General features: G+C 38.6%; 2 protein-coding genes across 2 annotated transcripts; both read left to right on the top strand.

Annotated features, from left to right (window-relative positions):
• The first annotated feature begins 24,203 nt into the window (after positions 1-24,203).
• Positions 24,204-38,279, top strand: LOC137914153 (adhesion G protein-coupled receptor L4-like). The gene is made up of 16 exons (XM_068757759.1): positions 24,204-24,249; positions 24,559-24,708; positions 27,491-27,640; positions 28,228-28,377; positions 28,672-28,742; positions 31,994-32,173; positions 32,481-32,664; positions 32,814-32,927; positions 33,456-33,652; positions 34,642-34,821; positions 35,492-35,695; positions 35,967-36,187; positions 36,731-36,797; positions 36,911-37,002; positions 37,188-37,356; positions 37,877-38,279. The coding sequence occupies exons 1-16, from the start codon at positions 24,204-24,206 to the stop codon at positions 37,937-37,939; spliced, it is 2,238 nt and encodes a 745-aa protein (XP_068613860.1). The 3' UTR covers positions 37,940-38,279.
• Positions 38,280-39,562: 1,283 nt separating this feature from the next.
• Positions 39,563-50,066, top strand: LOC137914154 (vitellogenin-like). The gene is made up of 27 exons (XM_068757760.1): positions 39,563-39,602; positions 40,053-40,073; positions 40,177-40,328; positions 40,700-40,951; positions 41,044-41,205; positions 41,298-41,446; positions 41,527-41,671; positions 41,962-42,119; positions 42,346-42,511; positions 43,291-43,416; positions 43,569-43,787; positions 44,276-44,493; positions 44,584-44,681; positions 44,760-44,884; positions 44,976-45,059; positions 45,150-45,269; positions 45,398-45,587; positions 45,919-46,006; positions 46,096-46,281; positions 47,073-47,166; positions 47,208-47,433; positions 48,170-48,279; positions 48,371-48,451; positions 48,798-49,004; positions 49,397-49,536; positions 49,692-49,827; positions 49,944-50,066. Exons 1-27 carry the CDS (start codon positions 39,563-39,565, stop codon positions 50,043-50,045), a joined length of 3,795 nt encoding a protein of 1,264 aa, XP_068613861.1. The 3' UTR covers positions 50,046-50,066.
• The last annotated feature ends 22,023 nt before the right edge of the window (positions 50,067-72,089 follow it).

Below are 72,089 nucleotides of genomic sequence, written 5' to 3'. Positions count from 1 at the left end.
CAGCCACAGATATAATAAAAAAAGCCCCACTAAAATTAACATTTTATTACATTTATTAACTTAAAATGATTGCTATTTTCACAATTTGACTATTGAATGTGAAACTGCTGTTTAACCTTCTGGCTTTATATGTCTGCATCAAAAGATACATTTCAGTACAGATTAAACTGATGGTGTAGCATAGCAATAGGCTTGAACACCTAAACAAAAACCAATTCCACAACTGCAAGAAACGGTGCTGTTATGCAGGAATAACAATTTTAACCCGACTCATCATTAGTAACATGTATTAAATAATTTCTGTTAAATCACTATCAACCACCTAATGAGGCAGACTATCTATTAAATAGATCACACACTCTCTCACACACACACACACACACACACACACATGCTCTCGGACACAGGGAGAGCATAGAAACTCTGTACATAAAAATGGTAGAATCGAACCAAGAACCTTCTTGCTGTGAGGCAACAATGCTACCCCACTGTGCCACCATGCTTAAAAAAAAAGAAATCTTCATCTTGGAGCCTCATAAAAATAACTAAATTAGAGGATCTTTAAAATAACAGTATTATTGCATCTCAGCTCTGCATGAAATCGACAAATTTTGCTACTATCAATAATAGTTTTTATAATTTGATCCGAGTCCAATTTTCGAAAACGTTATGAAAAACAAGATGTTTTGTTTGTTCATCAATTCCCACTTCTCAAAATGCCTGGCCTCCTGTTGGTTTGAAAGCTGGGGTTCTTTGACCACCGCCGTGACTGCAGTTCCTCATACACAGGAGAGAATAACATGACATTTACCAGAGCTGCAAGGCGGTAATATAGTTTTTTTTTTTTTTTTAAATGGCACGGTTGGAATATACAAGGCTGAAAGGACCCACGCTGGGCCCCCACTGGGACTAGCCTGCTAAGCACATTCAGATGGGGGTAGCAATCACAAGCATGGAGGCAAAGCTGAACTAATTCATACAAGGTGCAGGACATTTGCAGAGCAAATGTCGGTCAGCTTACTGTTGGAGCCCACGTTATTCAACTGGAACCGCTATGACAGAAATGCTCGTGACAGCTCCGCTAATTTATAGTGACCAGAGTGACCTCACTTTTCAAATTGATCAATCTCATAATGACTTCATCCAACATAACATATAATTTGAGGTGATTAATTTTAGACACATTCTCACAATAATGCCCCATGAAGTTTGAGAAGGAAAGACTGTACGGGAACGCATTTGTTTCATTTTAGATTTTCATTTATCCTATATTTTTTCTACACAACAGAGTAAAAGAAAATGGTTTATTAACTGATTTTTAACACGTTACAAAACTGACATTTTCCAATCACAAGCGTCATTAAAGCATTGTGTTGTTTCATACAAGCACAGAACAGTGAGAATGTCAATGTCAGACTTTGGAGTCACACAACAAGCCGGTGAATTTGCTTAACACTGGGAGGTATATTTATTTCCATCAACAGACATTTGTCCATGAAAATATTGTGTGGAGAACACCTGTGGGAACAGTAACCTCCAGCTCAAAGGCTATATTTCCTGATTTTAATTGGATGTCTTTGAAGTAGCATTGAGAGAGGTCTCTGCTGCAATACAAAGAATGAAACTAAGAATACTACTGCCCTTTTTATTATTCCCATAAACACTACCATTGCTCTACAGTGACATGAGAAGTTTTGTAAACTCTGAAGAGCTTACAAGCACTTATTAACTAAAGTTAGAATCGCAAGATAGCTTATTAAAAAAATGGTTTCACTTCTTTACAAGTGAGTCGTGCGCTGTCTGTTTGTTCATTTTGTTGTTTAAGCAATTTCAAATGTCTGAGACAGCAACCAAAAACATCATCTCAGTAGGGTGGCACTGAAGCACTCATAATCAAAATCACATCTCAGCGTCTTTGATATGATAGCTGACCCCCCTGTGAACATGGAAATCAATCTCTTTGACTGGCAGTGAGAGGATGTTTTTTTTTCTTTTCACATCAATATACAGTAAGAACAGTTTAATTTTTTCCAAGGACCTTTTCATACTTTTTCCATCATGCCTTTACTTAAATGTCGGACTTATATAAATTATTTATCTGTGAAAAACAATGACATGTAGTCTACACATGGGACGAGAACGATCTATTCACTTGCAATAAATATAAATTTCCGCCATACATAATCTCTTTTTTCTTAATTTCAATTAAATTTGGTATCGAGCAATGGTGAAGGAGACATTCCAAGATGTAGTAATCAAGTTAAAGTAGAAAGTGCAAAAATGTAGCATCAAGTAAACGTTTTGCATTTAAAATCAAACTTTAATTATATGGAATTTCTGAGATTCAAGTCAGAAGTCCAACTTTTTTTTCATCTGGGCTTAACTTTCATTGTAGTACAGGTGCACATGACATGTATATTTATCTGAGAATGTGAAGCATGGTCCTCAGTGGTAATTTTTTTATGCAGCACGTTATTGATGCATTATTTGAATGTTTTGACTCCTCAGGATTAAGCTGATTTTTAATTCTAATCCACAGTTTTGTTGTTCAATCAATAACAGTATATTTTATTGAGAGGTTGCATATATTATATTTTAATCACAGTAGATTCTTAATGCTAGACATAAACACTAGATTTGCTCTCCTTTGTTCAGTTTGATAAATTGTTATATCAACCAGATTTGAATTTCAGTTAACCATTTTACTTCCTAAGGCTGCACCAAAAAGCCATTCAAAAAAATAACACAGTAAATGCTAGAAATTATAACTCAAATCTATCACTGAGCTTCTGCTGACAAATATAATCCTATCAAGTTCATTTAGCGGAGGTGTCGCCCATCCTCTCTTATGCACTTAATGGATAGGAGATAGAGTTACCGGTTCCTGTTGTTGCAGGGATTGGAGTCTTGAGCCACCGAGAGCGAGTTATTCAGCGCTGATCTGCTTCCTGTAATGAATCTTACCATGGGGTTTCTTTGAAAACCAGACAGCTTCAGTAGGAATCAGTACACACAATTTCAGGCTTACAAAATCATGTTTGAGTGTCTGGTGAACACTAGAGTGCATGGAGGTAATATAATCCTGTAGTCCAAATTGTAGGTATTAAATCATGAAGTGATAAGTTAGATTTGTCATATAGTGTCACCGATACATGCAGCTCATCAACAAATTGCACTGGTCACTGCACCAAATTTCAATTCTACACAATATGGTACTCAGAGTAACATATTCAATCTAACTCACAATGCTTTTTGATTTCATACTGCAGGAATCCTCAAAGACACCATTAAAAACCCTGGTCTCAAACCTAAATATATTATCCTTTAAAACTGTTAATTTTATATTAATAAATATGTATATTACATTATAAGGTGCATCATAAAACTAATTACAGCTTTAATAAGGATTCGGAAGAAATTTATACAAGTCTGTTTGGGTGATACATGATATATGCTTTCAGTATTAAGACTCCAACTGCAGCAAAAGACCATCCATGAAAAAAAAACATGTGAAATATTAATCGATTTTAATGATGGATGAAAAGATAATTGGAATGTCAGAAATGAAAAAGTATGGAGGAGTAGAGGTGTTTTTGAATGTAATAGTTGAACTTATGGCAGCAATTCAACCGAATTATAGCCATAGCAAATGAGAATTAATAAAAAAACATTCAAAAATGATGAAAACTTGAAAAATTAAGCTGCAGTCAATTCTATGCTTGTTCATTATTTAACCTAAAGCAATTACATTTAAACAATGAATAATGCAGAGATGGATATTATGAGATACTGTATTTCATCCGGTTGTAAATATCATATACAAATATCCAGATTTCCTTAAATGTTGCTTGTCACTATAAAATATTCCAGACAAATAGTTTGCTGTTAATCAATGAAGCAACTTCTACATACGACAAGAAGCAGTGAGGCAGACTTCTATGAAACATTAAATGTGTGGAAATGTGCAAACTTGTAGCATACAATACTTTTTTAATGGAGTGCATGCAAAACAAACCTTCTGACCCTTCCATGATCACTGCCCAGAGGGATATTTCTTTGACAACAAATAGTCACTGCTAAGAGGAGTTTTAAGGCCCACTCAATAGCCAAGGGTGAACGCCTTGGCTATTGAGTGGGCCTTTAATATCATCCCACCGATATTTAAATGAGCCCTACTATTCTTCCCAGCGCATTAAATAGGTCAGGTTAAATTTAATTGATTGGACCGATCCCACGGGCTGGTGGAAGAGCTTCACATTGATGTTTTTTATTTTTATTTCCTATGTTGGACAAATGGTCGTCCTGTATTCTTCATGAAGAAGACTAGATGAAACTGATACTTTGCTCATTATTTAATCCAAATAATAAAATCAGAAATGTTTGATCCAGCAGAGAGAAGATTTAGAGAAAGATGGAGATGCTGAAGCATCAATACTAAGCTGAAAGGTCAAACATTCACTACGGCTACTGTACCTACTCATTTTCTTAAGGAAAGTTCTGTCACACACACACACACACTATTGTGACCAGTGTGCATATCAGCTTACAATGTCACGCCCCGCCCTACTTTCACTAACTCCTCTGACTGGCTTGGCATAATGATGATGTTTCTGCATCCCTGAGTGAATGTTGACCACGTCAGTAATGACATCATCATAGCAGGAGCAGAGAAGGGTGGGTTATGATTACACTGTACCGACATTGAGAAACATAAATTCTGGGATCCATACTACCTGCTGGATGAATTTTAAAATTCAATAATCTGTTCGCCTCCTGAGGACCTACCTTTCCAAAAAGTCAAGTTGAAATTCATCTGAACATTTTGAAGTCATCCTTCTTATACACAAATGCACCGAGGCAGTTATAAATAGCTGAAGATGTTTACTTTGTGAAGTTTAACGTTCTGACAGTTGATCAGTATACCAATAAACGGCAACATAGAAATAATGGAAGAAGAATTTCATGCATCAGGTTACATGAATAAATATCTAATTATAATATGGATTATATCCCACGGGTATAAATGTATAAAGTTAATTTATGTATTCATCTTCATTTTTATTATGAGCAATTTTTGTTTTGTTTATTTTTTTTAGCAGCACAATCTGGTGTGTGCCCATCATTACCATGCAGCAGCAGTGATTTTTCATCTTTCCCTAAATGAACATGATCTTTACACGTCAAGAAAGACTCCAAAGACGGGACCTTCCTCAATAACTTGGCAGAAGCCCTACAAACAGCGCAAGCGTGAGGCAGTACACCATATGAGTAGTAACTGTCAATCACAGAGCAAAATGTCTCCTTGAACAACTTGCTATTCTTGTCACGTCACCGCTCTTTTACTGTACAGGAGCACTGCTGAGCAGAACGGCAGGCTGTGCAGGGGTGTCCTACTTTAATAAATGAGCTATAAGAGCTTACATGCTCGCAAAGAAAAACGATACTCCAGAATATCAGAACTGGAAATGTCTCAGTAACTATGTAATATTCTGATATTCAGACACATTCACAGGATCGCTTTCAAGACAATTTTCTTCTAAATTTCCGGTGTATATTGCACATAGATTAATGTTTCAGGTGCCAACATGATTTCACGCAAAACAGAAAGCCTGAACAAAGACATTTTTCAGGGAGATAAACTCTGACTTCCTACATTAAAGTGAGTCTTCAGCTGTCCTCATTTATTTACTTTAGTACTTCTGATATTTTATTTGATGCGTTATTATATTGCATGTATTGTTCTCTCTTATTCTACCTCAACTACTCACCAAACCAAATACTAATCAATGTTTTATTAAAATATCAAAAAGCCTTTAGATAGGGAATCTTACTTATTCATGTTTCTCTAAATAATTCTGCTGACACAAGCGCAGAAGAACGGCCGTGGGTCAGTGACCTGCTGCACCGGTTGCCCCCCCATCCCACTGGAACAAACATGCAGCAGAAATGTACTACAAAGGTTTCAAAGCATCAACATGCAGCACTTCGTTGCTCTGCATTTTCAAAAAACCTCAGATAGTATGATCAGTGCTGGTCGTTGAGCAGTATTTTCACAACACCACAACTATTAAAGTCATTAGTGGCCCTGCTGTGCTGCAATCTTTAGTCTATCCGGAGGGTGACCATTTGGGAATTGCTGGAACACAACGAAGCTGTAAAATTACATTCCATATATTTGCTTAGTTCTTTGTCTTGATTCAAAGCTGAATTGCTTTGCGGACGCGTTTTACACAAACAATAACAATTAGTTTTACAGTTGAGCTGTTCAGAGATTTGTTGTTATGTGTCCTTGACTGCTTTAAAGCCTTCACTTGATGTTATGGCTCCATTTTAGAGACATTTTGTGGTGGGACTTTATGGCCCTCTAAGCAAACAATCGTTTAAATTCAATTAAGACTATGAAATGGCGCTGTTGAAACCAGTCTTTTTAAAGCTTTGTTTTTGTGCAGTCTTGACCTATGTGCAATGACTATATCCAGCTCAATATAGACTGTATATTGCACATGGCAGTAGGTAAACTCTTCAGTGTATGTGCAGTGAATAAAATGGAAGCATTAGCGCAAAGCTCAGCATAATGAGGGACAAACAATAATGAGATGAACTCATTGTGCTCCTACTCAGAGAAATTCATAATTAGCAATTCGTTGTCATTGTATTACAGTCAGTGCAACTTTAAACTGGCTGAAGTGTCTTCGTGCGCTCACCTATCCTCAGGCACAGGAAATAAACCCACTGGATTCAGATGTGATTCATTTCAGTCACGAGAAGGGCTGCAATGGCAGATTAGGTATGATTATGAGTGGACTCATTCAATTTCACTATGTCATTATCTTTTACAATATCGACTCTGCAAATGGCCATAGCGTGTTTGAGAACAATTTCAAGATGGTTCTTTTCCTGATAATTGCATCACATACAAGTGCAATAAAGCACCAGAATCTTAATCCAGACAATAATTATTTTTACATTTAATCATAATTCAAAACCAGACAACTGCAGTTATCAGATTAAATCTCTGCAATGAGTCTGGGGCTAGTCTACTAGTACGGTTATTGACCTTTCCAATAATGTTAAAATAAAAAAATACAAGTAGGATTTAAATATAGTAGTGGAAGAGAAAAAAAACAGATTAGGAACTGCTTTAAAGTGCTAATAATAAATAAAAGACTATAAATGCATCTCACATGTTCAAAAAGATCAAGGAATATACATTTGTATGGTCTTACTACGCTAGAAAGTTAACGCAACGCAAGTCAAGTTCTTCACCTTGAGTCCTCACGTATAATTTCCTCTGAGCTCATTGCACCCCTGATCCAACAATATCATTATCAAACATCTTGTATCTTGTCTTCATTAAATCTCATGTTTTCATTTTGTCTTCAAAAGAAATTCATTATGAAAAGAAAAATGTTCAACAGCTTTTCCCCCCTGTATTACCAGGTGTCTCATTTGACCATTCTGATCAATTTTGATGAGCCTGTTGAGCAAAACTGAATAATTGATATGTTTTCCAACGACCTGATTGTCACAAACGAAGACAAATAGAGTGTAATGGGGTCATAAAATATTCACCTGAGTGTTGGCCTGAAAAATTATTAATTCCAAAGTAATTCCAGTACGGATTTAGGTGTCCTGACACAGACAGGACACCTTGACCATGAACTCTAAGGTGAGAGGAAAACAAGCAAGCGTGTTGAATAAATATATAATTTGTTGATTTTCTATTTTCTTATTTCTTTTACATCATGTATCACGGCTGCAGAATGTCAACCAGATACCATGAAAACACTCAGACCGCCGTAACAGAGGCTGGCTGGGAAGCCAAGTCAAGGTTACAAGGGAGTTATCACCACAAACACAACAAAAACCTTCACTCTGTTCCTGACATTTCTTCTGCTTGTGCTGCAACATATTTCATTGAGTCTCGAAAGATCTCAAAAAACAGTCAAATATGACAACTCATGATCTTTACGTTCCAATAAACAGCAACCTCTGTAATAACAGCATCAACACAACTTTATCAGACTAATCCGGCAACAGATTTTTCAAATGAGTTAGCTGAAAAGGTGCATCATGTCTTTATTTTTGAATGTTGGTGTTTAAATTACAATAAATTGTTTTATTGTGTCCATTTGGATAGCCAGTTACCTTTTCTGACAACCCATTTATTCATGGTGAAAATGATTCAAAAATAATAGCAGAGTTCAATCCAACCATTTAAATCACAAAGACTTGGTGCCATCTACTGTCAATATAGAGATATCATTGGGGATGTTACATAAAAAAAGAAAAGAGAAAATTGAGAACAGGGCAGCTCTGGCACCAAATTGAAATGTGCTCTCTTTAAAAATGCTATTTTCTCTGTTAGAATTACAGTGGTTCCATTTCCATTCAGCAGGATATCAGAAGACTTATTTTGAAGTATTAGAAATGCCTGATGTTTAGCACAAATAACTGACGAAGCAGCGCTGGCGTACCGTTAAAAAGAAAAAAAAAAGATATTTATACAAACAAGGTTTCCATAGCATTTCAGCGAGGCACCTCCTTCAGTGCACGTTACCAACACAGGCAGGTTGGATTGTGGGAGTAAGGTGATCATTAGCATATCAGTGGCACAGATTAACATACATTAACATATATTAGGTCTGAATTAATCAGGGCATGTGGTAGAACTTGGAGAGGCATCTGAAAACAGTCTCCTAGTCTCAAGTCAATTCATGGAAAAAGAATAGTCATGAAATAGTAATCTCGAGCAGCTCACATGAGCTCATGCAGCATACATGCAGAAGCGAGCTATGATATCTGGCTTCTCACATACAGCTCATTCTTTGATTTCGAGTAAACCTTCCATTTACTCGATGCGGCTGCTTTTCTCATTAGTGACAAATTTGGTTGTAATGGAGCTGTCCTTTTCTGTGGAGCTGGCATTCATTGATAAAATGAAAATACATGATTAATAGTTCTAGTATAGCTAGCCTGTCTAGATTTTAAAACAAATGTAAAAATAAATCTAATTGATCTCCTAATACTTCAGATATCTGATGATAATAAAAGGACATTTTGTGTTTAGAGACCTAAACCTAAATTTGAAGTCTTTATTAGCATTGAATTTTAAAATGAACGCTGACAAAAAATAAAAAATGAAATACACAGAAAAGGCTGGTGTCTAATTTGAGCTCTAAATTGTTGAACATAAATACTTTTTTAAAGTAAGGCCAAAGACTGTAAATTAAACTGGGTATTATGTTGTCCTTTATGTACCGTTCTCATTTAATCTTTATTTTGAATAATAGGTGGAAATGTGTTTTAACATAACCAAATTAAAAACAAGATAGAAAATGTCACGACAACCGGTCTAACTGCAGCATCTCAATATGTTTCCTTGCATTGAGTTCTTTGTAAAATTAAAATGACATTTCACTCCCTCCCATCAGGACCCATCTTAAATCATTTATATATCAATCAACCAAAGTCCGCCTGGAGCCACTTTTCCAAAGCCCTCTCATTGTAGGTGGAGCAAATCCACAAAATGAATTGGTAAACAAAGTGCGTGTGTGTGTGTGTGTGTGGGGGGGGGGGTTAAACTAATACATCAAATATGACCAATTCCACTACCAGCATTTTAGTAATGGCTACTTTTGCAGTTTGCTATCTCCGTGGAACACACAGCTGGTGTCCTATCTAGGTATGAACACAGATTTTGCCTTAGGCCTGGGTAGCATATTATGTGGCAGCGCACTGGAAGATGAACACCAAGCAGCTAATGTCATTCGGTCCAATACTCATCATTAACTTCTGACTGCCACGCGCATTGTTAAAGGCCTCGCTGAGACGAGGCCATATCATTGGTAGTATGAGTCAGGTCCTGACCGCATGTCCCACCCAGTTAGCAGTAAAATAAATAGTTTCCATTTAAAACACGACTTAAACAGCCCACAAAGTGCTCTTAATATTGTAATGTAATGAAAGTGTCACGCATGAAACCGGAATGCAAGTGCCCGAGTGGCTTGTACCACTTGAAAAGGCTAATTTATAAAAGGCAAGCTACAGCACTTGATGGACAGCTTCTTCTCCATGTTGCAGCATGGAAAGCGGCTGACAACTTGAATTATATGGTTATTAGGTCAGTCCAGTCTGGCTGTGTGGACCTGCTGACATCTCCACAATAGACATGATCCATCACACACACACCAAGGTTCTTGCCAGAATTGGTATAATGAAAAGAACCATCTACTTTATTTAACACTAAGTTCCTGAAACCTGTCGTTTAAGTTTCATTTAAATAAAGCAGCACAGTGATGCTGTACTGTTTGGTCTCAAAATAAAACTACTTTTATCAGAAATATATGACATTTCAACGAAAAATGTGTCAATATTGTCTCGCTCATATGCTTCCTGTAACACAGCTTTAGGGTTTCTAGTGAAATAACAGTGTAGCAGCAACTTATTGCCTTTGATCAACTATTAAAGGGTCACATTTAATGTTCTTCAACATGTTACATGTACACGACAGTACGCAAACTAGTACTTATTGTAAAATAATTTACAGACAATAGTGTAATTCCAGTTTCAAAGTACCGGTAATTCATTTATAATACGCGATGACCTAGACTAGAGGGACGAGTCTCTCTCCATTCACTTCTGCTTTGCAGACGGCTCCCACAAACAATGAAGAACTGCTCATGTGCAATACAAAATGTCTCAAACACAAAACCCTGAACAGTCAATTATTTGTCATCCAAAGTCAAAATTGGAAATTACTTTTTGAAATGCATCAGGCTGGACAACCAATGCTTCTCTTCTTTAGGATAGAGACAGCTCTATTATAATGAAAACATTAGACTGCCTACAAAACATAATTTTAAATATTCTATATTATATAAGATAAATAATGGGCAATCAAATTTTTAAGGATTTTTAATGAGCATTACATTTCTACAAATGTACTGTACATGTAGAAAAAGCAATCAAAATGCTGAATGTGAGGACATTTCCTGTTTTTATTGAAATACTTGGACCTTCAGACGTCTCTGCCTGTCCCTACTGAGACTAAAAAAATATTTAACTTTGGGCTGTATATGTCACGTAATTCACACCATTTACACTATACCCTATATGAGACAATTAAAAATATACTGACAGTATAGAAATCAGGCTGAATGTGGTCATGGTGCATGTCTATAGTCAAGACTTCCCTGGAGACATCTGGAGTGAAGGTTGTCAAATAATATATTACGCTTCAGCTGCTCGACATTGTTGTTCTTCAGTTTTGAGGGTTTTACTATCACCGTTGATATTCAAAACAGGCCATTTGTCATCCTGTGAAACCGTGTTAACAGCAGCAATGCCCACCTCGACACATCTTGCGGATCCTTTTTTTTCACAAGATTGCAAAATAAGCCTCTGTTCTGATGTGTTCCTGTCCAACACGGTGGATGGAATCTATGGCATTGTAAGTAACTTTCCACACTTCCTCAGGGGAACGATTTATACATCACACACTGCCAGAACCATGAGAAGGCCTGACAGCCTCAGATATGTGGATGTCAGATATCTGATTGAGGGTTTTATGCCAGTTTTCTGGTTTTATCGAGTTCTGTGGTTTGGGCCAGGGAATACTGACGCCATGGAGAGAATCAATACAGACATTTTGTTGATATCCACAAAGATGGTATGTTTGACATTTTAACCCTTCTTCTATTAGTTAAGTCTATTTCCACCAGCAGCTTGTCCATCAAAATGAGAGAGGAGCCTGACTATCAGGTCTGAATTTGTATCAAGGCCCACCAACAAATATTGTTACTGGCAGCCATATTGACTTGAAATAGCACATAAACACGATTAATTAATGTGTCATTAATCATTAATTATAGTTTTTCCATTTAGTGCAACAAAGCCTTTCCAGTGAGCCAACATGCAAAATAGCACCCTGACTCAGTTTGACCTGAATAGTACAGAGCCTTAATTAGCATCAGCGGTAACAACACCATTGTTTACTCTGCTTTTTCATATCAGAACGACTGCTGTGGAAAAAAAAGAACAGGTTTTAATCAGCAGGTCTGTTTCAGATTATTAGTATTTCACCAAGTGGCTTGGCTTTACAAGCTTTGACACTAGGTTAAGTCAAAATGACAATAAAGACGTGTGGAGAAATGACATCTCAGGGGGAAACTGTTGTTACTCTGGTCATTAAAAAGATAAAGACAGGTTACCAAATTAGATCACAACAAAATAGCCACGGTCACAATATTGGAAGGACTTAAATAGTCTTCTCATATTATTGTGTGATCACTTTGGAGGTCTCACAACTGCAAATTCACCCAAACCACCATCTGCAGAGCAGCCTAGCAGCCTCTAAGACCCGGTTAGGGAGCTAGCGGAGGGGCATCTGAGATGGTGCATATTGATTGAAATTGTATGCAAGGCCACCGTTCGAAAGCATTTAACAAAGGAGCCATCCAGTGGCCTGACATTGCATTGAAGTGCCAATCCTGGCCTTGGATTGCTTGACACATCACAGTATGGAAAGCCGGTATCTCCTAGAGATCATGGAGGCTGGATGCACCACGAATCTCTCACACTCACTCTCGGGTGTTGTTTGTGGATGTGGGGGAGGTCAACAAAAGATAAATGGATAACTTTTCCTGCACCAGTGTTCTCAAACACAGACAAATCTCAGGCCTGCTGTGCTCTGTCAACCAAATCATTCTTACCGTTTGGTGACTTTGGACAGGAAGAGATTGCCCACCCCTCAAGGATGAACCCTGGCCCCGAAACGACTACATATTAATCTGATATTGTCTTTTTATTGTTTGGGGAATAATGCAGTGGAAAGCAATGATTGATCATAACGATTGATGTCAAATCACTTCACTTAGAGAGACATGGCTGTTTCTCCAGTGGGGGCATCTCATAAATCAAAAGAACAAAACTGTTATCATGTTCAAGTTGTTATTGAACGTTTCCTCACGAGGATGAAGAACAGAAGGTTCAAAGGTTAAAACCTAGAAGGTCAAAGTTAATGTGCATTTAATTATCAGTAATTTGATACTAAAATGTGTCTCTCTCAATCAAATTGCTTAAATAGTTTTTATTTATTCATTTAGGCATTTTAACATGGAGTAACTTTCATTAATTCTCCCCACAAATGCCTCCAGTACAGACTTCCGTGGATGGATGAATATGACCCAAAGATATCTGCCATTGCGCCCCATGAGAGAATATTATCAGGGAGGTTTGTGGTTTCATTGATTTCAAGACTGCAATCATGCCCATCTGATGTAGTGGGCTGAGGGAGGACAAGAGAGAGTATGCAGTCAGTGGAGCAGCTCTGCTTGACAGTGGGACAACTCTGAGATAACATCAGCAATAACAATCTGCCAAGTGAAATTAAATAGTTATTTCCTGTAACTATGGGATGCCAAATCACTGCTGCTTTAGCTTCAAGAATTGTCTAAATTTAAATAAAAATAAATATTTTTTATCACGTGTGAGGTATAAAAAGAGTCCTCCAGATGTTCCCTTTATTTTACTTATAGCCCAAAATTCAATTTTACAATGGGTTTCTAACAGCTGTAATGAGTAGTGTGTTTTCCACTGGTTTATTTTATATATATTTTTTTTTTATAGCAAATTTGTAGGGTGACCACATTTCATTAATCTTCAGCAACAAAATTACATAAAATATACAACATCCCCACAGACCTTCAACGGAAATTAACTCTGCACATTTGACGATGTTGTCAAGAGTGAGTTTCAAACCATTAAGTGATTTGCGGTGAATCCGGTCCGACAGAAATAAACTGAATTTACATTTGGATAGAGATAGAGATGGTCGGGTTCATTCTACTTTTCCGAAAAATACCATATTTGGTGTTGCAAGAGGTTTAATGAGTGATGACGTTAATGTCAGTGCTCTTTCCTCTTCCCAACCTGCCATGACTGCATATAAATCTCAATCAACTATGTGAGCAGTAACAACAAATGAAAGAAGAAAGGTGTGCTGAGTCTCTCTAGCCTTCATTCATCATGTGCGTATTTAGGTTTTCGGTCAGATTTAATCATGTAGTCATGGCACAGGACCCCTTAAAGTTGTTGGCAACTTGACATCTTTATGATTACAAAGAGTTTATATATAGGGTGCACGACATCCACCATGAAAACAATCATGATGGATTAATCAGCTGTGCTTTATAGGGTATACATTTATGCAAAGCCTCATGCTACATACCCATAGGAGCTGTAGCGAGGATCCTTATTTGGCATTACTGTGCTATTCTAGAAGTTTTTGTTACTTTTTTGCTATCAAAATGTTTTGTTATATCAGTTGGAACTACAAATGTTTCATTCATTCACTACCGCTTTTCTGCCCTGGAGCCTATCCAAGCTTGCTTTGGGCAGAGGCAGGGTACACCCCGAATGCATTGCCGCCAATTCACACAACAGATGAGACGCCAGCTCATCACAGGGCCACACAAACGACAAAGAGCAACTCACAGCTACGGGCAAATTGGAGTGATTGTTTTTTTCCTAAATTGCATGTTTTTCGAGGTGGGAGGAAACTGGAGAACCCGGAGAAAACCCACATGGACACGGGGAGAACATACAAATAGGATAGGATTCGATCTCAGTACCTTCTTGCTGTGAGGCGACAGCACTAGCAACTCCACTACCATGTCGCCCAAACTACAAATGTAACCATAGAATTTTTTTTTTTTCAAACAAAGGAAAAAAAAAAGATTTCCTGATTCATATTTTGAAGGATAAATATTCCTTTCACTAGAGGTGTTTGATGTTAAATGCAGTTCAGTAATGACAATTTACAATTTACAGTTGTTTCATGTTATCCAAACCTATTAATTTGAACACACATTTAAAATCAAAAAGTTCAAATAATTTGCACTCAAACTTTAATAACATTTTAAAGTTAATTTGATCCCAAAATCAAACATCCAAATTCAATGACAAGGGCCCTGAATACATTTTGTTTGTGATTTGCAAAAATCATGCACATGCGTGCGTGCGCGCACACACACACCCACACACTTTCAATCGTGTCTGCTGCAATAACATTGAAAAGCAAAGCCTCCAATTAATCTTTATCAAATCAATAGGGATATGATTGTCTTACCTGCAGCCGAGTGCTATACCCAGTGCTGGAGCAGTAAGTGTCTGGTGCATTGGGACAGGGGGAGATCTCTGGTTCACTTGTTGTTTGTCGGGGATAGGGTAGTTTGCTGTGTGGCTGGAAGCGACACTCCTTAGGGCCCACTGTGAATAGAGGTCAGGATAATAGACAGTGTCACACAGCAAAGACTGATAATCCTGTCTCACCCCGCAGCTCCCGTGTTGCAATCAGACATTTTAAGGGCAGTTAAGTTGCAGAGGGGGGCAGCTGAATGAGCCGCGGTTAGAAAAGACTCCCAAGCTCCCATTATGGACAATAACCGGTGTCAATTCGCAGCAATTAGACCACTCAGATGTGTCAGCAGACAGGCCTCAAATTAATAAATAAATAACGTCAACCGCAAGTGCTCGCTGATATAGCCTTTTGAGTCATTTGAGTCTCCCAGTGGTCCATTTCACTGCAGAACACTTAGTCCTTCAGAAAGTGACGAGTTGTACCTCCTTTTCTCCATTTATTCTCGATGACCTTTGAGTGATAATAGTCTGCGGTGAGCAAGTTGCTTAAATTTGCTTCAATTGGTCATTTGTTAAAAATGGATGTTGCTTTATTATCAGTTCAAAGAAGAACAAGAAAACATTAAGCAAGACACCTTTCATGCAATGCAAGAGCCTGATATGAAATATGAAGATTTTATTAGATTATAAAAATAATTAATACATTGAGGCACAAGATGCAAAAAGTGACAAAACAAAGTGTTTTCATAGGGGTAAAAAAATGACTTGGAAAGTTTTGTTGTGGCTATGATTTGCTGCAATCACCTCGGACGATCTTGCAGAAAATAGAAAATATAATTTTGACTGTGTGGAAAATGTGTATTTCTGACATATATTTACATTTTCCTATCCCACATGTGATGACAGTTTGTATCCCGCACGAAAACAATATATTAATATAATCTACTATGACTATCAGATCATTAGACCAGAAATGTCTCTTTCTTTGATGAGATGTTCCAAGCTGCACATCCCATGGCATTACACATCAAACACCTTGAGGTTTGCTTCTTAGGACTTCTGAACCTGATATACTTATACACTTGTGTCCATCCAAATTTAAAATCTGTTGACAAGGGGAACGCCTTTGGCCTTAAGGTAAATGGGAATAAGAGATGGGTGCAGTGCATTCAACAAACGAGGACAGACATTTATATTTTACTGGAAAATAATATACATATTGTTGACAGGATTCCTGGAATTTACAGCTGTAATAATTTCTCTGTTCATTTTTGAAAAATGGAATGTACAATAGGGTCTCCTACACATGGGGCAGACTTAATACAGAACAAACCATTCTGTATTAAGCAGAATGGTCCCAAAGCAAAGGGACACAATGAAGAGCCAAAACGGGCCTCGGAGCTCTCAATCAAGAGGAAGTCATTAGTTCAGAAGAAGGGGTAGTCATGCCTTGGTGCCCAAGTTCAGTTTAATACCTCACCTTTCGGCAATGCATAAATAATGTGTCGACTGCCTGTGATCTGTTGGGGTGATAATGATAACTTCACAAGAATACGGACACCTACTGATTGAAGAGGCTCTTCCCTGTCCAAAAGTGTGTCACCAAGAATGACTCTCACACAAATGTACTGCGGGAACAAAGGGGCAACTGGACAACGAACCAATACACTTAGCGCAAAGAAAAAAGTGACTTCAGAAACAAAGAATTAGTAAACAAATTAAATAGGTGATAGGAAAAACCAATGAAAACATATACCATATGCCAATTTCCTTGATTAGTTATTTAAATAATTGACCACACAATGAATTTATATTTTTTATTATTACTTTATACTTTAATTTAACTTTATAAAAACATTGAATAATTTCTGGTCCATTTCAGTGGCAATAGAGGACATTCAATCATTTGTGATTCCCTCCAAGATATCACAGATGTAAATGTTCTCTTTTTTTTCCAGCAGTACATATTGGACAACGGTTCTTGAACACTCAGACAACCTGATACAGCTGAAAAAGGGGGAAAAGCACTCCTCTCAGAGGTCACAGCAAAGAAAATCTGTCCTTTCACAAAGAAAGAAAAACAAAAGCCTTTCAATCAGACTACTTTAAATAAAAGTGACCAAACAGTGTGAAATGAAGGGTGCTAACAGAATAATGGTAATATTTAAAGTTTTGGAATTGCATCTCATTTCCATTTCATATTCAAGCTGTAAAAATATGTTATTTAATGACCGAGACTTCATTGAGGACACTTTTTAAATCTAATTCACTACTGTACAGCAGTGAGTACAGCGATTTCATAGGCTGAAACAAGCCAAGATTGAAACTTCTGAAACTTAGAAATACTGAACTTTTCAAGTCCGATACAAAGCAGCAGAATACTTGTCCAACTACTAGATGTTTAGTTGTAAAGATCACAATTCATTCTGAGAATGAAGCTGAAAACAGGTTGGGATTAGACCTGCATGGGAACTTATTAGCAGAGTCTCCCTGGTGGATGAACTTCTAGGGAAAAGGAAGAAAGGCTCTTCTTCAATGTTGGCTATAAAACCACAATCATCCTCTGCTGGTAAAAACGTACTTCAAACACCTAATTTCTACTGAAACCCACCAGAGAGGCAGTACTAATTAGTAAGATGCACAACCTGCATGAATAAACAATATGTGTGTTGACTCAGTGTGCAATCGTACACCATAATAATATCCAGCACTGAAGATTCAACTAATGAAAAACATTAGCCAGCTGGGACAGCAACACCCGTGACCTGCAAGCTTTTGACAAGATGATTGCAATATTCCCGTCTACAAGAAGATCGATGTACAGAAGGAAACCCAAATCCTAGATCTGGTCTTTCATTGTTTCTAAACACACCAAATATTTCTGTCAAGCTCTTAAATACCGACAGCATTATTAGCCACACAAATATTGATAAAGCTAATGCAGCAATGAAGAGAAATAAGTAATCAGTGTTGTAAACCAACCAAATGCCTTGACCAAGGTAAACAAATGTATTTGTTTAAATGTTTGATTTAAAATATTTTGAACTATAACTGTTGCTCAGGATGTTGGACAAACAATGTTTGACATTAAGTTGTGAAGCAAAAGAACAAGCAAGCATGTCATCTGCAGCTGCTGTAAAGTATGTAGTGCTGTCTTTACATCCATGGCAGATGAACTCCAAGTAGATTGCTGTGTCGATGACAAATCTCCATGCCGTACAATAATAACTCATTGTTCATAGCTACATGGGCTGCAGCAGTAATCTTCAGATCTGCTCAGCAAGGAAATATAGATATTTGTAAAAACGCTGAGGGGATTAGGCAGGGTTTTCTACCTCCTGCGGTCCGTGGTTTGAGTCATGCTGGGAGCACCAGGAGCTCTGTGGAAGTCTGTTAGAGATGGGGAGGATTTGACCTCACTGTTGATTTATTCCAACATGACCCAAACAAAGCCATCAGCATGAGACCAATGCAGGGGGCACGTTCTGTTGTTGTCCTTTGACTTTCTTCTTTGCAACGACGAGCAAAATGGAATTCAAAAGCCAACATTTCTAAATTCAAGCATAATTATATTACTATGTTCAAAATAAACACTTTAATAAATCATTTTGTACATGGTATTGTTGAGATTATGCACGCAAACTGCAAAATGCACACAAGGTGGGAGCATTATTTAAAAAAAACTGTACATCAGTCCATTGAAGAGGCTTTTTTCCAGCAAACCTATTAGTTCACACTGCTGATACAGTTATTAACCCTCTCAGTGATTCTCCTGAGTTAATTCCTAATGAAAAATAAATTGAGTTGCTCCCTACACTTTCATAATCTTTCCTCCCCAGAATAAATGTGCTCCTTTATGAGAAAAGACACACTGTTGTTAATGATTTTATAAGCAGGGAGCCCACCTGACATCCTGTTTTCTATTACTGTTCTTTATTCAATTTGCAGGAAGCGCTGCAGGTGACCTAACCTATAAAAGGGCAGTCAAAATTAAATTATCAGAGCTTCTAGAAGTTTTATAAATTCAGCTATCGGTCCCACAGAGGCATTTCATACCAGAAACGAATGGCTTCACCTTTTGCTTCACATAAATCAATTGCACAAAAGGTTAGAACACATCATGCCAAAATGTATCACTGAACCTTTTAGTATTATAATATGTAATATTTTGGAAGTGTGAATCACCATCATATGAGGTGATGTGAGAAAGTTTGTTTTGTCTTGCATGTCTTTTACATCGATGCACACTTGTATTATTATTATGCAACAACATTGAATATGTGATAATTGATTTTTCATACCTTCATAATTTAATGAATTATTATTATTTAATCAGAAGATGTATTCTTATTCCAGTTTTATATAACTGGCAGTTATATTTTTTTCAGTAGAATAAATTAATCACTCCAGAAAGGAAAGTATTATTTGTAGCATTGCCTACATAAAGCATTTAGATAATACAAATAAAGTACACAATCATTGCTGAACAAAAATTGATTTGATTACATGATTTTTCCACTTAAATGTAGCGTTACACAAAGTAAATAGTGATTATTTGATTTGGTGCAGTTGTGGAAATGGCAGTTCAAAGCTTTGTCCCCTTCATACTTGAAAATTCTGCTTTCTAACAAGACGTTGGTAGCAGTAAAAAAAAAAAAAGAAAAGCCCAATCAGTAACACTTGTTGAACCTGAGAATATGGAAATGTTGCTCTTCTGTGTTTGCCAAAATGGAAAACAATGTCTTCTAAAGAAGTCAGGAATATGGATAGGATCACTCGACTGTGTTCAATCTAAGTCAGGACAGGATCTTATATAAAGCAGTCAAGTGTGAAGGATTTTTTTATTCTAAATTGCTCCCAATCTTTGCAGAAGTTTTTCCTTTTTCAAATTCAAATCCATATGCCGAATTTACATGACAAAAAACAATTAAATAAAAAATTCTGCATCATATCTATAGAACTGCACAGACATTTGAGGTATTTGAGGTGACTTAGTCCAAAATATCAGCCAATAGTGAAGTCAATATGTTCAGTTTCATAAAGTTATCCTAATGGTATAAACTACGGCAGTGAGGGAGGTGGCGCGCCATCAGACAAACACGATACTGCAAACATCAGTATTGCAGCGTGACAAGATGTCTCTAGCATTTGAATAAACCGGTCCACAAACAACCAGCATATCCGTTGGTGTCCTTCTCAGTTTAAATTCACCAACAGGTGCCACCTTTAAGTGCAACCAATTATCAAAGAAACACTTGGATGAAATGTCTGGAAACTGTTCCCTGAGCTACCTTTACACTGACATTTAAATAAAGATAAAAAGAGATCTTCTAGGTCAAGATCATCAATGGTGCATATATTATATAATAAATATATATGTTGAGAACTTTCACGCTGCATATATCAGAATTCTTGATGGTACACATATGAAGGCTGCTGCTTCTTAAGTGCATTGCAAGGAACGGCATTGAGGGCAACGGCCTTAAGGTTGCCGGGTAATTTACTTTTAGTTTGAGGCAGCCATAATTCCTGTTGATGATTTTCCAGTCAGTCCAAATGAGGGAGGATTTTCCAGTGGGAAAGTGATGTCTTCTCTCTAACCTAGCAGGGTAAAATGGATGTTGACTGTTTAACACAGCAAACAAAAAAAGCATAATTTAAAATGGATATTAGTGTTGTTCTGCCTTCATAATTATTTTGGTGGATGGTGATATGTCATGTGAAAATTAGACTATTAATATTACCTGAAGCAAATGGAGGAAAACACATTTTCTGCACCACCAATTTAATTCATTTAGATAAAAGAAATTAGATGAGATGTATTGCCTACAGTTTGTGCCGCTATGCTGTGATTACGCATCTTTGTTTTGTGATATTAGTAATGTGCATTTTAGCAAGCTTACATATCTACCATTCCTGCAGCTATAAGCATCTATAGCAGAAAATACTGAATAAAAGCATTTGTCTAAAGGGATATGATTCATCACAATTTTAAACAAAACCTTCTGGCCAGCTTACTTGCGGACATTAAATTTGACATATTCCACTCCCCGGTTAATCTCACTTTGCGGGCGACTCTGCAATTTGTATGCATTTTTTTAAGCACTAAGATATATTGATTTCAATCCAATTCAAAGACGTATGTCACTTATACAAGGGCAACTATTTAGTACTTCACTATCTGTCTGCCCAGGACGTCACTCCAAATTACAGGATAAATGTTTTCATGCGCCTTTATTCCGTGGCTCAGACTGTGATGTAGGATGTGCTTGAAAAAGCATGATCCCTCAACCTTACACTGGCTTAATGATATGACAGATGATCTTGTTGTTTGCTGGGTGACATCCAGGGGGCTCCTAAACACAACTGGTATCAACCCTAACACATGTCCTGTGTGATAATGTATCATTCTAAACATAATCTTGCTTTTGAAGGAAACATATTTTAACAGCCTGTAAAATATTGTTCTTGATATATTTCTTGCATCAATATAATCAATGTAAATCATAACAGAATGAATAGAATGACACTTGCTGATTAACATTACATTCAATACAATAATAAGCTGTTCTAAGAACTGGATGGATGGACCTTTTCTTGTTTGACTGCATTATCTATTATCTATTAGCACATGTGGCCTTTCCAGAATGTTCATAATACAATCAGAGTGTTGACCGAGTCGTTTCAAGACGTAATAAATGCAATTAAATTAAAGTATTTGAGTGTCAACCTTTGCGAACCACAATTAGACTTACTGGTAGCACAGTTTGGTCAAGCATGCATTGCTCTATTACATTAATTCTGTATTCATGAAAAGACCAGCTTGTAAGAGAGAGTTTGTTGACCCAAAAGGTAGAGGTCAAAGCACCAAAGCTGAAAGAAATTGCTTTTCAGGTTTCTTCTTTCCTGGTCAGCTAAATAGCTCGTAAAAGACTTCTGGAATTGCGATAGCCTGTTTTGTTGACTTTATAAGAGGATATTCTCGATCCTCTTATCTTTCCATGACCAAATGCTGACAAACAAGAAGGACAAAATGTAATTTTCACCCAAAATTGAAGTTTCTGCTTTTTACTGGAGCAATTCCTGACAGGTGACTATTTTAGTTTCAAGAAGTAGAGAGTTCATCTGATTGAGGTGCTGAATGTTTGGTAAGGCAGTATTACTAAAAGTGTAATGTAAATGTCATGGGTTCCCCACTCACACAGCAGCTGGCTGGCATCTGTGAACCTGAGCAGACAGTCTGCTTTATCTCTTAACCTTGTGTACTGAAATATTCAGCTCCAGGTTCATGAGACAGTTGCATGCCATCTGTGAGCCCTCGTTCAGGCCCAGCGTCAAACTTCAGCATAAGGTCAACATCAGAGCAGATGTATGTGAGAAGTGGGAAGATCTAATCTGTATTATACTGTTTTGCAAATGTCAATATTGCCTAAATAGCATAAGCAACACTCTCCCTCTGATGATACGCACCCACAATGTGAGAGAGAGAGAACCCCACGCAAATTCCTGCAACCGCAGAGTAAAAATTTCCATATCCATGAAAGAGAAAAGGGAAAAGGCGGAAACATTTACACAAGACTGCTTCCACACAGTTGCAGATATATTTTCTCCAAGGTGTCTTTTACAATGTCATCGTGGAGCGGGCAAGCTCCTGCGAGAGCTTTACAAATTTCTCTCAAAGTAAGAGATTTCCTGATTCAAATCGGCAGAGGAGGAGGAAGGGTGCAATCAGTCCAGGTTTGTTCAAGACAACATCACTTCCTTCCTTACTATTAAGAGAGTGTCAGAGCAAGACATTCAGATGTGGCTTTCATGAAGCACTTTCCCAGGACAGTATGCAGCGCAATTCTAATGGTGTTATTCAAAGCAGCCGTTTTCCTCAGCAATAAACTTAACGCCTTCCCTGAGCCATTCAAGCCTCCTCCACAGATCACGATCCCCTCAACAAAGAAGTTATTTTCCAAGTTCAACTATCCATCCATGCATGTGCGTCTGCTAAAAAAATGTAGAAAGTCGTTTAGAAAGTAGAGACCTCAGCAGCATCTTAATGCATACTTCAATTTGTATTTATTTAAAAAAAAATTAGATACTACTTTTTCCACATTTAAATTCAACTGCCACTGCCATCATATTCCACAATATATAACAACAAATCGGAGGAGCTTTGAGGCTTTACAGGATTATGGAAATCTTCAAGCTGACTGGGAAGCTGTTTCTTATGGTTTTGTAAACCTACCAGTAAACCACCACTGCTCATTTCTCACCAAAAATGGGGTCATAAAGCCATGACAGATGTATATTAAAGAAAATAAGTTTTTTCATATTTAATCTGTCAATTGCAGTCCATATCTACAACAAACAAAGTCTTAAAGTCTGCATGTAGCCATTCTTGCACAACAGTAGTTTCTTCGGCGGTTGCTTCATTAAAGGGGCTGTACAGGTATCATGCATGATACTCCAACAACTTTAAAGGTAACACAGTAGATCAGTGTTTCAGTATATTTGTCCATTGCTGAGGCTAAACTTGCATCGAACAAATTGCTTTTTTTCCCCTGAACAAATTGTGACTCATGTCAACGAAGTAAAAATGTGTTTATACCCTGAAGGACCTCCACATGTCTGATATGAACTGAAAGTCAAAGGCCTAGAGATGGCCTCCAGGAGACACACAGCGTTGGAATTTGTAAACAGTTATTCGCGGAAGGGAGGGGGTGGTCAGTTTGTGCCACTTTGGCCTGTGTTTGCGTAGCTTACAACACATATTCAAATGGCGCAGAGACTTCTAAAATTGCAACATAAATCACAACATGAAAGTGAGTGAGTGAATGTGGTTTTTCCTATTAGGTGTACAGTGGAACCAAATGAAAAAGTGTGCTGTGTGCTTTGTGTTGGAGCGGCGGTGAAGGAAGTGTGAGGGTAGCCTGTTGTTGAAGACAGATTAAAGATCAAGACAGGAAGGGCCACGTTTAGGGAAACAGGAAAGGTGATGCAAGGAAATGGATGACGTCTTCATCCAGCCCACTGCAGACGGTGCTAAAAGTAGAATCCAGACCAGCACAAGTATGGAGTCTTTGCTCAAGTCGCCAATGAAACTTGTACTTTTGACAGGTACGTGAGCGAACATATCGTATAGCCTGATGCCTCACAGCAATTTGTAGATGCATCCATATTTATGGGGTCATATTACCGGTGGTGGATTAGTGTTTGCGACAGGGCCTCATAGGAGACTGATATTAGTAGATATCATCAAAATTCTAAACAAGTTCTTTTTTTTTTTTATTCATCTTCTTGAAGACAAGACAATATACATGTTTTTCATTTACCAAAACTTTACTCTAAGCTTTTGAATAACTATTGTGAAATGGTGGGGAACATGTTGCATGTAAAAGTGTCCTAACACTGTGTTTGTGTCCACAGCATGGCTCTCCAGTCTGATGGATCCATGCAGCCTCTCTGACATTTGCGATTCTTGTCACAAACTTGCGACATGCAAGTCCCTGAATGGATCAAACAACGCCTGCTTCTGCAACCATGGATACACCGGTGATGGAACAACATTTTGCGATGGTGAATATAAATTTAAAGAGGCCTGTTAATGAGTGATGAATACTACACTTCATTTTGGCTGTCTGGACTTATATTCATACTGCTCATACTTATTCAGAAAGAAGATGCGTGCTTGTTTTTAGTGTGATGTTGATTGCAGTGTAAATATCTTACATGTACATCATGTAAGCGTAAATATCTTACATCAGTGGTTTCTTTGTTAAATGGTCATAGGGAGGATGTACAAGACAACAGGGCATTCTGATTTCATAAAAATATAAAAGCTGATAAAGATAGAAACAATAACATTTTTAAATGTGTCGCCAACACAAACCAGCATGCTCTGCATATAGATACTTTTCTGGTAATGATGATCTCCCAACTATAATGAGAGGTACTAACTAACAGAAAACCTCCACAAAGCAGCTTTATTAGAAGTTTCTAAAGGCAAGCCATCACTGCATTGTTACTCCTGTTATGTTTGCAGAATGTTATGTTTTTAGAATTCCTGCAACATTATTTTTTGTTTAATCAAACCTGATCACAATCTCAGTCCAGTTCAAGTCTCTTTTAAAATAAATCTGTGTTGATGGAGTTCTAATGTAATGGTGAATTTGAAAACAAAAACAAAAACAAACCTTTAATTATATATTTTTTTAAATAACTTTAAAAGCTGTTATGAATTGGCTCATACTGCAAGAAAAAAAATGCATTATTAATTTTATTGTGAAGAAACCGAGACATCAAAGCAATAAAATATGTGGGCTTTGTTTAACAATGACAGTTCAAGGTGTCCCGTGACTTATTGAGGTATTTCCCCTTCGGATATCATCATCTCCTCCTCAGAGCAGAGGATTTCCCTTTCCGGACAGCTTTTGTGCAAAAGGTACATAGGAGAGGGAGAACAAAGTGTACGTTATTTCTAGGTAACAGAAAAGAACAGTGGAAAGTTTTTAACAGGTCAATTACAAACACGCTGTGTTTGAAAATAATATAAACAGTACAATGATTCATTAATGTTGAACTCTCTCGCAGCTGCTCTATTCCTACTACAACCCATCTGAGATAGGTCTCAGATGGGTTGGGGGTGGTTGGGTGTGTGTGTGTGTGTGCGTGTGTGTGTGTGTGAGAGAGTTCATGTGTGTGGAAAGTCAGAGAGACATGTCCTTGGATTGTTTTGGTAGACAGATAGGATCTGGCATTGTACAGAACTCTCTCCTATCATCTGTTCCTGGTAAATTCCATCAAGATCCGTCCAGAATATTTTGAGTTATCTTGCTAACAGACGGACGTACAAGCAAACATCGGTATTTACATAACCTTTGCCTTGGTGGGGGTAATTAGTTCTCCATTAATTTACCTGGTTAAAGAAAGATGAAATTAAAACAAACAAAAAATAATCTGACAGGCAGAGATCGCTCTTCTAACCCCAACCCTGGCTCAGGGATCAATCCGGGGAGGACTGGCAGAAACTGGATACCATCTTGCGCCAGCAGGTAGAACTGTATCGGCAGATCTCCGGACTGAGTACTGGCTTGGAGGGACTGAAGTCTTGCCTTGGCACACAAAACGAGGAATAACTGAGGACCAGTTGTATATTTGGACTAAAGCTAAATTTTTATTTCGGCTGAATATTGGATCTATTATGTCTCCAGTCTTGTTCACGAGCAAGGGGAGGACGAAGCGTGAGATTGATAGACGCATCGGTGAAACAACTGCAGTGATGCAGTCGTATAGGTCTGTTGTGGTGAAGAAGGAGCCGATTTTCAGAGGGTGGAAGAAGGAATTTGTGTGATGTTCTCCAACTAAGGGGGAAATCACACACCTCAGCCTCCCAGGAAAAGTCAATTCCAGGTACTGGAGAGGAGGATTACAATTATAGTGAAGGTTTGAATTCAATAAGTGACGAATTATTAAATGATTGCTTCTGTTTTTCAAAAACAGACCAAATGCCATACAAAAGCCAATAAAGTACCCGTTGTCATGACTTCACAATTGTCATATACCATACATGTCATTTTGGCGTTTCAAGATATAATCTGCAGCTATATTTTAAACTGAATTCATCCATACTAATGCTCAGCAGTAAAAGAAGAGGGTATTTCAGAGGTTACAACATCTGTACCAACTTGCAGGTGAAAATGCAAATCAGTTGTAAAGCTTGTAGCTCTTTGACAAATGAGATACACTTTTAACTCCAAGGCATTCCGAGAGCTCACACCGCCGCCAACACCATTATTAAGACTCCAGCCATCTGGAAATCGCTCCCATGCAGGCAAAGCAGAACTAAAAGCTAAGAATAAATGGTCATCAGAGATTTTGAAATAATTGTATATCACATATGTAATATTATTTATTCGCATGACATAGAATTACTTGCATAATGCAAGCATTGCAAATAGTGGTTGTCCAAATTTGCCATCCTGTAAAAAATGAAACTATAACAACAGAATCAATTTCAGTCCCAGCTCTGTGGCAGTTATCTGGTTACTAAGGCTTTGTAATGACTGCTTCACATGTGGCTGTAATTTTTAAGGTGAGGCACAATCTGACATTGCTCGGTTCAGGACAGGTTTGTCAACGTACTGAAAGTATGGTCCCCTAGGAGGAAAGAAACTGCAGCAAGTAATTCTATTTTGGTAGTTGGTCGCCCATTATAACAATATTTATGCAGATGGTTAAACTTGTGAAACAATTTCATTTTCTTGCTCATCATTTTGTTTTGTGTCTTTTTAAGTCTGTGTAAAAATAATAAATTCATCATCATCTCTCATCTCTCTCTTTCTCCATCATTTTACTGCAGATGATAATGAATGCCGTAATGTGACTAATATCTGTGGAGACAGGGGCAACTGCACCAACACAAAGGGCAGCTACTACTGCACGTGTGTGTCTGGATACAAATCGACAGGACGGAGCAAATTCCAGCCCAACGATGGCACCGAATGCATCGGTAAAGTTCTGAGCCCAAATGCACAAACATTAGCTAACATCATCGTTAGAGAGGACCTCACATGGCTGTGACCAAGATATCATGTAAGTGTGAAAGCAGCTCCCACCACTGTGATAGATTCAGAACTGTGTGTGTGTGTGTGTGTTTATTTTAACTATACTGAGTATAAGTACAAAAACACATTGGATGTGATTTGTTCCCTCGGCCTTTCACTTCCCTCCCATCTGCTCAATTGAGGAACCACCTGAAGTATATCATGGATGTCAATCACCATTTAAAGCCATGCAGGAGCGCATAGCCAATGTTTGAAGTTGATTTATTAATGTTTAAACGTGCAATATGCAGGCAGGAATTGCACTTTAACTCTCACAATTACTTCTACAGGGCACTAAATGTAATGAGGGCGATTGCATATGCCTCATTCTTTATTTTAATGAACTCACTTCACTCCCAGTTTAATTTTCATTCATTTTGAGGTTGAAATGTCTGTTAACGCCCGTCTTTATTCTGCAATCAGTTATTCTAAGAGCATCATAGTAATCATACTGTCTTTAATCAGAGCTGAACGCTTTATTTGCCTCTTTCAGATATTGATGAATGCAAGTCGGGGCAGCTTTGTGGACCAAACTCACGCTGCCACAATGCGAATGGATCTTTCTATTGCACCTGTCAGCGTGATTACATCCCAATTGCAGGCTATAAGCACTTTCATCCAGAAAGTGGTGTAAGATGTGAAGGTCCGTATGTTGAAGAACACACACAGCACACAAGGACATGGATATTTTTTCCTCATCTGTCACACAGGCAACACGGCCCTGAACTAGAACATGGTCAGCCCGTTTTGGGAAATTTTAATATGCAACATATCAAGTAGAAGTGCAATCTAAATTGCACTTCTACTTGATATGTTAATTACATTTTTTTTTTTATTGTATTTCAGACTTCATTGCAGCAGTTTTTGTTAATCCCAGTGAAATTATTGAAATAAATTCAACAATCAAGAGAATCTTGTGGTAACTGTTGTTTTCCAGAACATCCCCAAAAATACTGCCATGACAAAATCGACTGCATCTCACAGACAGTCAACAAAACACTTGAAAATGTGAGTATTCCTCCTCAGGATTTCAGCCAATTAAGGAAATAAAAATAGATGTGATGACACTGCCCTCTGTTGGATGGGAATACATTTCACATGATTGACATAATTAATTAATTAAATAATCTGAGGAACACAACACAAGAGGCCAACTGATATGTGGGATTTTTCACCCAGTGTACCATTTTTCCTGTCTGATCATTTAAAAAAAAGGGGGGGGGGGGGTGCTCCAAATGCTGTGTTGCCCAGACTTTCAAAGGAGCAGTAAGTACCGTAGTGTAGATTAACAGGAATCACCGCACTGTTGTGTTGACCTCCAGTTAACACCCTTAATAAAACCAAGTTCGGTACCCTCCAGACAACAACATCCACTACTGTCTGACTGCCACTTGCACCACCAGTGGGTTCAAACCTGCAGTTTTGGACTGCCTGAGGACAAGAACAGTAACAGTGGCAGTGGTGTATGACTGACAAGTCAATGTGCACAAACTACAGACAAACAAAATGACCACTTTTGACCTTATGCTCATAAGATGCCTGCAGGATATGTATTTTTCCTTTTTTTTTTTTTTTTAATGGCTGACGTCTCTCAGGGTTTGTTAAAATTAATTTCAATACATTTCAGCGCTTGATATTTTTTCTCTACATGTTTCACTAAGATTAGAATATTTACCTCCGCCGAGGTGAGGCAGAGGCTATGTAATCGGCAGCGTTTGTCTGTTCGTCCGTTAGCAAGATAACCCAAAACATTCTGGATGGATCTCCCCACCACATTTCATCCTCATTGGATCCAAAATGACCTTAGGAAATAATATTACATTTTAACATTGAAAACCCCATTTACGGAATCAAACATCTGTTAAAAATACACAAACGGATTACAACCAGTAATGCCTGTTATTATTGTATCAACTCCGATTCACTTACTTTTCATGGTTGGTTGATGAAGATACCAAGAACAATTTATAACCTGTTCACGGTGATCCAGATCACCATGTGGACGGTGTAAATCCAAGTTTAAACTTTAAACTAAACAAAAAATATCACTGCAAGTGTAGAAAATAAATTTACACAGTCTTTCACAGTGTGAATCATGTATTTTCCGTGATTAATATTATTTATATGGCATGCCGTTCAGGAACTTATTATATATATATATCAAAAGTGCTGGAATATATGGACCGAACTATGAAAAGTCTGAGAATATGGACCGAACTCTGGAATATATATACGAAAAGTCTGAGAATATGGACCGAACTATGAAAAGTCGGAGAATATGGACCGAACTCTGGAATATATATACGAAAAGTCTGAGAATATGGACCGAACTCTGGAATATATATACGAAAAGTCTGAGAATATGGACCGAACTATGAAAAGTCTGAGAATATGGACCGAACTCTGGAATATATATTTTGATATATATATTCAGACATTTTCATAAATATATTCAGACATTTTCATATATATATTCAGACATTTTCATAAATATATTCAGACATTTTCATATATATATTCAGACATTTTCATAAATATATTCAGACATTTTCATATATATATTCAGACATTTTCATAAATATATTCAGACTTTTTTCGGTGCACGGGAATATATATTTGAAAGCCGCGGTGTAGCGGTTAGGGCTCCGCACTCACACCCCTGTTGCCCCTGTTCGATTCCCGGTCGGGCAAACTAGTTTATGACTTTCAACGGAAACAAATCCACGGGCGCTTTTTTGAAATCCTCCACTTCGACAGGATATTTGTACTGTAAGACATGCTGCTGTCTGACTGTACGTGTACTCTAACATTCTATCTAATAAATACATTCTATCTAATAAATATATTCATCATCATCACGGCGCAGCTGCGATCTTGCGTCATCACTGAGCGAGTCAGCTCGAAATCTAGTGCCGGCAATTCTCAATGAGGAGATAATGAACGCCCTGAAACAGATCTGCGAGGGCTTTTTTGAAATGCTCCTCTTAGATATGATGTTTGATTGTACTTGTACTGTAATACATGCTATAAGTGTCCGTGATGGGGTCGAGGCTGCCTGCCCCGGAACATGCATAGCGCCGTTCTGGCTTTATACGGCACTTGACGGGTCGCGTGATGGGGTCGAGGCTGCCTGCCCCGGAACATGCATATCGCCGTGCATAAAGCCGTTCTGGCTTTATACGGCGGAACATGCATAGCGCCGTATAAAGCCAGAACGGCGCTATGCATGTTCCGGGGCAGGCAGCCTCGACCCCGTCACGTGACCTGTCAAGTGCCGTATCAGGTCAGAACAGTTTGGCCAGCGAGGGGGCGTGACGATCAGCTGTCGGCACGCCAGCCATCACGTGACTTGTCGCGCGTCAGACGGACACCCACAGCATGCATCACACTACAAATACAGTCAAACATCCTGTCTAAGAGGAGCGTTTCAAAAAAGCCCTTGCGGGTTTGTTTCAGGGCGTTCATTATCTCCGCATTGAGGATTGCCGGCACTAGATTTCGAGCTGACTACATTTATGACACAAGATCGATCTGGCTGCCCGACCGGGAACCGAACGGGCGCGACTGGGGTGTGAGCGCGGAACCCCAACCACTACACCGCGGCTTTCAAATATATATTCCCGTGCACCGAAAAAAGTCTGAATATATTTATGAAAATGTCTGAATATATATATGAAAATGTCTGAATATATATATGAAAAAGTCTGAATATATTTATGAAAATGTCTGAATATATATATGAAAATGTCTGAATATATATATGAAAATGTCTGAATATATTTATGAAAATGTCTGAATATATTTATGAAAATGTCTGAATATATTTATGAAAATGTCTGAATATATATATCAAAATATATATTCCAGAGTTCGGTCCATATTCTCAGACTTTTCATAGTTCGGTCCATATTCTCAGACTTTTCGTATATATATTCCAGAGTTCGGTCCATATTCTCAGACTTTTCATAGTTCGGTCCATATTCTCAGACTTTTCGTATATATATTCCAGAGTTCGGTCCATATTCTCAGACTTTTCGTATATATATTCCAGAGTTCGGTCCATATTCTCAGACTTTTCATAGTTCGGTCCATATATTCCAGCACTTTTGATATATATATATAATAAGTTCCTGAACGGCATGCCATAGTTCCTGAACGGCATGCCATATATTTACCATACACCAGATGCATAATATGAAACCACTGCCAAATTTTAGCATCATTCGCAAACTTGACCACATTTCTTTTCCCTGTCCAAGATGATCAACCTTACCGAGCCCCAGACACTGCTGAATGAAATTGCCAAGCAGACGTCCGGTCAGCTCACCACGGTGGAAGTGATCGCATATGTTGAGGTCTTGCGTCGATCCGCATCGACACTGGTTTCAGGAGAAAAGGATTACACCGTCAAAACGTCGGCCATCAACTCAACACTTAGAGTAATCTTTGTTTACAGTTCTTGTCTCTCAGTCTACATTTGGGGTTCTGCTTGAACTGCAGTTAAGCCTTGAACTGGCACCACATGCAGTCCAGCTCCCTTCTCTCATGCATCATGCATTTGCAAGGGAAAAGTTATTTTTTTGAAGCTGCAATCAGTAACAAGATGAGTTGCTATGTGCGCAGAATTGAAAAAGGCACATCTACATTAATATAATGTTGTGATCAAGCCTAGTAAAAAATATACTGGAGTGCAGGGATGCGTTATATTTTCATTATTATGCACACAATAAAAAATATTTTCAACAGAAATTAGTGACAGCAGTAAACAACTTGGTGGAGAAGGACGAGCTGGTGGCTTGGAGCAGAATGAAAGAGGAGCAGCGAGAGCAAACCATCACCAAGCTGCTACACGCTGTTGAAGAAAGCGCTCTTACACTGGCCAACAAATACAAAACTCCAACTGAGCTCCAAATCAAAGCAAGTGAAATGGGTGAGATAATTATTAACAGAGAGCAGTCTCACAGACAATCAAATCATATTAGGCTCTCCTGCTGTGCATTCATTTGTGCAAGTAGGTGAGGCTTGGATTAATTGTCATTTTATTTCATTCATATCCATGATTTTGTTTCCCAAACACAGAGTTGAAACTCTTCACTTTTGAAGCTCATCACTCAAAAGCCAAACTGTCGGCTTCCATGGCGGAAGATCACATAAATCTAACTCCGAAATTGAGACCGGAGGAGGACAGAAATGGTAAACTAGCCTTGTTAGCCTTTTAAAGTTGGACCATCTGCATGCTTAAGTGAATGCTGTTTTGCCATATGTTGCCATATGCTACATATAGTATGTTGTACACGACAGACAAAATGAGTATTCATGGTATTCTAGCTACAAACTATTTCTATTGACACCTTTGGGGACATATGTTAATATTTTCTCCAATAAAATCTGATTTGAGGAGGTAACCCATCCCAAACTCTGCAGGTCTTTCTAGAAGAGCAGCAGGGTTCGAATAATTTTGGTGCCAGCATGAGAAACATTTCCCTTGATGAACTTCGTTTTGAAATCACTTCCAATAATTCCCGTTTTGGCTCTGCATTTCAAGCAGAAAAAGATCTAAAAATAAAATAGTAATTAGAAAAAGATTTTTCCCTGGACTATCAGTTAAAGAGTCATTGTAAAATTGAATTTGAATGCTTAACATTCCCAAACATATCTTAGTGGCAGCATTACTTAAATTTACTGAGATTAACTTGATTAAAAGGTTCTTTTATTCATCAGGAAGTGTGTCGGTGGTGTTTGTGCGCTATAACAGCATCTGTGACATCCTGAAGCCGAGCAGCGACCCAGGTGTCACCGACTCCATGAATGCAGGAACAGGGGAAATCACTGTCAACTCTAATGTCATAGCAGCAGCGGTCAAACCTGCTGACGTTTACCAACTTGACCACGTCACCTTCACTCTGCGACACAATGAGGTAAAAGCGATGCAGAGAGCCGAGTCCGGCTTCGTTGTTGTGCCACTTCGGCACTGCCTTCAAAGTGATGGTGATCTTCTATATCCAGCCCCTTCACTTCATCACTAAAAGATACATTTTATAAACTACCACAACACCAAATTTAGCCAAACCCCTATCTATAGAAGCAGCCAGTGTTTTGTGCAACAATGAAATGTTAAGTGCTGTGGTGAACTCTCTGTTGATGGGAAATTGGGAAGAGTAAAGGTGAATATATGATGGAGGAAAGCGGATAATGAGGGAAATAACCCTAAAAGTTAATGTTCTGGTATCATCTTTTAAGATAATTAAAATGTGTTAGTGAGTGAAATCATTATTTTTGTTGGACCCTTGAGGCTTGAGCCCAACAATGGAGGTGCTGATTTATGTTGAGTATTGGACACTCCCTATAAATTTCCTTTAAAGTGCAAAACTCAATGATTTGGGTTATGTTTTTGTGTTTTCTGCTAAAAAATTGTTGCTATCCCTTGACATGCGTTTGTTTTGTTGTTTGTTCCTGCTCAGGGTCTTTGATATATTAATGAACTATGTATGGAACTCCACACAGACCTCAAATCAATATGCAGTCTCAAGGGATAAAATTATAAATTTTCCATCATTTATAAAAACTAATTAATTATATATTATAGATAAATAGATAACATTGTAATTTATGTAAAATAGTGTGGCATAAAGAATAACAAAGGTCAGTGGAAAACTAAGCAATAAATAAATAACTGATATCATTACTAATTTTAAAAATGTTTCAAAAAATAATGTAATTATTGTAAATACAACATATTGTATTTACTATTGATGGATAGTCCTTAATTCTAAGCGCTATTTTGGAACATGCAATCTATTATAGCCCCCTGGGTGTGTTGTACAGTACCACAAAGCAAAGCAGCACAAAAACTCATAAAAATAGCATCAGCAGCTAACAGCATCTTTATTCCCCTCTATTCCCTAAGCCCATCGACACTAAAGCTAATGTGACAAAGTGTGCCTTTTGGGAGTATGAGTTGGACAGCCTGCAGGGCCGCTGGGCCACTCACGGCTGCAAAAACCTCCACGTCAACAGCAGTGCAACGACCTGCTCCTGCAACCACCTCACACACTTTGCCATCCTGATGTCGTCTGGGCGAGCAAATGTAAGCGTGCAGACTTAAAAAATTAAAAACTGTGACAGGGCAAAGGTATTTACTTTGAGCATGGAATTATGTTTGTTTATTTCTCTGCAAGTATATAATCTTAAGATGTATGTATGTATGCATGCAGTTATTTAACAAGAGACAGAACACTATCAGAATCAGTTTTATAACTAATTGTGCTATAAATGTGTTTTAACACAAACTTAAATAGTAAGTACAGTGTTTCCAGTCATTTTTTTCATAAAATGACTAAAATACTGATGTGTATATGTCACCTTCTTACAAAGTTTTTTTTTCTTCTGCCGACGTCAAAAATCTTTATGTTCAGTGAAAACGTATTAACAAAAAATATATATAGATAATTTTATTGAAATAGGCACAGAGTGAAAATTAGCATTGAGACAGCAATATTGATGTTCCGTTCATTTGCAGCAATAATAGTAGGATTATTCCTAACCTTCCAGTTTCTCTGTGTTTGGTAAAAGCAAGCTCTTTATATCTGATACTGCAGACTAAAAGTGAACTCTGCCTGTATCCCGACACCATGGTGGAACCCAAAACCCTTTCTATGTCATATCAAATGATCCCAAGCAGAGAGCACAATGATTTAAAACGTCAGCGTAGCATGAATCCGTGAATCAAACACCTCCCTTTTCTATTTACCACTCAGCTGCTGGCCCACTCTACTGTCCTGACTCGGATCACCCAGCTGGGGATGATCATCTCCCTCATCTGTTTGTCCATGTGCATCTTCACCTTCTGGTTCTTCAGCGAGATCCAGAGCACCAGAACCACCATCCACAAGAATCTGTGCTGCAGCCTTTTCATGGCTGAGTTCGTGTTCCTGGTGGGGATCAACATGTACACACACAAGGTGAGTCTGGGATCTGAACCCGGTGAATCAGAGGAAATCTGCTCTGTGTGTGTGCATGTTCTACTTAATTTGTTAGAAACCCTTCTCATATGAGCTGTAATGGAGGGTGAGTTCAGCATTTCAACTGCTAAATAATTAGAGTTGTATTAACTCTTGAATTAGACTACACATCGTTTAAATATGTGCAAAGTGTGCAATGAAAGCAGAACATGGTTTCTACACAAATAAAATCTCTCTTTCCCTCTTCTTCTATCTGTCTGTTCCTTGGCAGCTTTTCTGCTCTGTTATTGCTGGGCTGCTGCACTATTTCTTCCTCGCGGCTTTTGCCTGGATGTGCATCGAGGGCATCCATCTGTACTTAATAGTGGTTGGCGTCATCTACAACAAAGGCTTCCTGCATCGCAATTTTTACATCTTTGGCTATGGAAGCCCGGCGGTGGTGGTGGCGATCTCAGCAACATTTGGCTCCAAATATTATGGCACAGATAAAGTGTAAGAAGAAATATTTCCTCTTCTTTCTCCCCCCCCCTGCTTTTTATTGACCAAGAGGTTAGGAAGCAAAGTTTTTACAAAGACCTCTTTTCTGACTCAAAGAAAAACAATTTCCATTAATTATAAGTACAAGAGGACAGAGATTAAATTTGGTCTGTTGGGACATGAAGGAAGTTAAAGATGCTCGTAGAGAAAATGGTAATAAATGAATTCTGGAAAGTTTTGGTCATCACAGAAAGTTTAAATAGGAATCTCTAAATAAAGAATGAATCTGTTGTTTATTCATGCAAAATATAATTTAAAAAGACTGTCAATGAAAAGCTGTTTGTTATTTGCTACATGCAGAGGTGACTTTTCTAACCAATTGTGTTTTCTCTTGTGTGATAAGAAAATTATGTAGCAGCTTATAAGACTATCCTGGATTATACTGACATGAAATGATAAAGTATTTCTTCATTGAGAAACTGTTATATAAATGTCAAGCCATCCAACTCATAAAGATGTTATATAATGTATACAGTATGTGCAACATTTGTATTGCAGGTGTTGGCTGAGCACAGAAAACAACTTCATATGGAGTTTCATTGGGCCGGCATGTTTGATCATTCTGGTACTCTGATGCCTTTTTGATATTGCAATATTAATTGTATTCAATGAAATCATCAACCAGTGAGTTCGTCAGAGGTAAACACTCATTTCACTGTCATTTAATGTCCATTAAAGGTTAATCTCTTGGCCTACGGAGTAATCATCTTCAAAGTGTACAGACACACTGTTGTGAAGAAGCCGGAAATGAGCCACTACGAAAACGTCAGGTATAGATAAAATGGATCCAGCTGGGAAAGCCAAAGGAATATAAAAAATCAAGTTATTAATTCCTTATCTGGTGGCTTATTGTGAAGTCATGGAGCTTTCCCGCACAATCAATTTACAGTGCACTTCTTTCTTGTTGTTTGTTGCATTCACCCGTGCTCTCTTAACGCGGCGTAATTGCCTCCAGGTCCTGTGCCCGTGGTGCCATGGCTCTGCTGTTCGTGCTGGGGGCAACCTGGACCTTTGGAGTGCTTCACATCCTCAATCAGACGACTCTCACCGCCTACCTGTTCACCATTACCAACACCTTCCAGGGGATGTTCATCTTCATATTCCTCTGTGTCCTATCCAGAAAGGTAACACGTTGGTTGGGGTTCTTTTGATTTTGTGTGCAAGTTTTTAACAAGAGATACCATGTGGTTGTAGTTGGATGGTGGGAAATCAAGACAATTTTAACGCCATCAGAATAATGTATTTTTTTTTCAGTTTGAAATATTAAATATAAAAATAACACATTTACATTATATTATGTATATTATTAATATAATATGTGTGTGTGTGTGTGTGCGAGAGATAAATGTAATTAGCCTATAAAACCTGAACCATGAAATAATTGCCAGATAAAAAAAAAAATGGTTTGTTTATTGAACTGACTGAACATTTTTAAAATAAATTAAATATCAATTTGCAAATATAAGATTCAAGTTTCAGAATTGTTTGCTACAACGAGCATTTTTGTGGATCCAAATGGCAAATACATGCGTTTTAAAACATGCATTTCCTATCACACATTTAGATGTCTTAAAAACTCATAATATATACAGTATGTTTATTTTATATATATTTCACCTACATCTTCTTCTATTGCTCTTACAGATTCAGGAGCAGTACTACTGGCTTTTCAAAAATGTCCCATGTTGTTTTGAATGCCTGAGATGAACAACCAAGCAACCACGATCTGTCCAGAATTGTTGTCACACCTCGCAATATCCTGCGATTCATGCCTTCATTTTTTGAAAAAGTATTATAAATTGTTTAGTCCAGATATGTGATAGAGAACACACTTGTACTTTCTAAATATTTTGACTGCCATTATTTACAAATACCGTTTTTTATATAAAATGATCTATTTGTATAATGCAACTATACGCAACCTCAACCACCATGTTCACAACACATCTTCTTCTCCAAATAATCAACATGGTCTGTTTTCTTTGTTCTTTCCTCATGTTTGAAAGTGATTCATAAATTATTAAAATGAATGGTGCAAAGTAACACATTTCTTTTGTTCTCACTTCTCTTCTGTGAAAAATCAATCCTCTTGTTTAAAACATTCTTCACTTCACATCACACCACGGAGTGTATGTACCGTACAAGTGTCCATACTCTGATCATATGGTAGGCCAACGTCTCCATCTAGTGGACTCAATAGGGAACACTCCTTCACCTCTGTGTTTTGACTGTTTGTTTGGGGGTTTATGTTTTACCTATAGAACTACAAGTCCTTTGGTGTAAATAAAAAAAACAAATTGCACACAGAACTACACGATCGGTGTAACAGGAAGCTACTTACGTAGCAGTCACTACACACTCAGAAAAAATATCCCCTTACCTTCAGGTAAAGCGCTGCTTTTAGAGGCTATGCTTTTTCACAACCAAAGTAGCAACATGGATGATGCTTGTTTTACTTAAACCACAGTCTCGATACAAATATTATTCAGAACAGCAAAACCACAGCAAAAAATGAACCATTCATGCTCTCATTCACAATCAATTATTTCCTTAAAATGCACATTTTGAACTATGAGGATTGGAGCACACAGAGGAACCTCCCGCAGCCACTGGAAGAACATACCGTATAAACTCCACACAGATTAAAACCCAGAACCCCTGAATCATGAATGAAAATCATATTTATGTTCAATTCATTTATTTGTTTGTTTAAATCCAACTTCCTCAAAACAAAAATGTGGTGTTTAGCCCCCTCTACTGGCTGAAATAACATGGATCAAAGCCTGGAAATGTGGAATGATGCCCGAATTCTTGTAGGATTACAGATTAGTCTGAAACACTATCTGATTGCCATCTGATGTCATCAGACTGAAACTGCACATTTCAAGAGGCTGAGGCAAATTTTAAAATCAAAATGAAGAGCAGCGATTCACCATCTTTTTATAAAATACTTTGCTACATCCTGCAGGAGGTGGATAATAAATATGTTTGAGGACAAGGAGATTCATTAATAATCAAGAAGCCACAGAGCAGATAATCCTGAATATTCTCTTTCTTCCGTCACTTCTTGTGGGATGATCCCTCTATTCACCTTTGAAAGATTTGTGTCCACCATTTTCAGAGGAGATTCAAAGTAATTTTGAACAACAGGTTTTTAAGTAAATAATATATTTAGACATTGACACAACCAACCGTTTGACCAGATTGTGGTGACACGGTCAATCTGACAGTGATACAGGTCAACATGTGCCCTCTGCCCTGGGTCCCCCAGTCAAAACCCAAACTGCTATATAAGACAAATGACAAAAGCTCCTGTCTCCAAGGTCCACAATGTGGAAGATCCTCCTGTGCTGCCTTGCGGCCCTGGCCAGTAAGTTTTCTCACACATTATTAGGACGATTTTAATCATGGCAGAATATTATTGTCCAGCCTGATTCATTTAGTTCCATGTCAGAGTTTTGGGAATCTTGAGTAAATCTTAAGGTTAAATGAGTCATTTTGTGTGGTTTACCACTGATTAGAGACTTTAGAAGGTAATTTCATCTTCACAATCCACTATCAATTTGCTCTCATTTGTTTATCTTGTTAAACAGATGTTTGATTGTAAGGGAAATGAGGAACTGTTTATAAGACAAGGTGAATCTTACTTAATTTTCCCTTTTCTTTTTACTTAGTGTAGATTTTTATAGTTTGGTGTAGTTGTTGGTAACGTTTTGTTTTATAGATGAGACCTTTAAAAAATACACAATTCACTGATTATTCTTCTAAATATTGTAATACTGAAATTAGATTTAACTTGTATTATTATTTATTTGTTTAGCTTGTGAAAGTGTCCATTATGGTGAGTCTTTTTTTTTTACTAGTATTATAAAAGTAACAATCATTTACGAATCTTTTTCAGAAATGCGTGAAATTAAATACAATGTTGCAATCATACATTTCAGAGCTCAACCTGAATCCCAATAAAACCTACGAGTACAAATATAGCGGGGATGTGAATTTTGGACTCGGCCTGCCAAACCTTGCAGAGTCTGCAGTGAGAATCTCGTGTAACTTTAAGATCTCCGGCGTGTCTGCAGAAACCTTCCTCCTTCAGGTAAGTGTGGCAGATCACCTTCCTCCATATCTCACATATGATAGAGTGGATGTTAAGGAGGTAAATTTGATCAACACCTGTTTGACAGTAGTTCCAAGTAGAAAATAAGTTTCAGCATTAGAGATTATTTGTGAAATTGCAGACAGTTAGTTCAGAGATTGTTACATTATGTTTGCTGATGAGTTGTTCTTCATTCAATGTAAAAGAAAACCAATCGGCCAACCAAGGTATTCAAGTAATCTTCATGCCAAACAGATACCGTGTAATTATATTAAATAAATTTAGAGCAAATAAAAAACCTGTTTTGGACAGAGATTGACACACTTTCAGCGTTGTGAACGTCAATTAAACTTCTCATTTTTGGTCTGAAGGTTTCCGATTTTGCCTTCGAGGAGTTGAATGGCTTTCCAGGCAAAAGCAGTTTTCATGCCTCTCCAAAGCTCAGCCAGCATATTGCAGCCCACCTCATCAAACCATTCATGTTTAGCTACGCCCACGGGCATGTTGGCAACATCAGCGCATCAGCCGAGATCCCTGACTCTGTTGTCAACATCATCAGAGGGATCCTGGGTCTTTTCCAAGTCACTCTGAAGACCGGAAATGTGTTCTATGAGCTCGAAGAGGCAATTTCCTGCTAACACATAAGTTCTCTTAGCACACCTTCATTCAGGGTTTACCGCCAGAAACTAAAGTTTAATTCTGTTTCTTTTTTCAGGTTAACATCCATGGCAAGTGCCAGACTAACTATGCGACTGAGATGAATGAGGAAAAAAGAAACATGACCATCACTCAGATAGTGGATGTCACTGCCTGCAGGGTGAAAGCAGAGTTATACAGGGGAATGGCCACAGCTGTGCTTGACAAAGTCTCCAAACAGGTCTGTTTATCTCACTGCAAATTCATCAAGATCTACCTTTAAAAACCAAACCGACCAAAGTCAGTGCTGTTTGTGTGTGTCCTCCAATGCAGAGAGGGGAATCTGTCAGTGCAATAATGAAATATGTTCACATAGTCAAACCAACAGAAGAGGGAGGTGTCATTACTAGGGCTCATGGCTTGGAGCGACGGCACTTCAGTCCCTTCAATGTGAAGGATGGCACTTTCAAGATGCAAGCAATGTAAGGCAAGAACACACACGCACATTATAGCTTCTCATCCATGAGGCTTGTCTGCTGTAATTAAATACCTTATCCCACAGAAAGGAAATGGTGCTGCTCAATGTGGGTGACACGGCAACAGTTGTCGAGTTTGGCCCGGTGGAAAGCAAGGGTAGCCTTGTTTACATATTTGGCAATGCCAGCATCCCAATAATGATGCAGAACCTGGACAACCCGCGACAAAAGGTGATTTGTCCACAGATGTTTTTTTTTTACTCCTGCTACATGAGCCAGAAGACATGCAGAGTTAAATTAAAAGAGTTACAGCAATACCACAGAAACAATTGATTGAAATCAATTATATCAGTAGAAATAATGAATAATTATTTGACTATGCAAGAGCCAACTGAAATAATTCTAGCAAAAAGTGAAATGAGAAATAAAAAATATTTATGGATGGGAATAAACTGGAATTTTCAAAAAGATAAAATAAAATATTTTTATCATTTCTAAACAGCTCTTACTGTTCTTTACAGGCCACTGAGCTGATCAAACACCTGGCTAAAACTAATAAATACGAAATCAACAGTTCCACCACCGAGGATACAATAAAGCTGTATCAACTTCTGAGAGTTGTACCTTGTGAAGAATTAGAATATATGTGGCGGGATCTTGCTGATAATCCAGAACACAGGTGAGTTCTTGATTAGTTTACAGTGTTTGAGTTATTAATGAACCCCTTCTTATGTTAAGAGGTGGAAGTAAATTATATTTATTCAAGTACTAAATCAAAGTGTATTTCTTTTAATTTGAACTACTTTCTGATTTTAATCAATAAAACATAGGCATAAGCATAAGCATCTGTCTAATCCTTATTCTATGAGCACAACCAATTAATGTCCTCTTCTTTCATTTATTAGGCGCTGGTTTTTGGACATGATTGTTGAGGTCAGCGATGCCAGGATCCTTACGTTGCTGGAGACCAGGTTCCAGGCTAGGGATTTGTCGATCTCAGAGGCGCTACAAACATTTTTGATGTCAATTAACCATCTCCAAGCAATTCCTGAACTGGTAGAGAAGGCTCAAGTGAGTTTTTGTTGAAAACTGGTCAGATTATTGTTATTTACTTAACCCAAGTACTGGATTTTACACAGCAGACCACTGATGCTGTTTCTAAACATGAATTAATGTTAATCAAAAAAGTATAAAATAAACTCTGGAGTTGTTGGAAATGTCACCAGGAAGTACGGATCAGTCTCCACAGCCATACTGATGAGACAAAGCTTTATATATTGCTGTTTCTCCTGATGTCAGTAGACACCCTTATTAGCTGTACACCCTTATTGTAGGCATCAAATCATTATAATTATATCATTATAAAATAACATCCGGTAGCTTAACCAGGACAAAAAGAAAGTTACTGGTTCCAGAGACCAGAGAGACGAACTCAATGCAAAATCGCAAGCCATCAGATTAAAACCCATGTCAAAAGGTTTAACAAAAAAAGAAAAGAAAAAAAGAAATAAAGTAACATTTTTGATTCAGAGCAGAGCTTTGAGATGTGCATTAGAAACATAAAATTGCCGTCATTTGAAGAACTGTTTTGTTTTAATTTGTATAGCTGTCTATCATCCATTTCCTTTCCCCATTCTCCATCACTCTACACTGTTGACCCGAGGTACTTGAAGTTCTTTACCTTATTTACATCTATTTCTTGTAACTTCACTTCAGGAATTAGATATTAGAACATTAGACCACGCACAATCAGGTAATAATGGTGCGATAAAAGGTAATAATTTATTTTTTAATGAATTAGTGAAGCATAATCCAGATCATGTCAAAACACCTTTGTATCCTTTTTGCAGAACTTCCTGAATATGCCCTTCAGTAAATCCAACACCTATCTGCACCAAACGGTGGTGCTTAGCTACGGCTCTCTGGTGTACAAGTACTGCGCCTATAATACGCCTTGTCCAGTGACTGCTGTTCAGGTAATCCAACTGAGAAAAAAAATATTTCATCAAAACTGTTTCACATACTAAACAGAACCACTCATCAAACCAGTTATGCGGTGAGAAAAGCTGCTTTAACATGTAAAAGTTGATTGCAATCTGTACAACCTTTCTTTTAACATCTGTACTAGCCACTTCTTGACATGGCCATAGAAAGTCTGCGGAATAACAATGAGAAAGACATGATCCTCGCTCTCAAAGCTCTGGGGAATGCAGGTCATCCAAGAAGCATTAAAACCATCATGCGTTTCCTCCCCGGGGTGTCTGCCAACCCTGTGGAGCTGCCATATCGTGTGCTCAGTGCCGCCCTGCAGTCGCTGAGACTCATAGCTCCCAGAGATCCTCATAGTGTAAGAACACTACTTTCATAAGTATTATTTAAAGGTCATTTTTCACAGCTATGTGCTAGATTTGTATTTACAGGATGGCCTATTTATTTATATGTCCAGTGTACAGCAAGTACAAGGAATTTCTCAAATCAAGAATTATGCTAATGAAGTAAATTAAATCTAATTTTGGTAAGACTGCAGGGAGTGGTTACAGTCAGAGTCTAGATGACAATTTCAAATTATTATATGATCTGTTGTTGTGATAATTATCATTTCAAACCTTTGGGGTGTCTGATTTACTTTAGCCTTAACACCATGATATTATTGAGCTTCATTTTATCTTTCTAAGAACAATTTTAAGAAATTGGTTTCCAGATTATTATTATTTTTTGTATTTTTTAGGAAAGCCAGTATATTACTATTTGAAGTGTTAATCCCAAACGTTGTTTGGAACAGAGCTAAATTCCCTCAGCACTGAGTGGATTAATGTGCAAGCCTTCTCTTTACAGGTCCAAGACCTCACAATGAACGTGTTCCTGCAAAAAAGCCTCGACTCCGAGATACGCATGCTGGCTTTCATGATCCTGTTGAACAGTAAACCATCATTTGGTCTGGTATCTACATTGACAGCACATCTAGTGGAGGAGAAAGACCTGCAAGTAGCTAGTTTTGCATTCTCCTACCTGAGAAGCTTTGCAAGATCCAGGACTCCAGAACATTTCTTCCTGCAAGTAAAACAATTGTGTTATGAAATGTTTGGCGTTTTTTTTGGATAATATTCCACAGCTTAAATCTTTGTGTGTATTCTATGCAACAGCTCAACTGCTTGCAATGTAGCTATGAAACTCTTGGCCCCTAAGCTTGGTCGTTTAAGCAATTACAAGAGCAAGGCAATTCGCATGGACTGGTTTAAAGGTATGTTGAAATACATCAGCTTAAGTCCTATTTCTCAGAAATCATTTAATTGAAAATTGCCATTTTCCAAAAATACAGACGATTTCTTAATGGGTGCAGCAGCAGAAAGTTTCATGCTGAAAAGGAAAGTCAACCACCTTCCCACTGAAATCATGATGAAGGGAAAACTTTTTCTCATTGGCAGAATTTTACAGCTGCTGGAGGTTTGGTGTGATGCACTCGTGTTGAATTTATTGATAAAAAAAAAAATCAAAATACGTAGGATAATGGTCTCCGTTTCCTTTATTGCTAAAGATTGGAATCAATGCTGATGGAATTAACGACTTGATTGGCAACCGCATCTTTAGTTATGAAGACTTTCAGGCTTTTTTCAGTTTGGTGAGTATATTAATGAGATTTTAAAAAATCATTATGACTGTGCTGCTCTTCCTGCTTTGGGGTGACCCCATTGTGCCATGTCATTTTCAGATTGAAAAAAATGGGAGACTACCAGATAGTAAGACGCTCTTATCTGTCTTTACACGTGCATCTGGACAAGAGTGGTTCTATATTGACATAAACATGGAGCTCATTCAGAATCTCATCAGGGTGAGTGACAAATTGATCAGACACAGCGAGAATGAGCCATTAATGCCTAAGACAGTTCAGTCAGCAAATGTGAACATTCTTTCTCTGCATATTCAGTGTTCCATGCTCCGCTCTGATTTGACCTGCAGGTCTTCAGACCCTCTGCAGGGAAGGAAAGCCCGCTGTGGGATGTGATTGAGAGGTTACACCAAGGACAATCATGGCATTGGACAAAAGCTTTCTTAATCATGGAGGCTCGCTACTTACAATCTACCAGCCTGGGTCTCCCAATGGAGATTAGCAAATATTACCATGTACTCAATGGGGTCACGGTTAAAGGTGAGGAGTCAAATCCTATTCAAGAGACGTATGCACGAGTGGAGTTCAGATACTTCAATGATCTCCTTCCTATGCAAAACAGTATTTATTTATTACTGGAAAAAAAATGTACGACTACCCATGATAAAAAATCAGAATCCGATAATGATCCCAAAGTGAAATTCCATCAGCAACATTGCTCCACTCAACAAATTTCAGAAATACGAAATTCTCATTGAAAAGTCATCATTAGCTCTAGCTTATTAAAAATAGAACAAATATATCATGACAGCACTACTGTATGATTCACAGTGCTGTCTAGTTATTGTTAAAGTGATTTTCTCTTGTGCAGCCAAAGCCACAGTAAATCCACCAATGAATAAAAACATCGGAGAACTATTGGCTTCTGAAATTTCAATGGAGACCGACGGTTTTTTCGGGTAAAATATTTAATGTTCATTTGATCTCAAATAAATAAATAAAATCAAATATATTGCTACAACTCATCAATGAGCCTCTTCTTTTTTAGCTACACAAAGGACTTTTGGCTTTTCTATGGGATCAACACAGAACTGTTCCAGTGTGGCTCCGAGTTTAAGGGCAAATTGTCCATTGCAGTCCCTTGGAACTTTCATGCCAAGCTCAATGTCAAGGCAAAGGAATTTGAACTTGATGCCCATCCATGCAAGAAAGAGATTAAACTCCTATCAGTCAGGTGCGTCTCAGGTTTATCATACATTTCATGTGGCAAAGTTTATGCATTTCTGATTGTCGCAATTTCTAATTTATCTGCACGTTCCCAAAATACATTCTTCTGCCAAGATCTACACATCCTTGTTCTTCCTTGTAGCTTTAACAAAATAATGGTATTGGTTCAAACCCTGATTGACATCTGCTGCTAGTACTACTGTACTTTCGGCTTGTCCCGTGAGAGGTCGCCACAGCAAATCAACTTTCTCCATTTCACCCTGTCCTTTGCATTGTCCTCCCCAACACCAGCCACTCGCATGTCATCCCTCACTACGTCCCTGGCAGTTCCATCCTCAACATCCTCCTACAGATATAGTCCCCATCTCTCCTCTGGACATGTCCAAACCATCAAAGTCTGTCCTCTCGGACCTTACCTCCAAAACGTCTAACCTTCACTTTCCCTCTTATCATCTAATTTCTAATCCTATCCAACCTGGTAACTCCCAAGGAGAACCTCAACATCTTCATCTCTGCCAATTTTAGCTCTGCCTCCTGTCTTTTCCTCAGAGCCACTGTCTCTAAGCCGTCCATAATGGCTGGCCTCAGCACTGACCTTTCCCTTCATACTTGCTGACACTCTCCTAAAGCCTGATTTACATATATTTTAGAAGCCAATATAGCAAAATCATTTTTGAATCAAATCTTCATCCAAGCATTCAAACAACTAGTGTCAATGTGAAGTAGTGCGCCAAGGTATCCACCATGATGCCATTGTGCCAAATCTAAGATTTATTTGATTTGATTTTTGACCAACAGCTCCGACGTGTATGCAATCACCAGGAACTCCATAGATACAGATGCAACAAAAATAACACCAATGTTGCCCAACACTATGGACGCCGATGATCAGGTCACCAGACAGACACTGTCAACATCTTTGAGAACATACAGTTTGTCTTAATTTACATGGACCCAATATATTTATTATGTATGTTCCCAATCCAGAAGTACCAGAAACAAAAAATGTGGCATCCAAAATTCAAAACGTGTGCCAAGAGTAAAACTTACGGAGCTGGCCTCTGTTTGGAATTTGAGTTAAGGAGACTGTATTATCAAGAAGAATACCCCTTGTACTATTTCCTAGGATACACCCGAGTTGCACTTACAATTGTCCCAGGTATGCAGATCTAACACATTACATGTTGAATGTTAATGAATCTTGTATTTGAATGAAACACATCGAGTAGTTCAGGCTAAAGGTACGTAGATATAATGCTATTCCAGTAATAATAATGTACAAACGTTGCTGCTACAGTTGCTGCAGTTTACTCATGCTATAGAGGTATAAAAGGAAAAACAAAACAGTTTTTGCTATACAAAGTTTTGCAACTATTGACACAATTACTACAGACAATTACATAATTTTCCGATAGTATTGAAGTGTTGAACATTAAAGACGATTCCAGACCTCGGTCAAGCTGGTTTGGATCATCATACTGTAACGTCTAACGACCCAATGTGTGCCTTGGTTTGTTGGTTTCAACAGTCTGACCTGACCAAACAAACAATTTACATAATGAAAGTACTTAAAAGAAGCACAAACCTTTTTTTTCTTACTCACACATTTATTTCAAAGAGTCAAACCTGTCTAGAATTAGTCAGTCTGCATGGGCATGATAGCATTGAGAGTTATGGAGCTGCCTTAACTTATGTACCAACACACCCTGGTATATATTTTCACGTCACTGTAACAAATAAACCACGAGTAACAGAATGTTTTCTTACTTACTTCCTCCTTGTTTTGATATAGTTTATTTATTTATAATTTTTTGATGAACCAGGCAAAGCAGATTTAACTGTTGACTGATTGCCTCCCTTCATTTCTGTCAACATGGCCTGTGCTCTTCTTTTAGTCGATGCGGTCAAAGCTGCTGACAAAATACACTTCGAAGTTCATGCCTACCCGAGTAGCCTTCTAACGGCCAGTCACCAGCAGCCTGAGACGCTGAAGAGTCTTTCCAAGGTATTTAGCTACCCTCTGAATACCATTATCTCTGCATCTGCTCTAGAGTTTTCACCACTGCAATGCTCCTGTTATTTAAATGTTGGAACAGGAAGACACCCAGCAAGAAAGTATGTCCTGTTCAGCAAGTGATGGAGAATCTCTGGACAGCAATCAGGACTTTGTTTTAGAAGTAAGTTGCTACAAACAGAGAACCACAAAAAAGAAAGTCACTAAATAGGCAGTTTGTACCAAAAAAATATACCAAGTACATATTTATGATACAACCACCAGTATGTAAAATGTGGCCAATCCAAATTATGATTTTAACATTCATTCTGAAACAACTGGACTTCTGTTTATGTTTTAAATATATTCTACATATACATTAAGGATACTGTTTAGTATAAAATATTCTGCATACACACAAAAGCATACACCATCTGAAATAATGGACCAATAAGTAATTGTATTTGTTCAGCAAAGACGGAATGTACCCCAATAAAGTGTTATAGGTTGTTTTCTTTCACATTCACTAGGAATTGGATTCAAAATGTGAACCTGTGTTGACTATCAAAGTCCTTGCCATGAGTGGCAACCGGATGCCTGAGGGTTACCATGCAGTCTTCTACCGCACAGCTGATGCCAACGTTCGAAAACACAAAATGATTGTGTCCCAAGTAGGAAGAGACGCGAACTGGAAGATGCGCATCAATACCTTAAAAAAAATGCATTCTGATGTCACGGTAGGCATAAAACACAGACCATTGTCAGAATACTTATTCTTAAATGGCTGCATAACATGTAAAAAAATATATAATGTATTTATATCTAATTTTATACAGCTGCTTTATATTAAAAATAATTTCCCTGACAGGATTAAAATTAAAGGTCCCATCAGAAATAATTAGGAGTAAATCACCTAATCTATCCTTAAATTACCAGCTACCACCATACACAATTTCAACTGAGGATCATAATACTAACATCAGTTTAAATTTTTAAGTGCAGTGTCTACAATGTACTGTAAAATGGTTATATGTCTACATCAATCTCGTAATGTTTCATGAATTTTATTTTAATTAATAATGTGTAAAATGGCAGAGACTCCACCTTTGATCTCTTGTGTTTGGTCTAGACACACATTAGCTGGGGAGCTGAATGTCAGTCGTCTGAGGTATCAATAAAATGTTCCGGTCTGCATGGTTCCAAGTCAACATACAAGTCTAAAGTACATTGGCGCAAGATCCCTAAAACAATGGCAGCGATGGGCAGAAGGTAATCCCCAGTGGAATAAACACAAAGCTTTGAAGAGGAAGAGATGGAAGAGATGAATTAGCATTTTTAAACTTAGAGAGCATGGTGCAAACATTTTCTTGCTTACAATTATGCAGACTGCCATGCGTCATTAAATGTGATTCTTACATTTCTAGCATTGAAACCTACATCCCAGGCATGGCCTTCCTGTTGGGCTTCACCCAGCAATGTCAGATAAATGCAAAGCAGGAGGTTTCTACAACAATCACCTCCTCAGCAGACGGCATCGGTGTGATGATTCATTTCCCAGAGGTACTAAGTAAACTGTCACTATCTTTAATTTTATGCAAAACTTCTCATCTCGTACATTATCTGTAAGCACACTGTACACATATATTAATTCATCGTTTTGCTTCTCTTGTCATTAGTATACAATCTACAGTCAGTATGTACCAGTTCCTCTGGCCCCTGACATGGTGTTGCAACAAGCCATCAGTAACACAACAATATACAGCTCTGGAGACATGTAAAAAAATGTAAGCAAAATAAAGCAGTTTAAGCTTAAATGTTCATAATTGTGTTGTGTTGGAATGCAGAAAAATTAATTGTGTGGCAATGTATCGTTTCAACAGATTTTTATGAACTGTGGATGATCAAAAAGATCATCCACATTTGCCTCCAAAAGTATTTCTGCTCTAGGAAGACAACAAAGCCCACATGGAGCCAGATGTCTCTTTTCAAAGTGGCAATGCTGCAACCAAAATCATTGTCATAAAAGTGAGGTTCATAAAAGATTCATCAGTAATCCATCCGGCCAGACTACTTTGAAACAAACTGGGAGCCATCCCGATTCCCGATTTATTTTGTTCAAAAGTATTAATATTTGATCACCCTCTTTGGATGAAATATTCCAAAATACTGACTTGCCATTATACTACATTTTTCAATAATATAAAAAACGTAAGTTTTATTTTGCTTATTCTGATTGAACCAGAATAAAATCCATCCTTATTGAGAAAAGAAAGCAATTTGTGCAGCATTCAACTGTCCAAATCAAAAAACGTGTTTTTTTTTTATTAAAGAAATGGAGTGGAAACAAATCAGATTATTGGCAGGTTTGTCTTTGTCAACAGGTCCTCTGATACATAGCATCATATTCATGTCATTCTGACCTGCTGTGTTTGCTTGCGCAACCAATCCAGGAGAACTGTTTGCAGATATCAGAGGGCAATGTCACCATGCATGCCCTTAAAGTTCACTGCCTCTGACACACAAAGCGCACTTCGTCCCTGTAAATTGTGATGTACATAATTTAGTTTTCAAAGACATGACATTTCAGTCATTACTGTTTGATGAAGGATGAAAGATTCAACCAATATTATTTGCTCTTGACCTTGGCCCAACCCAAATCTCAATTTAAATTCCTAACAAATGAGATGTGCCATTATCCAGTTTTAATGATTGTGTCTACACCAAAGATTGGTTGTCTTAAGTGCTCCTGGCAACGTTCACTTCACTCATTTAGCCAGATGGTGTTGAATTGCTGAGAAAAGACAGAGACGTCAAAGGCTGAATGGGATGAGCACAAATATAATGGCACCATTACGTCACATTTAGATTTTTAATATCCTACATGCTTTTAAGTGGCAGTTGACAGGCTGATTGCAAAACCATTTTACTTGCGTCAAGACACTAAGATTAATGTTGACTCCGGTCAACAGCAGATTAGGACGCCCTGACTTTGTGTTTGCAGGGGAAATCAGATGGTTTTAAAACATTTGTCAATCATTGATTGGGTCACGTGGAGGGGGTGACTATACGAATAAATATCATAGATCTATGATAGACAGTAATAAACGTATTCTTCCAATTGAAGCTGTAACTCGGATATAGCATCACTGTGTGAGTATGTGTGTGTGTGTGTGTGTGTGTGTGTGTTCGCATGTTAGCACTAGAGGACAGTGTTTACCGAGCACTGAATAACAGTAAGCATTGGCTTACTGTTTAAAGCCAGGCACCAGTACTTGTTCAGGCTATGCATTGAATGTTGACTTTTTGAGGATAAATACGCACATGTTTTGACAGAAACATTTTATTAAAATACAAAAATGCTAAATATCTAAAAGGCAACAGCAAACTATGAAAACCACTGTAACTAATTTATTATTATTTTTAATCCCTAAACAGAAGAAAAGGGAGCTGGTCTGGTGTCAGATGAAGACAAATGACCCTTCAAGTGATTTAGAAAAGCCATGAACTGCATTGCTTTCACACGAGCACACACAATCTGATATAAACTGCCTCTCAGTCTAATTTAAGGTGCCCAGAGATAAGGCTTGTGTGCAGGGTGAAATGGCTGGGAGCAAATGGCATTATCGTTGCCGTCATCTAGTGGGCACATCTTGTCACAGACATTTTATGACACCTCTGGAAGGCTTGAAATCTCACATCATGTGTTCTGTTAGACATCCACCAAGCTCACACTATTCCATCTGAGAATGTATCACTACTTTCACCAATGAGCTTCCTGCATCATTACGATCATTGTTGCTCTGCATATTAGCAGGAGTGCTCCTTCTCTTTTTTCGTGAAAGGGGCATTCATTCCATCCATCCATCCATTTTCAACCGCTTATCCGGGGCCGGGTCGCGGGGGGCAGCAGCCTAAGCAGGGAAGCCCAGACTTCACTCTCCCCGGCCGCCTCCTCTAGCTCTTCCGGGGGGGATCCCGAGGCGTTCCCAGGCCAGCCGAGAGACATCCCCGTGGTCTCCCCCCGGTGGGACGTGAATAGAGCCAGATGAGGTGGCTCCCCTCAACGCGGAGGAGCAGCGGCTCTACTCAGAGCTCCTCCCGGATGACTGAGCTTCTCACCTTATCTCTAAGGGAGAGCCCAGCCACCCTACGGAGGAAGCCCATTTCAGCCGCTTGTACCCGAGATCTTGTTCTTTCGGTCACTACCCAAAGCTCGTGACCATAGGTGAGGGTAGGAACGAAGATCGACCGGTAAATCGAGAGCTTCGCCTTTCGACTCAGCTCTCTCTTCACTATGACAGATCTGTGCAGGGTCCGCATCACTGCAGACGCTGCACCGATCCGTCTGTCGATCTCCCGCTCCATCCTTCCCTCACTCGTGAACAAGACCCCGAGGTACTTGAACTTCTCCACTTGGGGCAGGATCTCCTCCCCGACCTGGAGGGTGCACTACACCCTTTTCCGGCTGAGAACCATGGCCTCGGATTCAGAGGTGCCGATTTTCATCCCGGCCGCTTCACATGCGGCCGCAAACCGATCCAGTGAGAGCTGGAGGGCACGGCCTGATGAAGCCAACGGGATCACGTCGTCTGCAAAAAGCAGCAACCCAATCCTGAGGTCACCAAACCAAAACCCCTCAACGCCCTGGCTGCACCTAGAAATTCTCTCCATAAAAGTTACGAACAGAATCGGTGACAAAGGGCAGCCCTGGCGGAGTCCAACCCGCACTGGAAATAGGTCCGACTTACTGCCGGCAATGCGGACCAAGCTCTGGCACCGGTCATATAGGGAGCGGACACCCCGTATCAGGGGGTCCGACACCCCATACTCCCGGAGCACTCCCCACAGGACTCCCCGAGGGACACGGTCGAATGCCTTCTCCAAATCCACAAAACACATGTGGACTGGTTGGGAAAACTCCCATGCACCCTCAAGGACCCTGCTGAGGGTGTAGAGCTGGTCCACAGTTCCACGGCCAGGACGAAAACCACATTGCTCCTCCTGAATCCGAGGTTCGACTATCCGGCGGACCCTCCTCTCCAGTACCCCTGAATAGACCTTACCAGGGAGGCTGAGGAGTGCGATCCCTCTATAGTTGGAACACACCCTCCGGTCCCCCTTCTTATAAAGAGGGACCACCACCCCGGTCTGCCAATCCAAAGGCACTGCGATGTTGCAGAGTCATGGGGCATTCATTTTACTAGACTAGGAGAGCATGAGCTTTCATTTGAAGCATTACTCTCAATGTTTATGACCACCATAATTAAATATTTTAGTCTGTTGCATCAGTATTCTAATAATATGTCACTAGCGTTCTCTGCTACTGAAATTATGCTGAACAGCAGAGTTTTGACAGTTGCTTCAGAGGTTTGATATAAACAGAACTGTCAGCTGAGGTCAGATGGCTATAGTGAAATTGTTCATGCCACAGGCGGCAAGGGTTCCTCGTCTGAAACGTAGCAGCTGAATATATATATTGAGCCAGCGCAGACACCGTTCAATGTACTGTAAGTTAATTAGGGCTACATGATCAACCTTAGCCTTGGAGGGTTTATTGTCAAGTAAAGAAAAAGCTAACTTGGTTAGCATATATCATTTTCATAGCCTCTTTGAGGCAATAGAAGATGTGCAAGTGCAAGGTCTATTAATCTGAATATAGACTTCAATACACAGAAATGTGTGTATTTGTGGGGAAAGAATTATCAGACAGCTTTCATGTGGATGAAAGCTGGGACAAGGATTGAATAACTAAATTGTCAATCCATAATAGATACATAATATAATCTTCCTGCAGCCTATGGTTGCACTGAGGCTCCTTGCAACCAATCAGAATAAGCTCACCCTGACCTGAAGCCTGTGAGAGTGAGTATTTGGGTGCTTTATTTAAATAACCGGTGACAGTAAGGATGCCCCCACACTCCTAAAAAGAATGTTCAAAAGAACAGTCATTGAATCTTCATGATTTAAAAAAAAATATGTTAAAAAATGCACCTCCCTTGTTTATAGCACCAGACGGTGTTGCACCCATTTCATGGGAGTAACAATATTTTGCTGTTATTTAGTTTTGAAAATACGTAATCTTTTCAAAACTCTAATTATGTATGATAATGCAGCAGGCGATACATTTCTATTACAATGGATAGAAATATACAAGTATTTTTACTGACAACCTAGAGTACAGTCTAGTTTCCAGGAGAGGGCACTGTTGATCTTATCAGGGAGCCTTATGTCTTGTCATTCCATTTTTTATTATTGTGAAAATGTTATATTATCCTCTAGTGTTCTGTACTCTTATCTCATTCAAACCATCTGACTCAGAAATCCAAATACATACAGCAAAACCACTGTCATTTCACAATTTGGTTAACATTTTAAACCCTTATATATTGTTATATGTTTATATGCAGCATACACTCCTGGACAAAAAAAGATTGCAACATGATTTCGACCTTTTTTATGCAGGTATTCTTTGTTGGATACAAAAGAGACAATATATGTGCCAATTCTATAAATAGCATGTAATGTGTGAGAAATTACAAAAATAAATAGAAATCAAGGTAATATAATTATATTCCTTCTTTAAACAGTGTGTCTCTGTGCGCAGCATTTAGTGATTTACTCTTCTCTGTGTTCACTATTTATTACATCCTGTGCCTTTTTGGTTTCAAAATGTCTTTGAAAACTGAACTGTAGAAGTCAAAATCACCCTGAAGTGATGGGTCACGCTTTGCGCCGTCATACTCCACAAAGTTTTCCTCCTAGGTCAGGTGAAATATTCAACATTAAATGCCTCTCCATCACTGAGAAACACAGAGCAGGTGGAATTATAAATGTAGGAAGTCTTCTGTACCTGGCGTTAGTGAGCTTGTAGTGCTTCAACGGGTTGTATGGCGGGCAAGACAAGAGGCCATCTTTATCCGAGTCAGTCACTAGATCTTAAAACCATAGAGCATGCATGATAAAATAAATTTGTTGCCAATATATTTTGCGACACTGACCAGTTGTGTCTGAGTATTCCGTATAAGTGATGGGTCCAAAGAAAGCGAGTGGCAAGGATGACAGCGCCAAGAAAAGACACATGATGACGATGGAGATCAAGCATGCAGTTATTGCAATTGTCAGTCAACGTGACCGTGGTGAGGCGTAAGTGATTTGGCGCGCCATTACGAGCAGAGTACATCGACAATATGTACAATCCTCAAACAGAAGGAAGCTATCAAGAACACTAAGCATTCCAAAGGCAGAACCATTATGTCTAAGTTTATGTACTTGTACATGTAAGGTACAATTACGGAATAAAGTGTCTATATACTGTCCAACTCTCTCTCTTGCTCACCGCCATTAGCGGTATAATATATATAAATACAATATACATACACACTGTAGATATAATTTCAATTAACAAATGAGCTTATCAAAAAACTGTCAGCAATGCAATCACAATCACTTTTTATATGGTTTAGGCAATTTGCTTACTGGTAATCCATACAAGGATAAAGTGTGCAGTGTTTGAATCAGCTCCACTGCCAAAGTAGCACAGTCATTTCCCGCTTTCTTGCATGACATGCTGTGATCTGCCAATAGATCCTTGATAATTCTGCAACAGAACGCATTGAGCACTTTCAACGAGCACTGGGGAAGTAACAGAACATTCAGAAGTGAGGGACACAGCCATTGTTTAATGTGCAGTCCTATAGGCTCTGTATATATTGCACAAAGGTCACTGATAATCCTGCCATCGAAAAACGGTTGCCATGGCAACCCCACTATTTATCAGGGCTCTGGACAGTGAAGAGAGTGGAGAGCATATGAGGTAAGCCCAATGAATGTGACTTGAGATAATATGCAAATGCAAAAGCATCGTTAGACATTAGAAACACACACTTAAGAAAAACACACAAACTGTGTGTGAGCCGAGCCGTGCTCTTGTTTTTATCTCCAAACAGTATCAGATGTCGAGTGAAAACGTGTTAATATTCTCAAGTGGTATATGTAATTCTGGCAGAGAGATTTCATTGTAGTTAGTAAACAATTTGGTACCGAGCTGAGCATATGGCTGGGCGACATCTGATTAGAGATTAGCTGCATGACTAGAGGCTTGCAGGTTTAAACCCTTAGAACAGCATTCACGAATGCACTGATGCTGTGGCGCCTTCTATACTAACTCATTGCAGCAATTTGAATGTGTGAAGAAAATATCACGATAATATAAAAATGTACGACAGTAATTCAAATATGGTTATTGAATGTATTTGAGTGAAATGAGAGGAAGATGCCAGTCTAATGTGGCTAAAGTTAAATATGGAGTTGTGGCAAGGATATCTTAGATGGTTTATCATAAAGGCTGGAAGCAGGAGGACCTACCTGGCTTTGTTTGCCTACCATCAACTTATTAGCACATTATTAACATCTGGCTAATTCATGAACAAACAAAGCAAAAAACAAGGAAACCACACACACACACAACAGAGATAGTTATTCTTTGTGAGGCCGTTTAGCCTTGCCAAAAAATAAATAATTACAACACTCTTCTCTTATCTTCCCAGACTATTTCTGCTCCAGTAAATTTCACCTCTGAGGAGTTTAGTACCATCTTCCCACAGACAGCAAACAAAATAAAGATAGCATACATACACTACACTCACAATGCATTGATTCACGCACGTTACAGAATATTCAGTCATCCTCCACATTACAATTCAGTTAAAACAGGCCTTCATTTCCGATAATGAGTAGGACTGTGTCTGATGCGTATAAATAAACAGTACAGCCATAATAGACAAAGAGCCACACCTGACTTCATCTTGACATAATGCGCAGCTCAGCTCAGTCATGCAGTGAGATTTTAGCTCTGGAAATACAGCCGAGGCTGTTCTTTGAAACCTAGTGTGAAGTTGTTTACCATCTTTCCTAAAAGGCTTTCAGTCCAAATAGAATTTTGCTTTCTTGCTACTCAGTCTTCCATCAATTACGTATATTAAGAAACTGAGCCGAAATTGACTATGTTGAAGGACATCACTCTTCCTTCTGATGTCCCCACATCCATAGAATGCCATGTTTAATTGGATATAATTGCAAACAATTGCAGTGCTTGTTAGGGCCATCAGGTATGAAAAAGGTGGATGACTTGTTTTCTCTGTCTTTGCTAATATGAGCTGTTAAATTCTTCATCAAATGTTAGAGTCACTGATGAGTAACCTACCTTTGCATAATCATAGCTACTGTCGAACGGCTGCAGTTGCATCACTGTAATAGTTGCAATAAACATTACAAATGCAATCTGGCCAAACAGGCATACAATAATAGGTTATACATTTATTCATGTAGTGACAAGCTAGACATTACATTGATAAAGATGCACATGTGCTCAACTTGCTTAGATGTTAAATTTATGAGAAGAAGTCTGATTTAGTATTTTCTCACCATGTCAGCCAATATGTGCACCCATCTACACAATTTCACATTATGAAAGATGCGTCTAATCTGTCCTGTACACAGTAACATTTATCAATTTGACAAGATGACTGTCCATATAAATAGGTATAATCTGAGAAATTAAAAGTTTATCTGCTGAAACAAGGTAATACAAGCCCTCTTATCAGAGATACAGGCAAATATCGATGACATATTTTGATGTCAAATAACAGTAACTGTTGGTTTGCTGCCGCCTGCAGAATGGATGCTTTTAACCTTATTACCCTCGCCGAAGAGAAGGCCTCTATTCGATCTTGTGAGACAGTAAACAGGGCTTCCGGATCAGAGGGGCCAAACCTGCTCTAGCTTGCTGCTCCGGAACGTACTACAAGACACCTTCTGGACTCTTTTTCCCATCACGCCATTCGTGTCCCTCCCTCTTAAAGTGGCAGTTTACAGCACAGGCACGATTCCAGATGTAAAAATAATTCTAGAATCTGGATCCAGATCCGGATCAACGCCATTCGCGGGAAGGACCGAGCCACGGAGAGAACCTTGCTTGTGTAAAAATTTCAAGTCGATTGGGTTACTAGTTTTTGAGTTATGCGCTCGGACAGACAAACAGACACAGACAAACATACAAACGCACCCAATTGCAATACCCTTGCCTCCTCTTCGGCGAGTGTAAAAATAATTCTAGAATCTGGATCCAGATCCGGATCAATGGTATTCTCGGGGAGGACCGAGCCACGGACAGAACCTTGCTTGTGTAAAAATCTCAAGTCGATTGGGTTACTAGTTTTTGAGTTATGCGCTCGGACAGACAGACAAACAAACATACAAACGCACCCAATTGCAATAGCCTCACCTCCTCTTCGGCGAGGGTAATAAATGTAAGGACATTATTTTTGGAGTAAATCACAACATAGTAAGACTGATGTGCTCGGGGGAGGTCTGCGCTCTGCGAGTGCTTCTCTAGCTTTCTGGTATTGTTTCATGTTTATCGTGCCTACTATGGCTGCTTCTGTTATTTTATACTCATCTTTTAAATCTTGTTTTATCTTTATGTGAAGTACTTTGTGATTTTCATGAGAAGAGCTATAGAAATAAAATGTGCTTATTTACCTACTTGTACTACGATGCAATATACATGCTGTTTTGCGCATCACTGTTTATTTGTTTACGGTGTAATGGTACTGCAGCACTTCACTCTGTCACAGCTTTCTCTACCTTGTAGACTTGTTTCATGATTACTTGACGTCTTGTCAGCCCTCTATGGATTGTAGAGATGCTTACAAAAGGTTGAATTTTGAAATTTACAATCTGAATCTGTGTAATCGTATCATTTGCCACCTCCATGCAGACATCGCACTCTTGTTTGAATGTCAAAACTGCCCCTCTGGCACCAGCACAAGGTAGATGTCTCGTCCCACACATTTTAATTCAATAATAAAAAAAACATTGCTCTATAAAGGGCACATCCAGCACAATGTCATGTACTTCATTGTGTAGGGTGGCTGTAGCTCAGTTGGAAGTAACCAATATGTCAGCAGTTTGAATCTCGGCTCCGACTGTCCACATAGAGAGGTGTCCTTGGTGTCCCTAAATTGCCCCCAGTGGGCCTGACAGTAGTCGCTCACTGGTGGGTGAATGTGAGCCATGAAGGTATAGAAAAGTGTTATAAGTGCAGTCCATTTATTTGTAACTCGTGTGTTTTGTTTTGCTTACATACTACTACTAATATGTTGTATTTTAATCTGTTTACTGGCTTTACTCAAATTGACAGTTTTTAACTTTGCTGTCACTGTTTGCTCCCCTTGTTTTAATAGAATACTGCCACATGCAAAATTCCAGTGTTGATTGGTCACAAAGCCGTTTTCCCTGCAAAAGATTTGGATAATTATAGACACTAAAACATGGTTTACATTAGGAAGCATTTGGCAGCCAAACTTTAGTAATTACTCAGCCACACTGGGCAGCTCATTGTTATCTTCTAACTGTTCTTCTATTTTTCTGTCCTTCCCTCACTGTACTATGACGGTTGCTTACTCTTACTGCAGCAGGCAGTTGCCATTGCTGAGTATTTACCTGGCCAGGTTTCTTCATGATCAGAAAAGGTATGATTTTGTAGCATTCATACACTAAGTAAATTCATTTTTACTCCACACTATTCTAAAGAAAAGTCCCTGCCATATAACTTGATTGATTGATATAAGATGTGAGAGCTACCTTTTATACTGATGTTCAAGTTTTCCCTGACAGATACTTTATCAATATGACTGAGTAACTGTTACTAAGATCATATATATTCATTAAGGATATGTATGGCATTTCTTTCTGAAATAGCTGGATGTGATGAGACACTTTCAAGATTTTTGAGTGCGATTGTATTATTCAACCAATTTTTAATCAACAAAAACCTGTTGTTTTATTGTTGTAGGATGTGAATGTGGAGCAAGTGAATTATTCCTCCTTATTTAGGGATGCTATGGCCTCTACTCTCACCTCCCAGTCTTCTGAATTGGGAGACTGGAGAAATTTTCCATCCAGCTCCTCAAAAATTAAGCTTGGATGCTTGGCTCCAATGGGAGAGCCTTCAGGCAGCGCTTTAGGCAAACTTTAAGAGTCGTTGGGCAGTAATTTGCCACTAGCGGTTGCAGAAGGAATCCAAAGATCCAGAGCCCCTTCATCTTAACTCATACAAGTGGAAAGTATTTGGAAACTATTCTGGTGAATTTTAGCTGACAACCAACTTCACTGCAAAGTTTCCAGGTTGCCATGATGTAACCTCATGTTTTGCTTCATTTAAAGATGCAAACTGGTTGCACACTTCTAACCACCATCTAACTGCATGGATACTGTCACAACCTATTTGGGCCTCTCCAAAAGACAAAAAAAAAATGTTCTCGCTGACAGTTTGCTTCTTAATGACGGTTTCAGCAAAATTGGAAATTTGGCAGCAATTTCTATCAGTATGTCTTAATTCTGTTTTTGTTTTACCTTTCTGCCTTAACCTCTGTTTGCCCCTGTTAACCAGAGGTTACTTCCCTTTAGTGATATCAACGCTGGCCAATTGCTGAATCAAATTTGAACCGCTCCCAACAGCTGCTATAAAAAAAAAAAAAAAAAACATTTATTTTGCCTGCAGTATGCTCCAGATTTATTTTGCCATGAACCTGGGCTTCTTCAAGTTTAATTTAGTATCTTGTACATGCTTGTAAGCAACTCCACCCTTTTGTTCTCTGTGAATTAATTGAATGCTAGATGAATGAATGAATGTTAGAATGCTAATCTGTGGAGACATTTTGAGGAGTTCCTTCCTTTGAACTAGTGTTTCCATTATGATGCAACATGGAAATTTCAGTGCAACCTCTGAGATCTGAACAGATTTCATGAGGAGAATCGCCAGGAGGGGGAGAAAATGTGATTATTTTGGCCAATTTCTGGGTTTCTCTGTTGGTAGGTGGAATTGCTTGCAAGTACAAAACATGAGGATGTGTGCGCTCTAACTGTGCGCAGCAGGATTCATATGCACATTTCAATGACAGTTCATCCAGCTGAAGGAAGCCTAGTTGCAGACTGATGCATAAAGCTACATTTATCAAATACATGCAATATTCCAATTATTTTGTCCAGATCTTCCTTTCCATTGTCTTGGAATCTTGCATCTAGTGTACCTTGACTAATGCATGTAAAATGAATCCATTCATTTGACTATTTTATTCGTTTGGCAATGTATAAATATCGGTGATAATCATCTTAATATCTACTGTTGTGACTCGTCAGATTCTATTTCCAGGATAAATCATTTTGATCCAAAGTTAGTAAATCAAAAAGCAAACGATGAATTGGGATTGGGCCCAATTCATTAATGGAGGAGGGCCCAAATTATTTTGATGTCTCGCTGACTGTTTTTGTGTCGCAACCCCTTCACATTCAAGTGTCTGACCTTCATTTTATGAGATTAACACACATTACTTTCTACCCGTTATGCAATCTCCCTTTCTCTACTGCCCTCGCCACTTGAAACAAAAAAGCTGAAATCAAATGTGGTGGACCTGCATCCCTTAGTGAAGATTATTAATGGGAGGCCCATTTTCTACAAGATAAAGACTGGGGAAAATGTATTAATAACTGATCAATTTCCACTTGCGGACCTGGAGATTTGGATAACTGAATGATTCACCTCCTCCCTCACTGCTCCCTCCATCTGCCATGTCACACTTACAGTTCACAGCCAGTACACTGAAGGTGTTGCAGCCCACAGGGCACAGTGGCAAATCAGAATAATCTGACTTGGCACAGGATGCTTGGAAACTCTTGGAGTAAAACAAAGGTGAGGGTTAAGGGTTACAAGTAGAGAGGGGAGGTTAAGGTGGCTTGACAAGCGCTTTGAAGCGCACCAGTGTGTGTTAGTGTGTTAGACACTCCCTGTGAAAGCACCACAGGGTTTTCCATATATTTGGCAGTAAGCTCCCTTTGAGAGAAGGGAATGTCGGCATGGCAATGTAATGTCCTCATGCCTCTTTGCAATAACCCTTCTTCATTCACTCTCCAGTTCTGCAAGGGTTTTCAACATGTCTCTCAACTGAGTGAGCATATTGATGGTGATTCAAATGTTCTTGGACCAATGACTTCACAGATTCCCACATTGGTGCTGACCTGAATTGAGTGAGGAGCACCTGGCAATGTGACCATTGCTGTCACAATGCAGCACATCATTGCCTAGTCGTGATCTCGAACCATATGGGTAAATTTTACAGCCGAGCAGTTCATGGGACACAACACATTCTGATTATAATTGTTTCAACTGTGTCTGGGTGGAAATGCTCTTGATGTGTGGATTATATTCACTGCCAATGATTTCTTTTCTAGGCCAGCGTTACCTTCTTGTCATGCATTCCATTCCATAACTAGACCTATGCTCAGTTTTGAACCTCTCTATAATTTTTAATTTGCACAATGTTTCTATAGTAGAGTACAAAATGCTTCCAGTTTTCCTGTGTGTTGATTTGACTGAAAAATGACTGAAAAAATTAAACACTAACGATCAGATATTAAAACAGGAGCCTCTTCATCATCATTTGTTCCATTACTGTGCAGGTATCTAGACTATATATAGTGCATTTGTTTCTGAGGGCAAGAAAATTACTTTCGCAGCACAAATATTAAGTGAGACACAAATTTCATGGTGTTTTATCAACTGCAAAGGTAAAATTCTCCCCCATGTCCTCAGTGTGGGGTAAAGTCCTTCCCTATTAAGGTAGTCTCAAAATGGAGCCTTGAGGCAAACTTCTATCGAGCGGTTTGAGTGTTTCTCTCACTGAAGGCAGAAATCAACTCCGACACTGCACTGGCTCTACTCCCCATGAATGTCTTTTGCAGAAGGCAAAAGCTTTTGGATCAATGGGTCATCATAACATAGAAAAATACTATGTGGTTTGGTCGGTAGCAACTCAATGGTTGTACTGCAATGCTCCAACATGACATGTGACAGACAGGGATGGGACCGAGTACTTTTATCCATGCCAGGCTCGAGCAGATCCGACACTTGGTCAAGGGTGCGTCAGCGTGTCCACGTGGGGAATCTGTCCGCAGCTAGCCTTTCACACATCACACAAATACTCTGTGCACATTTGTGACTGGATGTTGAAGGAGCTCTCATATTTACACACAGCTATTGAAAAGGCTCTTTTATTGATGACTCATTGACTCAGTGGCAGTCATCTCTCTATTTAATTAGAAACCCGAATGTCGTCTCTCCTTCATTCCACTGCTCTCACACATACATGTTGGACACATAAATAAATGGTGCTTTCAAGAAGCAGCTAATATTGCTAAACTGATATTACATAACATTTTCTACGCTCTCATCCAACAAAGTTAGTAAACTGATGCAGTCGAGAGTTTGGTTAAATAAAAACTGTATGAAACTGTCACCAGCTTTATTGACAACAGCATATTGAACTAGCTGCAACCAGTAGACATAATTTATGTAGGCTGCCAGCAACACATAATGCAAAATAGCTGTTATTTATTTTCCATTTACTTTCTATGAATTCAAACACGTACTAGTTCATTACTAAGTTACTGCTTGACTGAAACAAAAACGAGACACGGATATAAGCATTAAATAAAAACATTTCTCCTGAGGCCTCATGTATTTTTTTATGTCAATAAAAATATCACTTGTGTGTCAAACACATTTGAGAACAAAACATTATACATACACCTAAACAATATTCAAATTGGCACTGTCATATCTTAGAAGTGAAACAAATGCATCCATCAGCCCCTGTTGTTGGATGACATCATATAAAACTGGGAGGAAATTGCTTTGATATTTCTTGCAGCAAATGTTAAACAGGGACAGGAAGAAGGAGGATACTTCCACAATCATCATGATGAGCTGGATTCTCTCTGAATGTATGTGGGGTTTTATCTACTCTCAGAAATGACTTGCTGTTGCACAGGTTAGGCAGATAGTATGCCTTAACTATGAAGATGTACACAGTAGGAAGTACTGTAAACCGACATGCCAACAATGTCCTGAATTCAACTTTTATAACTGGAAATGTTGGTTGGTAGAGGTCATCCTGCTACAGTATGCTAGTGCTCACTTAACAGTGAGCAGATTCACTGAATAAAAACCAGAAAGCAGTTGTCAAAATTGTCCAATTAGACCTTTAGCCAAGCAATTATTTCAATATTTTAAGATTATTATCTCTCAGATTTGGAACACTGGGCCTGACGGTCTAATATTCAATGAACTGAAAAGAGCTAAGAGAAACCAGTGAATTCAAATATTTAAATGAGGTGGAAAATACAAATTGTACGAGATGGATAAATAACAGAATTATGAGGGTGGTGATTCCAATGTCATAAAATGCAAATACTTGCCAAGATGAATACATTTTCCTGCAAGAAAATATTACCACTAATATTACCTGTAGCAACCATAATTAGAAAAAAAGTCAACATTTCATAATTTAAATAGAGGACAGAGGGAAATTAGGATGCAGCGATTAAGAGATCTCAAGGCACGTCAAACAGAGCAAAACCTGGTCATTACTCCTGGTTTTACAGAGACCTATCAATTCCCCCATGAGCAAACACTTGGTGATGGTGGTGAGGAAAAACTAACATACTACAGCTGCAAACTGAGCAGATCCCACAGTGGGCGACTATCCGCCTTGCACAAGTAGATCTTCTCAGTATGATGACTGTCAGAAAGAACAGCAGTATTTAACAGTATTAGTAGAATAATAATACTTTCCTGGTTGAAATTAGGAGCAAAAAAATGAACAGGATCTTTTCAAAAATTGTGAGCTATGTGAGGCGAAATTTAACTGGAGGTGGAGCTCGCTGAGCTGCCAGCCCCTGCGAAGAAAAAGCCTATTTAGCCTGTGCCATAAACGTAAAAGCAGTGCACATAAACACAATACACGTATTTACAGTTACAGGTTTGATGATTGTAGAATTGTGTACTTTATATTATTTTTTAAAGGGGGAATAGAGTTGAGAATTGCTTGTAATGTGCCATCAGCACGATTAAGAGCATGATGAATTTGATAGGGAATAAAGTAGTAACTTTCAAATTATCATTTATTTTATTTTTCTGGACTCTTGTTTTGATAGGCTTTCCATGTTTGTGAAAGCACTTTGTGAATTTTGTTTCTTGAAAGGTGCTATACAAATAAAGCTTATTATTACACGATCGACTAATATGTGACTGTCGTCTTATTATTACATAGCTGTTAAAATACCATAAAACACCCCTTGAGGAAACTTGTTTTTGTGGAATTATTCAAAAAATGCTATTTTGCAAACAAAAATACATTGTCAATATACTTTACTAACATTGTCATGTTAATGTAGAGATGCACCCTGCATGGTTTCAATTGCTATTCAAAATAAACCTCTGAAGACTTGAAAATACTTTAATGATCGTGGAATGGAATGAATACTGTCTCACTTACCATACGATGCGTCGAGCTTGTTGTTTAGGGGAATAGTTTGCTCAATAGTACAAGTACAAATGTATAATATCATTCTACACAGTGTAAGCAGTAACATGTTGTCACACAGTCATCACAAGTACAAAAACAATACACTAATGGAGACAAATTGTAGTTGGCATATTCCATCTCAGTTGGGAGATACTGCTTATATTTAAAACAGTTCCCGATTGTGTGTTGTGTGAGATGTAAAAAACTAAAACAAAAAAGCTTCCGTGTCTGTTGACTTCAGTCAACTGAGCCTGTATGTTTCCATCTGTGCACTCTGCGGCAGTGTTACATGTGCGGTTTCTACTCTCCTGTCTAGCAGGAACTCAGCTTGTTTTGAAAGATTGGAGAAGCGTAAAATCTCCTTTGTTTAAACATGGGCCCTGATCGTTCTTCAGAGAGAGATCCCAAACCAGGGTAAACGATCTTTACCAGCAGTGCTCTGCTTTCTGCATAAACATGGCCCCAGTCAGCCTTCTACGGTCCCAATCCTGCACTTGTCAAGCTTGACATAGTTTGATTAAACTTGTCAACACTTTTCCTCTCTTCAGCTTCCGACTGTCACCGAATGCAATCACCCCAGGACGCACTGCTGGCTGCAGATCTTGCCACTCACCTCGGGTCACTGTCTTATATCACTGTGTTTTGTTCCTCCTCTGCCATACAGCTAACCTCAGCAGCCCTTGAAATACAATATTATCATATTATTTATGAGGGTTGGCCTTCTGGGATCCAAGTCAGGCAGGAATACCAATTGAGCGCTCCCACTCCCAGGCCTGTCTGCCAGGCTAAGCACCCAGCCACTGGTAAAGTCTTCATGTCGAGGTTTAGCGCGTGTTATTTATTCAACATTTAAGCACACACTGTGTACTCGTTGTAGGTAACTTCATCATATATTTGCAACTCAGAAGGGGAAAAGACAGTCAATTTCATTCTTTTGTTTGACATCGTCTAGAGGGACTATTGTTTGTTAGTCAGCATTAAAAGAGGGTTTATGCCTCTGCACCTTCCTTGTGGTAACACAAGGACGTAATCTGCCGTCTGTTTTAGCCGCAGACAATCCACCAATCTGTTTACTCGGATGTGAAGAACAGAGTTTCTCCCAGTTTTTGGACTGACAGATTAGACAGATTGTGCAGAAAGTAATGTTTTCCAGACAGCATATAGACTCCATTAAAAGTGGAACTAACAAAATGAGATTGAATCGGTGTCTGAATCACCTCAAAAGAGCATGACACGACGTTATTTGTCATTAATGCACCCTGGATTTTTGTTTGAGAACAAACGAGCCACAGGATGTGTTTAATACTTTCTGCTTCAACAACTCATCATCAAACAGTATCACATTTTCTCTATTCCACAAATTTATTGGAATCCAACGCTAATTAAAGCCTTTTATCTTGGATGTGAAAACATTATCAATGCACCCACTTTGAAATTCTCAGCAAGAAGCTGTCTGAAACTTAATGGCCTAAAGCACATGTCAAACTCAAGGCCCGGGTGCCAAATGCGGCCCTCCAAGTCATTTTTTTGCAGCCCACAAGAGCTGTGTGCAGACATTTGTTTTGGTAAAATGCTGCATATGTCACACATGTTCTTAACAGCCCACATTTGTTGGTTGTACTGCAGTTCTGCCCTTCTCAACTGTGACAAAAGAGTTTTGAACAAAGTTAATGGCATAACTTGTGTTGGATGACATTTACTTTATTATTTCCTTGAATAAGTTTGATTATTGATCGCTGGCATAGTGTGGTTTTCTTAACCTGATCATTTGAAAGGATTTATGTTATAATAACAGCAATAATCTATCCATATATTTTTGCAACTATACAATTGAACATGCAATGTTTGTAACTTGAGTAGTGAACTCATCAAATGGAAAAAGTCAGCAACATGGCAATAACAAAAGCAACACGCTGCAGTCAGGAAATGAATAATCTGCTGGCGGTGACTATTGAAAGTTATTTGAACTTTTTTGTTTTTCCCAGCATGTGCTCCATATGTAGTCGGCTACATATGTAGCTGTCCAGTGCTGATCCTGAATGTGAACTTCACCACTGGACAGCTCCATCCCACTGTCGAAGGGACTGAAGATGGAAATTAGCCGTTGGCTATAATCTTACCTATTTACGTGTAAACGTTCATTAATATGTATTGTCCCTGTTTTAAATAAACTCAAACTCATATGTAGCCGGCAACACATGGTGCTCAGGATTAGCACAATAGGTCGTCGGCAATATATGTAGCTGTCCAGTGCTGATGCTGAAAGTGCTGTCTTTTCCGTGGCATTGACTCGGGGAATGTTCTTTATCTTGCCCACTTCGGTTGGTTTCTAGGTCGATTATCTTTGTTCCTGCATCACCATTGCATTTGAATGGAACTTTTCCACATTATTAGATGTGTTAATTTATTCCCATCACAAACTTTGGTTCATACTTATGATGTTTCTCATTTACAGTATGGCTTTATTTCTAACAATGTTTCAGTTACAACCTTTTCAAAAAGTGATATCAAAACTGAATATTTTATTGTAATTACTGTGGCAGCTAAAGAATTAAAAAATAATAATAGTTATTTAACAGCATTTTAAGGAGTAGTAAAATTTATTTTACATTAAATGACATTACATTTAGTTAAATGTTTTACTGTGTTACGGCTTACATTTGGCCTTTGGCGGGCAAACATAATGCTAATGTGGCCCTTGGAGAAAATGAGTTTGACACCCCTGGCCTAAAGTATTGTGCAGCAAATCAGTAAAATATCCAGTTCAAAAATATCCCAGTGTACATTCCTTTTGTAAGATGTTCCATCCTGTTTCCTTAAATAACTTGTCTGAATTGAATTTCACCTAATAAATCTACCAGCAGTTCTCAGAGTGAGTCGGCAGTCTCATACTCTTCGAGAACGACAAAGAACTGGTCGCATTTGAAATATATACACAGCTGAGCAATCAAAGGCATTCTTTTGTTTCCTGTCCTTATTCTCCAAGCTCATAGTAGAAACTTCGACTGAGCACAGTTTGATCAGCAATATACATTTTTGGGAAGACGATAAAGCACGGGCAGTTGGATTTTATAACTGTTCCGCTCAAACCAAATTGACTACACATTGAGAGGGTACCATTTCACATTTAACTCCCCAAAACTCTCTCCACCTGCTCCAAAGGCTTGTGTACCATTCACTTTGAAAATACTTCATTTCTCATTTATAGAACTTTTGCACAGATTTATTTAATCCCAATAACTATCTGGAATTCTAGACATAATTTGGTTAGAAGTAGTGAATGCAATGCAGAAAACTTAATGCATATGCTACATGCATGCCACCTCGGAATCATGTTGCTGACATGTTGCACAAATTGCCTCATCCTCCTGGGAGCTTCCCCCCCCCGTCTGTTCTCAATCTCTAAAATACAGAGAAGCAAAAGGTTGTGCATCGGGGAGTTGCATCCTGGGAACACACTGGCCTCAGCAGCACGTCTCCTTCCATGCATCATTCATTCATTTTATCACCTCATTAGACGAATGTGAAGGTGTGGAGGAGAAGCACTGTCACTGCGAGACAGAGAGGAGGAGCCGTGCTCCATCTTCTTCAACTGTAGCCCAGCTTTCCCCTGCATGCGTGAGTAACAATGCTTAGTGGGTAGTCGGGAGGGGGCATTACCAGATGCCTTATGAGCACACTTCAGGTGACATAACGCACACATGATTTACCCAAAGAAAAACAAAACTGTGTGTGGGGGCGGGGGGTGGTGAGAAATAAATACAACTGAAAGTCGACAGAGCGCTGATAGTTACTATAGTAACCTGCTAGTTACCTACTGTACCTAAAGGTGGCAATTAATTGTAATGCTTTTTTGTTCATTGTTTCATTTACATATTTGAATAATCCAGATATATTTTGACTCATTTGTATTTGCACAATTTTGTGAGGTCGCCGACAGGGAGAACCCAAAAGCACGACAGGAAAAGGGAATCCAGAAATGTAACTTTAAAAGGGAGACAGATTATACCCTTTTTCCACAAGTTAATGCAGTTCCCAGACACTTATATGAAATATCTGCGACAGTCTTTGGTCAAAATAGCAAACAGATGCTGCAGGACAGCGTCCCTCTTTTCCATCTCAAACCGCTCCGTCAGAAACGCTCTAAACCCAGATGCAAAAGTACGTTCATAGCGAGCACGCATGCAGCTGCACGCTAACATGGTAAACCGCGAGGAGACTCTTAGCACACACTAAAACGTTTTCGCCAATTTTCTCCAGAACATTACTACCAAAAATAAACTTTATCCACTCTGTTCTCCTTCTTCTTTGACTCATGCAGGAGCCACATGGAGAGCATGGACAACATGTAACTACCCAGCGCAAACCAGCTTCACGACAAGAGAGAAGAAATAACATTAAAATACTCACATTTGCTGGCTCGTCTCCACTTCTGTCCCAGACAGTAGGTCCTTATTTGAGAAAATGTTTCGTAGCTAGTCCATCGTTATATTGGCCGAGGTTCTTAAAGCAGTCAGGCTTGAAGCATACACTATAATATAGTGTATGCTTAACATTTCGGTAAATGTTTGCCAGAACAGTACCACCAAAAATAAACTTTACCCATTCTGTTCTTCTGTCCTCTGAAGCTGGTAGCCGGCGTAAAAATCTGTGTTGTTCAGTGCAGGCAACAAAACAGCAGTTCTTCTCTCTCGTTCTTGATTTCTGCCAGACGCGTTTCAATACTTGGTTACAGAACTACGCAAACTACACAGGACTGACTGGATAGTTTAATTTAGCAGTTTTGACGTTGGTACTGACCCGAAACCACCAAAATATTGCTGTAGAAACATGGGGAAAGTTATTTTTTCATAATATGCCCTCTTTAATGTTCCAGCAGACAAATCAGAATGGGGCAGGTAGCAGATGAGTTCCAGGAGACAGGCAGAGTTCATAAACCAGGTAATCAGTCCAATCAGGCAGACAAAGCCAAACAGAAATCCAGAAAACGAGTAGGGTCGGTACACATAATGCAAAATCGGAATATGAGTGCTGGGGAGTAGGAGCAGGTCACTGACAATTTGTCAGAGCAGAGGACTGAGCAGAATATAAATGCAGTGGGACCAATGAGGAGATGAGCAGCAGGTGTCCAGAGCATCACAGGTGATGTGGATGAGCTGATGACGGGTGTGGCAGGCAGCGTAGTGAGAGTGAAGCAGGAAGCTCTGGCTGTGCACCTAACAAATATATCATTTAGTATCTTCAACTAATTCATCAAAACAATTACACTTCACATTTTAGGGTTAGGGAAAGGACAGGATTTTTTCGCTGCAATTTATGGAATGAATTTATAGAGCAGTGGCTCTATAGCATCAACAATAAGTTGCTTTCTTTAACACCTTGCACTTTACATGTGAACAGGCATGCATTGTGCATTTCTGTGTCTTAACAGTTTACGTTTCCCTGCTGCCACATCACCGCGGATACAGGATCATACAGCGGGGATGAATTTGCACGGTCTAGTCCCTGGATTGCTAGAGAGCATCGGTCAGAGCTGACCTGGATACGTAACCCACATGAAACCACATACACACACATGCCGTGCAATTTTTCATTTTTGGTGGTAGCACCAAAATAAGTATGATGTGACCAGATGTGATATTAATCATGCGTAAAATCCACTCTTATGTGGAAAAGGTCTAAGAATTTTGTTTTTAATAAATTCACTTTGTCTTCTGACTGATACGCATAATACAAATTGTACATTTGATTTCATGTGTAGGGATCTCAATCAGTAGATTCAGTGGTGTAATGTCAGAGGTTTTTTTTATCATTATACGCTTCTATTTTATTGATTTATTCTGGCCTCATGTTGTCTTGAATCGTCCCTGCTACAAATTGCCTTCATATTATATTATTGCCCAGAACAGGCCACTGCACAATTCTTTATTTGATGTCTATTTGGTAAAAATAGCTTTTCACATAAAATGAACAAGTAGCTCTGGTCTGTTTTGATGTTTGAGCTACAGCCTTTATATATCTTTTACTTTATTTACAAAATGAACATACTTAAATTAAATGTTCCAGGGCAACCATCCTAAATTAGCAGATTTCATCTTTTTCAAAGATGACATCGCTATATTAGGAACATGTGCCAGTATTTGCGGAGCTGTCTGACAAAATTGTAAGGCCTTCACAACAGAATACAATCTGATCAGAGTAGCAGAATCATTTTTTTTTCAATATACTTTAATGCAGACTTAGAATATAAAATCTCAGCAGTCGCTTCAAAATTTGCTTCGGCAGCAAGATAAGCTGTTTAAATCCTGCGGTTTTAAGGTGTCTGGGGGTGAATACATTTCAAGGTTTGCCTTTCAGGTTTTTCTTCGTGAATTTTGCTGTTGTTGTGTGGTGTAAGAA

Source organism: Brachionichthys hirsutus, unplaced genomic scaffold, assembly GCF_040956055.1.
Source record: "Brachionichthys hirsutus isolate HB-005 unplaced genomic scaffold, CSIRO-AGI_Bhir_v1 contig_1051, whole genome shotgun sequence".
NCBI lineage: Eukaryota > Metazoa > Chordata > Actinopteri > Lophiiformes > Brachionichthyidae > Brachionichthys > Brachionichthys hirsutus.
This window is presented reverse-complemented; position numbering and strand designations above follow the sequence as displayed.

Coding starts and splice junctions, on each gene's coding strand:
- LOC137914154 (XM_068757760.1), top strand. CDS start 39,563: ATGTGGAAGATCCTCCTGTGCTGCCTTGCGGCCCTGGCCA. Junction 40,329..40,699: donor CAGAAACCTTCCTCCTTCAG/GTAAGTGTGGCA, acceptor TTTGGTCTGAAG/GTTTCCGATTTTGCCTTCGA. Junction 45,270..45,397: donor TCATTCAGAATCTCATCAGG/GTGAGTGACAAA, acceptor TTTGACCTGCAG/GTCTTCAGACCCTCTGCAGG.
- LOC137914153 (XM_068757759.1), top strand. CDS start 24,204: ATGGAGTCTTTGCTCAAGTCGCCAATGAAACTTGTACTTTTGACAG. Junction 35,696..35,966: donor TCAACATGTACACACACAAG/GTGAGTCTGGGA, acceptor GTTCCTTGGCAG/CTTTTCTGCTCTGTTATTGC. Junction 36,188..36,730: donor TATTATGGCACAGATAAAGT/GTAAGAAGAAAT, acceptor TTTGTATTGCAG/GTGTTGGCTGAGCACAGAAA.